The following is a 70294-nucleotide window of genomic DNA, read 5'->3' on the forward strand; positions in this document are numbered from 1 at the left end:
GCATCACAAGGGTTATAAGTGTCTTGATCCAGTCACAAAGATGATGTATATTTCGAGGCATGTATTGTTTGATAAATCCAGTTTTCCATTTAATCAGTCACTTTTCCTATCTTCAAATACTTCTTCCCCACCACCTCAACCACTCATACAATCTTCACTACCTATACCATCTGAACTCACCTTTACCTCTATTACTTCCTCACCCTCTCAACCTTTAATTTCCACTTCATTCTCTCTAAATATTTCTGAAGCTTCTCAACCTTCACTGCCATCTACATCTATTTCTATCTCTGCATCCTCTCACCTCCCACCTAGTGATTCTAACTCCTCTCTTCCTATTCCTTTACCTTATAATATTCATCCAATGCAAACACGGTCAAATTCAGGGATTTTTAAACCAAAAGCATATTTTGCCACTAAGCATCCCCTTCCCTCTTATCTTTCTCAAGATTTTACACCTACTACCTATTTGCAAGCTTCAAAATATCCTCATTGGTGCCAAGCAATGCAAGAAGGGTACAATGCCTTGTGTAGCACATGCACATGGTCTTTGGTTCCTTCATCTCCATCTCAGAACTTGGTAGGCTGCAAATGGGTTTTCAGAATCAAGAAGAAACCAGATGGATCTATTGAAAGGTATTGGTAGCAAAAGGTTTTCACGAACAAGAGGGACTGGATTATTCTGAAACGTTTAGTCCAGCAGCTAAACCTGTTACTATCAGATTGCTTCTTACTCTTGCCTCTCAGGTCAACTGGTTTTTTAATCAACTAGATGTGAGCAATGCCTTTTTACATGGCACACTTCAAGAGTTAGTGTTCATGCAGCAACTTCTTGGTTTTGAGGTCTCCACTCATCCACAATATGTTTGCAAGCTTTATAAATCCTTGCATGGATTAAAACAAGCCCTACGGGCTTGGTATGATAAGTTATAAGGTGTTATTCAGTCTCTTGGGTTCATTGGATCTTAGAATGATCACTCTCTTTTTGTCAAACGATCTCCATATCTTGTGTTTATATTGGTGTATATGGATGATATCTTGGTTACTGGACCATCGTCTAGTGAGTGTCACCAAGTTATCTCTCAGCTTAGCAGCATGTTTCCCATTAAAGATCTTGGACCACTTCATTATTTTCTTGGGATTGAAGTAAAGAGGTCATCCTCTGGCATTTTCATTAATCAGATCAAGTACATCTTGGATCTCTTATAAAAAGCAAACATGGATGGAGCAAAACCCTGCAATACACCTTTGAGTACTTATAAACTTGATCATACTTCTCCTTTACTTGAAGATGCCACTGAATATAGGTCCTTGGTTGGTGCTCTTCAGTATCTTACATGGACCAAACCTGATATCATCTTCAAGTTGTCAAGAGACTTCTTCAGTACTTAAAAGGATCTATTGAACTTGGTCTTTGGTTTTCAAAATCTTCATCTCCTCTTTATTTTCAAGCATTTTCAGATGCTGATTGGGCAGGTTGTTCCATTGATAGAAGGTCTACTGGAGGATTTTGTATTTTTTTGGGCAGTGCTATCATTAGTTAGAGTGTTAAAAAGCAACCAAATGTGGCTCGTTCTTCTATAGAAGCAGAGTATCGTTCTCTTGCCAATATAGTTGTTGAGATCACTTGGATATGCAAACTTCTTGTTGATATTGGATACAAATTGCCTTCTTCTCATCAACTTTAGTGTGACAATGTTTCAGCCATTTCACCTGCCAAAAATCCAATTTTTCATGCTCGGACCAAGCATGTTGAAATTGATTATCATTACATTCGGGAGAAAGTTTTGGCTAAATATGTCATTGTTCAATCCGTTTGCACTCAAGATCAAATTGCTGATATTTGTACTAAGGCACTGTTAAAACCAAGATTCTTGTTTCTTCGTTCTAAACTAGCACTTCGGATCCCTCAGTTTAGTTTAAGGGGGGATATTAAGGGTAAAAATGTAATTGTATCCTCTAGAGGTCTAACTTGAGGATAGTATTGTAGTTAGTTTTGACAGCTGTTATGATTAGTTAGCTTACTCACTAAGTTTTGTGCCTTGTATAAATACTCAAGTGTGTAATATTATTCTGATGATGAAATACAAGATATATTTCCTAATAGAAACTTCTTAAATATGAAAATAGGAATTATTCATTATTCAATGATAGAAAATACCCAGAAAGCGCACTGGCAATTGCTTCTTGCATTCACAACTTATTTAGCTTCACTATTAAATGGCTATTCTCTTTTCCAAGCTAAAAAATTGGCTTGATTAGAAAAGAAAATAGTGTAATTAATTAGATAAAACTTGATCATGAAGCCAAAGTGATTGGTTCACAGCCATCATGAACACATGCCAAAACATCTCTGTAATCCCTTGAGATTGTGAAGGAATCATAGACCTTGCCGTCACTGCTCTTCATGTACTCAAACAGAAGTGATGAGTGGTTAAATGCTGTGAGTTTCGTGTATCCAAAGTCGAGATCTTGGTAAACACTCCAAACTGTCTTCAGTGTGCTGAAAGCTGATAAGTGGCTGCCTCCTCCTCCAACAACTACATGGATTGTTCCGTTCACCGTCCCTGAATAGTGGGATGTTTCTGAGTTTACGCATTGATTCTGCAAAACACCGGCATCAGACGATGAAGAATCAAGATTAGTTAAGCAGAACTTGGCAAACTATAAAATCTTTCAATGTGACCATCACATCCACATTGTGTTATTCATTCACATATCCTAATAAACTTTGGCCAATAAATTTTGGGTGATGAGGGTGTTTGGAGGGACGGGGCGTTCTATCAGGGGCTAGGTTCCTTCTAATCCATTTAAGTAAGGGGAAGGTAGGTTGCTTTCTTAGCGTTTTGGTCCTAGTGTGTAGTTCTGATCGTCTAATACTCAATTGTCCGAAATATTGCTGTTAAAAGACATATAGGTTGCAGGAAATTCTCAGTAAAATGCTATTGTCTTTTGTTTACCTGATAAATGGGGCATATTCTTTCATAGTTATGGACATGGCCATAGAAAGCAATGTCCACCTTGTACTTTTGCCAGAGCTTTTGCATGTCATCTCTTCCCATAGGCTCTGCAAATGAACCCTCCATGCCATACCAAGAGTTGGAGGAATAACCGAGAACGCGATGACCGGCGAATATCAGCCAAGGCTGTTTGTTCCTGTCAGCTGCTGCAAGGCACTTTTCAATGAATTTGTACTGCTCAGAACCTTCCCTCCAGTCGTGCTCAGTGTCTGCTATGCAGAAGTGGAACATTCCATAGTCTGTTTGATACCTGTAAAGATTCAGGTACAAACAAAATAACATTTCTTACTTCCCGAAAATTTTTCTTGTGTAACAAGTCACAATATAGTAAGGCACATAATCATTTGATGTTATTTACCAGAACTTAGCTCTGTTCTCAGCAGGAACAAAAAACATGGTCTCAGCCGGCACACCACATTCACCACCTGAATCATTCGTGTCATAGAAGCCTCCGGTGTTTGGTGTATCACGTTCGTGATTGCCGCTGTTGGTGCAAATCATCATGTAAGTTTCAGAAATGTGAACTTATACAAACAAACACATCAGCAAGGATAGGACAAGCAATGCAAACCTTGCAACCATGTAGGGCACAGCTGATGCAATGGGCTCCACCTGAGATGTGAACTGGTCCCACTGTGAGATGTATCCATTGGCATAGGGCATATCTCCAATGTGGAAAACTATGTCAATGTTATCCAGGTCCTTGATCAGTGCATCTGTGGTAAGGAGTGCTCCGGGCTGGTAATCAGCATATTCATTTGAACCGTCACGCTCAGCCTGAAATTCGTGCAAGGAAATATGAAACTTTGTTTCGTATTATCTTTGCAGCTACATTTGCAGAACTTAACGTGACATGCAAAGTTTAGTCAAAAAAAATTTCATTGTCCATTCAACATCTCCACCAAGCTTGCTAGTTTTTGTTTTCTTTAATGTACCTTTCCCATGTCACCGAATATGACAACCTTCTGTATCGAGTCCTGTCCTGGATACGGGGATGACGTAAAATTGTACGTCCTGCTCCAGATATAGGAACCATTGTATAATCTATGACCAAGCTTGTAGGTGTACCTGTATAAAACAACCAATCAATATTAAAGCCTTCAGGACAGAACAAACATTTCTCATGAAATGTAATGATTTTCAAGCTGCATACTTTGAATTAGGCCACAAATCCTTCAGAAAACTTGTGTGGAAGAAACCAGGATCGCGCCAACCAACTGTTCTTGCCGGTTCATCTGCAAATTATTATTTCAAGAAGAACTTCATTGATCGCAACAATTGTTTTTCTTTTTCAATGTCTCACTCTTTCCACATATCCTTATATATAAATTTAGCCTTGTTGAAATTAGATTGATCATATGATTCGTACCACACATGCTTCCTCGAGGGAAAGTCAATGTCCCTGCTGGGGATCGACTTTGTGCTTCTCCCGCGAAACCCCACTCAACAAACGGTACAGCTTCGCTGATATCGTAACCGCTTGTCCAGGTAACTGTCATCTGCAAAAGAGTAAAACAATATTTTTAGGAACTCAGTTTCACTGGTACATCATACATAGCTTAAAAAAAAAAAAAAGGAGCAGTTTATCAGTATGACCCGGGACATAAACGTACTTCATCCCAGTGCTTCCCTAGAGCAAGACGAGGGTAAAGAGGCGCCTTCGGATTTGTGAAAACTATAGCATTAGAAATTGCCACTAATTTCGGCTGCATTACACAAAAAATCATATACTCAAAATTAATTAACAACACTTGAGCGCAAATATTAGTAGTTCAAACATCCGAAATGTTGTAACGATATAAAACATTTTTTGGTGCAACTAGAGTAGCTAAAAGAGAGGAGACAAGGATGGACTCACGCTTGACAACCCACCGGAGAACAATGCAAATGCGAAATCCGCCCGTTGATTGATCAATCGGAAATACAAAGTGTTTTTGCCTGTCTTGTTGTAGTTAGCATTGGAGTGGTTGGCATACTTGTACTGCAAGAAATGATAAAGCAACACGATTTGAGTTCAGTAGGAGAATAGCTCTCGAGCATTTGAAGTGCAAGAAGGCCAAGTAAAGTAACAACATCTTTACCTTGATAGGAGCTGTGCATAGATATGGCTCATAGTAATCTTCTGTGAATGGACAAGTTGATGCACTGCCATAAACATGATTTGACTTGTTTTATTAATTAATTAATATACAAGCTTTATCTAAAAATATGCAGTGGAAGAAAAAAAGATTATGTAGTAAAATAACAAAGAACAATTAAGAAATATGTGCACGACTACATGATTCGGAATTGGACAAGGATTGTCTGCCCTCCCACTTCCGATGTCCTCCTGTGCTTTCTGTTTTGTGTAATCACGGTTAAACCACGTCAACATTTTATATAATTTTTTTTATAGAGATAATAAGACAAAAATGAATAGTAATATAAAATGCTGATGTGGCTTAATCATGACCACACAAACAGGACGGCACTGGAAGTGGGAGGGCAGACAATCCTTGTCCCTCAGAATTTGCATGAGTATACGACGCTATGGAAAGTCATATAATATTATAATAATAAATTAAAAACTAATATTAATTTTCTAGATAAATAGTATGAGTTATTGGATTATACTATTTGTATTGATGTCATTTTGCAAGTTAACCAACCCATGAGTTGACACGACACGACATCAATATAAATGGATAAGCCAGACACAACCCGTTACTGCCCTTAATTGGATTTTCAAATGCTTATGTTGTAATGAAAGTTTGAAACACACCAGCAAACACAGTAAATGTAGAGCATATTATTAATTGTCAATAACAGTTTGATATGCGCGGGTAACTCTTTTTTTGTTTTTGTTTTTTTTTAACTTTAGATCCTATTACAATGCTACGTTTCATTCAAATGTACGAATTTGATGCAAAATTTTACCGTTGCAAAAAGATTCCTACATACAAGATCAAACCCTTGATCTCCTAGACTACTAAGTGATACGTACCATAAAAGAAGAATTGAATAATTTGCTACATATATGTATCAAATAAGTAAGAGAGGGAAGCTCTCATTTGTGCCTTGAATTAAACGTCCAAAAGATAAGATTCTTTGAAAGTGGAAGATCATTAAGAGGAGCACAAGCCGAAAGTGTAAGCGAACCCTAAACTGTAGACACAAATTTCACACACACAACAATGCCCAAGAATATATGTTGAATTGAATATTTTAATCTCAACCCTATAAAAATCTAAGGGCTTAAATTAAACCTCTGAAAGTTGACCTATCACACTAATATATACAGAAAAGAAAAAGAAAAAAAAATGAACCTGATTAATAATTATGAGAGTGGCAAAATTGCACATTACTTGAATTTTGCGGGAGAAAAGACTCCCAACCAGTCATCAGCAGAAGGATTAGGACTAACAACATTCACAGTTACCCATTCATAATCCTTCCCCTGCAAACAGAAAATGAACCAAAAACATCATTATATTCCAAACAAAACTATTCGTACCGCATTCATCAATGTCAAGAACAAATTGTTGGTATTTGACAGTTTACTAACTCAATACCAAAATATGTGGGTGATAAGTTTACAAACTCTATCACACCTCTTTCACTTTGCACTCTCAAATAAAATTGGACAAAGAAAGAAATAGAGAAAGGAGGGAAGCAACAAGCTTTGGCAAAACACTTGGACTTTGATATATGAAAAAGGTTTACAAACTATTGGAATAAGAAAGCTTACAAGCTTCTTCACAATTGGAAGTGGGATTTTGATGGGATGATATACAATGCTTGAGAACTTGGGTATTTATAGCAAACCAAATGATTAAACTAAGATTATTTATTACCACACAAAACACATTAAATGCACCTAATAATTTTTATTCAACCATACCTAACATTGCCTAACTTTCCATGCCTAACTTTGACATTGATTTTCAACAATAGCTAGTAGCACCCTTTTTTTTATTTGAATTTCCAACACACCTCCTCAAATCAAAACGCCTTCATTCCTAGCATTTCACGCAGTAGCCGGAATGTTTCAATTGGCAATGGCTTTGTGAAGATGTCTGCCACTTGTTCCTTGGTGTGACAGTAGACAAGTTCAATTGTCTTTTGCTTCACATGGTCCCTTAGAAAATGGAACCTGGTATCAATGTGCTTGCTCCTTCCATGTTGAACAGGATTCTTTGCAAGTTTGGTTGCAGACACGTTATCTACGTGAATCACAGTCGATTCCACTTGTGGATGACACACTGACTTCAACAGATTTCTTAACCAAATTGCCTCACACACGGTTGAGGCTACAGCAACATACTCGGCTTCACATGATGACAAAGCAACAATTGATTGCTTCTTTGAAGTCCATGAGAAAGCTGTTGATCCTAGAAAAAACACATAGCCAGTTGTGCTTTTCCTTTCATCTTGGTCACCTCCCCAATCACTATCTGAATAACCAAATAATTTTGCATCTTCACCAAAATTATAAAATAGACCATAGTTTAGAGTACCTCTTATGTACCTCAAAATTCTCTTGGCGACCAGCCAATGAGATTCCCTTGGTGTTTCCATGTATCGACTCACGAGTCCAACACCATAAACTATATCAGGTCTTGTGATTGTAAGGTACCTTAGGCTTCCAACGAGGCTTTTGTACACTGTTGAGTTTACAAACTCACCCTCTCCTCCTTTGGACAGCTTCAATCCAGTTGCGACTGGGGTATTGACAGTGTTGCACTTGTCCATATTGAACTTCTTCAATATGTCTCTCATGTACCTTTGTTGAGAGATGTAGATACCATCACTTTCTTGCTTCACTTCTATGCCAAGAAAGTATGACATTAATCCATTGTCAGTCATCTCGAATTCACTGAACATAGATTGCTTGAACTCATGGAACATTGCCTCATTGTTTCCTGTAAACAATAAATCATCTACATAGAGACAAATAATTAAGAACTCCCCTTTTTCACCATTCTTCATGTAAACTGAATGCTCGTATGGACATTTCTGAAATCCATTTTGGTGAAGGTAGTTGTCGATCCTTGAGTTCCAAGCTCGTGGTGTTTGCTTGAGGCCGTACAAAGCCTTCTTCAAACGATACACCTTATCTTCTTCTCCTTGTACTTGGAAGCCTTCCGGTTGTTCCACGTACACTTCTTCCTCAAGTACTCCATTAAGGAAGGCTGACTTGACATCTAGTTGATAAATTTTCCATTTATGATGTGCGGCAAGAGAGATTAGCAATCTTACCGTGTCAAGTCTCGCAACTGGAGCATAGACTTCATCATAGTCCACTCCATACTTCTGTTTGTAGCCCTTTGCTACAAGCCTTGATTTGTATCGATCCACACTCCCATCTGCAGTGCGTTTGATCTTGTAAACCCACTTGACACCAATAGCCTTCTGATTTGGTGGGAGCTTTGTCAGCTCCCAAGTGTCATTCTTCTCGATGGCATGGATCTCTTCTTCCATGGCTTTCTTCCAACAATCTTCTTCCACAGCTTCATTGAATGAGAAAGGCTCGTGGTCTGCATACAAGCAGAAAAGGTTGGTTTCTTCTTCTTCTTCTTGTCCATAAATCTCTGTGAGACTCCTTAACCTCACTAGAGTTGAGGAGCTGCTTTCCTCACTAGATGTAGGACCACTCCTTGCAATTCTGTGCACTGGAGTTGTTGTGATTGTTTGAGCAGGCTGTTGCTCAATCGGTGGTACAACTTCTGGTTCTTCAAAATCAGTGGAGACGATCTTCTCTTTACTGACTTCTTTGTTGTTCCACGTCCATGTCTCTTCCTCACTGAAGATGACATCTCTACTAACCACTAGTTTGCCAGTTAGTGGGTTGTAGAGCTTGTATGCCTTGGACTCTTCACTATAGCCCACAAACACACACTTCTCACCTCTATCATCAAGTTTCCTCCTCTTGGCTTCTGGAACTTGAGCATATGCAACACACCCAAAAATTCTTAGGTGTGTAACATTCGGCTTGTATCCACTCCAAGCCTCTTGTGGTGTCATCCTCTTGACACTCTTTGTTGGACATCGATTCAACAAATAAATCGAACAAGCTACAGCTTCTGCCCATAACTCTTTTGGCAAATTCTTCTCCTTAAGCATGGACCTTGTCATGTCAAGGATGGTTCGATTCTTTCTTTCGGCTATCCCATTTTGTTGTGGGGTATAGGCAGCAGTAAGTTGATGCCTAATTCCTTGCTCCTTGCAGTATGCTTGGAAAGCATTGGAGGTGTACTCTCCACCTCTATCTGATCTCACAGCCACAAGCTTGTGGTTACTTTCTGCCTCTGTGAGTGCCTTGAACTCCTTGAAAATTTTTAGGGCAGCTGACTTCTCCTTGAGAAAATAGACCTAAGTCTTTCTACTGAAATCATCAATGAAGGTAATAAAATACCTATTACCTCCATAAGACATGGGATCCAATGGACCACATATATCTGTGTGCACAACTGCAGTGGTGCCTTTGCTCTCCATGTATCACCAACAGGGAACGATAGTCGTGCTTGCTTGCTAAGCACACAACCTTCACATACTTGGTGTGTGGCTTCAATCTGAGGTAGACCACGAACCATTCCTCCACTTGACAGCAACTTTAGGCCATTGAAATTAAGATGGCCAAATCGAAGATGCCATTTCCATGACTCATCTTCCATTACACCGATGTTGCAGCTTCCAATCTTTGTGTTCAAATTCAACGGAAACATCCGGTTCTTTGACATTCGAACACGTGCAATAAGCTTTCTCCTTGCATTCCTGAGAGTGAGAAGCATGTTCTCCATATGTATAATGTACCCTTTATGGAGCAGTTGACCAATGCTCAGAATGTTGCTCTTCATACCTGGTATGTAGTAGGTATCGGAGATGTATTCTTCTCTTCCATCCTTCTGGATGATCTTGATCTTCCCTTTGCCTTCAACTGGCAACTTTGAGGAGTCACCAAGACTTACAGATCCATAGGCCCCTTCTTTGAGTTCGGCAAAAAACTCCTTCTTTCCACACATGTGATTGCTTGCACCAGAGTCCAAATACCAAACATCTTGTTGGCTACTGGAATCATGGTGTGCTAGTAAGACTGTAAGTTCTTCATCAGTATTTCCACTTGATTCTGCCATGTTGACATGCTCACCATTTTTATGTGAACATTCATTGGCATAATGTCCATATTGCTTACAGTTGTGACACTGGATATGCGCCTTTCCTCGAGTAGATCTTCACTCCTGAGACTGACCTTGATTTTGTGCATAGCCTCGACCTCTTCCTCGGGCTCGTCCTCGGCTACGGTTGGATGAGCTCCCACGACGTGAGTTCCACTGCCCACGACCTTTATTTGGTTTGTCAATATTCAACTTTGACTCCAAAGCTTGCTCTAGCGTTGTGGGGCTTGCATTCTTCTGAATGCGTTGCTCGTGAACTAGGAGGGATCCTAGTAGCTCTTCTGCGCTCATCACCTCCAAATCCTTGGATTCCTCAATGGCAGTCACCACATGCTCAAACTTAGATGTGAGTGACCGGAGTATCTTCTCCACAACTCGTACTTCATCGAGTCTCTCGCCATTTCTCCTCATCTGATTTACTATCACAATGAGCCTTGAGTGATAGTCGGAGATGCTCTCCCCTTCATTCATATGAGCAGTTTCAAAATCTGCTCGAAGTGATTGTAACCTCACTTTCTTGACTCGATCTACTCCTTTGTAGATTGTACTGAGTGTATCCCATACTTGCTTGCTCGTTGTTGCTTCTGCAACCTTCTCGAACGTTGAATCTTCCAAACCCTGGTATAGAAGATACAGCGCCTTTTGGTCCTTCTTTCGTAAGTCCTTGAGAGTGTTCCTTTGATCCGCAGTATATACGGCTTCTTGCTCGGCAGTGGGTACAACATACCCACTACTGACAACTTCCCATAGCTCCTGTGATCCAAACAATGCTTTGAATTAGATGCACCATCTTTCATAATTTTCTTTCTTCAATGTGGGAACTTGGAGTTGCACTAAGTTGGACGCCATAACTGCTGCACCTGCCAGAATGGTATTCTGGCTCTGATACCAATTGTTGGTATTTGACAGTTTACTAACTCAATACCAAAATATGTGGGTGATAAGTTTACAAACTCTATCACACCTCTTTCACTTTGCACTCTCAAATAAAATTGGACAAAGAAAGAAATAGAGAAAGGAGGGAAGCAACAAGCTTTGGCAAAACACTTGGACTTTGATATATGAAAAAGGTTTACAAACTATTGGAATAAGAAAGCTTACAAGCTTCTTCACAATTGGAAGTGGGATTTTGATGGGATGATATACAATGCTTGAGAACTTGGGTATTTATAGCAAACCAAATGATTAAACTAAGATTATTTATTACCACACAAAACACATTAAATGCACCTAATAATTTTTATTCAACCATACCTAACATTGCCTAACTTTCCATGCCTAACTTTGACATTGATTTTCAACAATAGCTAGTAGCACCCTTTTTTTTATTTGAATTTCCAACACAAATATGATACAAAATTGACGATACTCAAGAAGTAGTTGCTGACGTTACCGTGGTGCCAAGAACTACAGGGTACACATGAACAGAAGCCTTTTCGTGAATCGCATGGACGGTTTTGTGGATTAAAATCTTGGAAAGTGGTTGCACTCCATCACCTCCCTCCTTATTCCTGTAATGTTTATGACCTACTGAGAAATTGACTAAGAAAATCAACAAGAATGCAGCTTTCAGAGACAAGAAGCTAAAGAAGCTCTCCATATCTGTGTATGCTTGGGGCTCCATATCTGTGTATGCTTGGGTCTCATATGTCTTAACTCTTAGCTATATTTATACACAATTTCATAGCAGACCTAAAGCACTATTTTTTTTTTTTTTTTTTTTTGTCTTTGCCTTCATTTTCTATTTTCTGCTATTTATTTATTAATTTTTTTAAAATTAATTTTTGTTGGCTTTTCCTTTGGCCGGCTTCATTTAAGAATCGCATCAACGTTTTCTACATGGTTTTTTTTTAGCAAGAAAATGTTACTTTTATAAGATTAATCTGGATGCCTTTGCCCTTCGGCATGAGGGAACAAGGAAGAGACCACAAGGAAAATGAAAACTATTTGCATCAGGTGTCGACATGCTGCGAGAACGTTCTTGCAAATTTATAAATACTATTATACTACCACGTGAGAACGCAGAAAATTAGAACACTCTTGAAACGAGAAAAATCATGAAATGAGAAAGTCTCTTCTAGTGCAGAATGAGAAATTGTCAAATATTCTTACCTAATCAATTTATTTTTAGTTTTTCAGGTATTAGTTTACGAATTACATTTATGAGATTGAGAACCACATTTTAAAAAAAATTGTACGTGTTAGTAAATGCAAGGATAGCAAGGAATCGAAATGGTAACAATATCTTATGTTAGCAAATATTAGGGGTGCAACTTAGGTTGGGTTAATCCGTGTTGAAAATAATGAGTTCCTTGATTTAAGGAATGAGTTCCTTGATTTAAGGAATGTTTCATTCCTTGTTTTATTCCATGTTTTATTCCTTGTTTTAAGGGGAATGTTTTTTTTGTTTTTCTTAGTCTTCTTCCTCATATATACCCGAACCATTGTACATTGCATCAATAATATACACATCACAAATTAAAGCTATAATTTCTATATGGTATCAGAGCAGGTTCATTTGTAACCTGTCTCTGCCATTCTTGCTGCTGCGATTTTTTCTTTCTTTCAAGGTCTAAGTCATGACTGAAGAAAGTCCTGTCAACCATGATAAGGAAACCCGGCACAATCTCTCTCCAAACTCCTCAGACATTGAGGTTAACACCAATCAACGTTTATGTTCAGTTCTCTTGAACGAGTTCAATTATCTTCCTTGGTCTCGAGCTGTTTCACTAGCTCTCGGAGGCAAAGGGAAGTTAGGGTTTGTAAATGGAAGCGTGGAAGCTCCAGATCGTTCTTCCTCTACATACAATGCATGGCTCTGCAAAGATTAACTTGTCATGTCCTTGCTGCTCAACACCATGGAGAAACATGTTGCTGAAATTTTTAGCTACTCCAATTCCGCCCATGATCTTTGGAAAGCTTTGCAGGATATGTATGGAAATCAAAACAACTATGCACGGGTCTTCCAATTAAAGAAGGATATTGCCAGTGCTCAACAAGAAGGGAAAGCATTTGTTCAACACCTTGGGAGTCTCAAAGCCATGTGGAATGAGTTGGATGTATATCTCCCTCATACCATAGATCCTACCATTCTCCTAAAACAAGCTGAGGAAGACAAAATTTATCAGCTGTTAGGGAGTATGAGCTCTGAGTACGAGGACCTAAGGAGTCACATCTTGATGAGTCAAGACCTGCCTACCTTCAACAATGTTTGTGCAACTATCCAACGAGAAGAAGCAAGGAAGAAGGTTATGAATGTTGATCCCAATCCTAGATTAACGGAGACTCGGGCATATGCATCAAATTACAAGAACTCAGAAGCCAAGGTATACAAGGGAAGAAACACACATCTAAAATGCAAATATTGCAATGGTGTTGGTCATGAGGAAGACAAGTGTTGGGAACTTCATCCTGAACTCAAGCCTAAGTTCAACAAAGATGGAAGGATGATACCAAGGTCCTCACAACAATTTCAACCTCATTTCAAGGCAAAACTTGCTAATGCTCACGCTCCTACTATCTCACAAGGATCCATGGAGTTCACTGCCAATCCATTATCATTGATCAATGAATTTGCAGCTTACCTACAAAGTAAGGGGCACGGAGGAGGCACACATGGTCAAGGCAATGAAGAGGGTAGTCACACAGCTATGTTGGGACAATTTGCCGGATTTCTTGCTGGAAATGAGAAAGTTCCAAAGGGAGAAGCACCAGGTATACTCAAAGCCTTTACTACTGCCCTATTAACTAGTACTGAAATTGATTGTTGGATAATTGATTCAGGCGCCACAGATCATATGACAAACAAAGTTACAAATTTACATCATTTTAAAAAAATTTCAAGCCCCTCACATGTGTCTGTTGCAAATGGAAAAAATGTCTTAGTTTTGGGAAAAGGAGAAATAAACTTACTCTCTCAAAAAACACCTTCCACTGCTCTCTATGTACCAACCTTTCCCTTCCAACTTTTGTCAATTGGAAAGATCACCAACACCCTAAACTGCCGTGCTATTTTCTCACCAAATAAAGTGATGTTTCAGGATGTTCTCACCATGAAGATGATTGGTGAAGGGGTCTTCATAAATGGACTTTACTACCTGTGCAAGAATGCATGTTTCACTCAGGCTCTTCAAGCTCAATCAAAGTCCATAGATGAAAACCAACTTTGGCATAGGAGATTAGCTCACCCCTCTGAACTTGTCTTGTCGAAACTGTTTCCAATTTTTTGTAACCCTTATCCTACTTGTGATACTTGTCAATTTTCTAAGTTTACTAGGCTACCTTTTGGTAATTCAATGTCTAGGACAAGTAAACCTTTTGAAATGGTACACACCGATGTATGGGGACCTGCAACTGAATCAATGGAAGGTTTTAAATATTTTGTTCTATTTGTTGATGATTTCTCTCGAACAAGTTTTCTATATCTTATGAAATCAAAAAGTGAAGTCCCTACCATTTTCAAAGACTTTCACATGCATGTTAAAACACAATTTCAATCAAACATTAAGGTTGTAAGGTCAGATAATGGCACTGAATTTCTATCCAACAACATGCTTCAATACATAAGTTCTCAGGGTATCATACATCAAACCAGCTGTGTGGGGACTCCCCAACAAAATGGAGTAGCCGAGAGGAAAAATAGAGATCTCTTGGAAAAAACTCGTGCTCTCATGATTCACATGCACGTTCCAAAGAAATTTTGGTCGTTTGCCATCCTTACTGCCATCTATCTCATCAATCGACTTCCAAGTCGTGTGCTAGGGTTTAAATCTCCATATGAAGTTCTTAAGGGGAGGAAAATAGATTTGACACATCTCAAGGTGTTTGGTTGTGTGTGTTTTGTTCACATCCAAACCTTGAACCGTGACAAACTAGATGCCAGGGCAACCAAGTGTGTGTTTATGGGATACTCGACCACTCAAAAGGGATACAAGTGCTTCAATCCAGTCACTAAGAAGTGCACAATTTCAAGAGATGTGAAGTTCGAAGAAGACTATCCCTATTTTACAAGTCAGGGGGAGGATTTAGTTGACATGTTCCCACTCCCTCAAAACTTTAATTATCCGATGTTGGAAAATAGATCAGTCATTGTAAGTCCAAATTGTGAAGAAGTTCAAACTGACCAAATTACTGCTAGTGAGAGTGAAGACGAGCTCTACTCTGATCATTCTCCACCCTCTACAGAGTCTCAGGTGATTAAAAGAAATCCTCCTCGAATCAGAAAACCTCCAGTTAGGTTGCAGGACTATGTTACATATGCCTCACGACATCCAATCAATGAATGTATCAGCTTTAGTAAGTTCTCAACATCTCATGCTACATTTCTCAGTGAAATTGATAAGCACTATGAACCAAGAAGCTTTCAAGAAGCATTTCTTCTCCCACAATGGAACCAAGCCATGAAAGAAGAGCTTTGTGCACTGGAAGAGAATTGCACCTGGACCCTAGTTCAACTACCACCAGGAAAGAAGGCTGTTGGAAGTCGTTGGATTTACAAGACTAAATTCAAAGCTGATGGATCTATCGAGAGACACAAGGCTAGACTTGTTGCTCGAGGTTTCACCCAAACCTTTGGTGTAGATTATAAGGAAACATTTGCACCGGTGGCCAAGATGAACTCAGTCAGGGTTTTACTGTCAGTTGCAATCAATTGTGGGTGGTCACTCTACCAAATGGACGTGAAGAATGATTTCCTTCACGGCGAGCTGCAGGAAGAAGTGTATATGCAACCTCCTCCAGGCTATGATGGTATTAAAGGCAACATGGTTTGTAAATTGCATAAGGCAATATACGGATTGAAACAATCACCAAGAGCTTGGTATGCCAAGCTCAGTTCTGTTCTGGAAAGGGCTGGATTCATGCGAAGTAATGTTGATTCTTCGCTATTTGTAAGAACTGGCACCAAGGGGAAGTTGGTGGTCCTCATCTATGTTGATGATCTTATCATCACTGGAGATAATACCGTAGAGATTGAGGCACTAAAACTCTCACTACATCAAGTTTTCGCTATCAAAGATTTGAGAAGGTTAAAGTATTTTTTGGGGATCGAAATGGCAACATCTTCAAAATGACTGTTTCTACATCAACGGAAATATGTATTGGACCTCCTTCAAGAAGCAAAAATGCTTGACTGCAAGCCTGCTATCACTCCCGTTGATTGTAAATTGAAGCTCAGCATAGATGGAGAAGCCATGCATGATGTAAGCTACTATCAACGATTAGTAGGCAAGCTCATATACCTCACTATCACTCGTCCAGATATCACATATGCAGTGAGCTTGGCTAGTCAGTTCATGCACTCTCCCACTGTTGATCACCTTAACCTTGTTAAGAGAATCCTTCGTTATCTTAAGGGTTCAATTGGGCAAGGAATTACAATGCATAACAATCAGTCCACTGTCATTAGTGGCTACACAGATGCAGACTGGGCAGGTAATGCAATTGATAGGAAATCAATCACAGGCTATTGTACATTTGTTGGTGGAAACCTTGTCACATGGAAGAGTAAGAAGCAACAGGTAATTGCTCGTTCCAGCGCAGAGGCTGAGTATCGAGCCATGGCAGCCACTGCTTGTGAACTCATTTGGCTTAAAGGGCTTCTTTCAGACTTAGGGTTTCCTAGTTCTACTTCTATGACGCTTATGTGTGATAATCAGGCAGCCATGCACATTGCTGCCAATCCTGTGTTCCATGAAAGAACCAAACATATTGAAGTGGATTGTCATTTCATCAGAGCTCAAGTTCAAACGCAAATCATCCGGACCATGTTCACACGAAGCCATGATCAACTAGCAGATCTTTTTACAAAGGCACTAGCATCATCTCAGTTTCATCGGTTATTGGGCAAGCTTGGCTCAGTGAACCTCCTCGATCCAGCTTGAGGGGGAGTGTTGAAAATAATGAGTTCCTTGATTTAAGGAATGAGTTCCTTGATTTAAGGAATGTTTCATTCCTTGTTTTATTCCATGTTTTATTCCTTGTTTTATTCCTTGTTTTAAGGGGAATGTTTTTTTTGTTTTTCTTAGTCTTCTTCCTCATATATACCCGAACCATTGTACATTGCATCAATAATATACACATCACAAATTAAAGCTATAATTTCTATAATCCGAATCTGTTTATACTCAATTCAGTTTTAAACATGATCGAGCGGGTTAAAATGAAGTACAAACTTGCTCAAACTCAACCCGGCCTCAACCGATCATTTATTAGGTTGGGTTGGGTTGATTCCTTGCCTGCCCATGTCAACGCAAACCGAACCTGATTTCTAGCCCAAATTCTCTCATGCACATATTACTTATTCCGCTTCATATTATATAGGCAAAGTATAATTGGTTTTTATTTGTACAATGAAAGATAATGTTGCTTTTTTGTTTCTTTTGGTTGAAAGTGAAACTTTGGTATTCTCTTGTAATTTTATTCCAACTTTGCATGGTTGAAACATTAAAGTCCACACTATGTAGTTTAGTTTTGTGTGGATGATGATTTGTAAAATTGAATTATAACTAATATATATCTATGTTTAAGTAAAAATTTGAGAAAATCTTGCAGAATAAAGTGTTACAAGATTGAACTCGATAAATTTGAGCAAACCCGAACCCAAACCAAGTAAGCTCGAACCCAAGAACCGGAACTCGAATAAACCCGCATGAACCCGAACTTATCCCAAATCGAGATTGTGAATGTTGGGTTATGGTTGAGTTGACCGTCTAACCCGGCCATCCTGCCCAAGTTGCACCCATATCATACATAAGATAGGTTATGAAGCGAAATAAGTTTAGGAAAATGATTTTCACACACCTATTTTAGTTTTTTACACACATCTCTTTTTATTTAAGACTATCAGATTGAATAAATAAGACGAAATCACAACTAGGATTAAAGAGAAATTTATAAAAGAAAAAAAATATATATGAAAATCCCTCACCCTAGTTTTAGTATCAATTCCAACTCATTTCATGTCAATGAACATGAGAATAGTGCCCTAAATAGTGACAATTTTTTATTTTTTATTTTTTATAAGTGATACGATCGAGTACAACTAATCTAAACTAGATAAAAAGTAAAGAAGACAGTTTGTATCCGGAAAGTAGTGGGTGCAATCGACAATTTACAACAACAACAATAATAATAATAATGATAATATTAGGGAAATTAAAATTTTAAATTAAATTTGCAGATGAAAATTATGGATCACCAAAAAGAAATAAGTATGTTAATCAACATCCATGTCATTTGATTTACAAAATTTAATTTAGAAATTTGATCTTCTTAATATTAACCTAATAATAATAATAATAATAATAATAATAATAATAATAACAACGACGAGAACGACGACGATAATAATAATAATAATATTTTTTATTTGCATTGATTCCCAAAGATTGATCTCCAAATCTCTACAATGATTTTCAATTCTAGGGAAGGGACGATTGATAATTCAAAGACACATTATCCTCCATCTTTTTTATTATTTTTTGTAAAGCATACAAACAAAAGAAGCTACGATTAATACACCATCTGAAACATTTCAAATCTTAAAACATCCACGTACCCCTCGCTCTCGTGGAGAGATTATCTTTACAGCAAGGTATGACCAACAAAACAATTAATTAGTGAACTCCTTTTCCATCTTTGATTAGTGATTAGTGATAACCTTTCTTTGTGTACCATTTGGAAGTAAAAACAACACCAATAAATAAAGAGTATGGGACTACATTACCCAATAAATTTAAAAGTGGGCCCATAGTAATACTAACGCGCTAGAGGTGAGAGCGAATCAGATCGACTAGTCTCTTTGTTGATCAAGATTTTTAAGTATTATCTGTAAATAAACACATGACAAACTTAGGGAGTGAAATGATTTTCTTACATATATTTTAGTAACGCATGAAACTCAATAATTAAAATAAGAGAAATACTAAGGAAACTTTCTCAAAGTGGGACTCTCCATAAATTATACACCACTTCATGATTCTGGCATAAGGTTTTATGATGTTGGCACAAGAATTGCGCCAACGACATGATGTGATGGAGAGTTCATAAAAAATTCTCACACTTAAAAGAGTTTCCTTGGTATTTGCCATCAAAATAATTCAAATTCATATTGTTTACATGTAGAGTAATGTTCTTCATACTATGTTTTTATACCATATTTATATACCACCTTAAGTGGCATTTGATATGGACAACTACATTATTTGAAAAATTTGCAAAACCCAAGAAAATGAAAGAGAAAGACTCCTCGTATACCACAATCATTATTTGATTAACTAGTTTTTTTTTTTTTTTAATTATCAGTTTATTAAATAATGAACTAAATTTAAAAATCTGATTAATTCAAATGATGTGACTATCCACATCAATTACCACCTAAAATGATATAAAAATATGATACAAAAATATGATATGAATAACAGTATTCTTACATGTATCCATACCTAATTTATTTTTGGTCGAATCCCCAAATATCTTGTAGAGATGGGAAATGCAGATAATGTCTAGGTCAGATGGTTCAGTTCGACCATAAAGATATAGGTCACGTGACTCGCATTTTATTTTACTCATTTATATAATTCCAGACAGGATATCTTATCTTTACTGCAAATAGGCACAATAAATTAATTCTTTATGCAAAAAAGGAAAACGTGATCAAATATTAATATGTAAATTGATCACAGCATATTTTGTGAGACGATGCTGTAGACTGGAGTGCAAATATGGTTTAAGAAGCTTAGGCCCACGAAATTAATTTATGTTTTTTTTTGGTGAATATAGGTGGTGAAGACACCCAAACAAACTAATAGATAGCACAATCATATAACACATTATAGGCAGCCTTTACGGTGAAAGTTCTATTTGAAGTGCATTTCCATATAAGTTTTTCCTCTCTAGCACCAATAGTCCCAGCACCCACGAAATTAATTTATGTTTTTTTTTTTTGTTTTTTTGGTGAATATAAGGGGTGAAGACGCCAAACAGACTAACACATAGCACAATCATATAACACATTATAGGCAGCCTTTACGGTGAAAGTTCTATTTGAAGTGCATCTCCATATAAGTTTGTCCTCTTTAGCACCAATAGTCCCAGCAGGCCAGCTAATAATTTTTTGAACCAAGTTTTCTAGAAGAGCAGATCTTTAGCTTACTGACATCCCACCAACTATCCCGAAAGAAATAAGAGATTGGAAAATCCTCCTTAGGAAAGTTATAAGCATCAATATAATTAATAAAAGGATCGTTCAACAAAGTTCCCTTGCAAATCAAACTTTCGAAAATAAAGTTCCCTTGCAAATATTTCGTCTCATAGATTTTCGCCCGAAGACATGTATCCTTAGCATGAATTCTCCATCCAATTTTAGCCAACAAAGCTTAGTTCATCTCGGTCGTTTTCTTTTATCCCACACCTCCAACGCACTTGGCCCTGCAAACAAGGTTCCATTGACGTAAATGAATTTTCTTTTTCTATTGAGAGTCCCCCCAAAAGAAGTTTCTATTCAACTTATCCAAATGCTTGCATACACTAATCAAAAGCTTAGTGGTTTGCATAGCATACACTGGTATAGCAGAGGTGACTGCTTGGATTAAGGTGGCTCTTCTAGCCATTGAAAGGGTATTACTCTTCCAAGAAGAAAGTCTACTCTGAACTTTATCAATCACACCTTTATAAGTTGACTTAGAGACTCTACATTGGATCAATGGCATCCCCAAATAATTTCCAAGATCATCAGATAGAGGAGATCCACAAATAGCACTGATTTCTCTAGCCTCGTATGCACAAGTATTAGGAGAACAATACAACACAGACTTCTCAAGGTTGACTGCTTGGCCAGATGCTAGGAAGAATTTGTAAATACATCTCTTCATCACCCTAGATTGTTTTGGTGTTGCATCTGCAAATAGCATAAGATCAACTACGAAGAAAAAATGAGAGGCGCTGGGACCAAACTAAGAAGCTTCGACAAGTTTCCACTTACCAGAATTGACTTCATTAGTAACAATGTGTGACAACTTCTCAACACAAAGTACAAAAATATAAGGGGACAAATGATCCTATTGTCAGATACTATTACTAGGCGTAAAGCTCTCGGTTAATTCACCATTAACACAGACCTGGTAATTAATAGAGGATACGCAGTCCATGATAAGATGAATCAAACTTTCAGGCAGGCCAATCTCATTGAGGTCACCACTGATAAAGCTCCAATTTAAACGGTCATAAGCCTTGGACAAATCAAATTTCCAAGCTGAAAAACCTTTCTTACCCTTGGACTTTCTAAACTTATAAAGAATCTCCTGTGCAATGAGAATATTATCCATTATATGCCTGTCAAGCACAAAGCTAGCTTGATTTAGGCTTATCAATCCAGGGAGAAGAGGCATGAGCCTCATCCTTTGAGGGTTCTCAATTTTAGGCACAAGAGAAATTAATGTACCATTCAAACCATGAGGCAATTTATGAATTTGAAATGTTGTTTTAACCATATCAACAATCTTGCACATCTGCCCCATTGAGCTTGATAAAAGCAAGCAAGAAACCCATCGATACCCGGTGCTTTAGTACCTCCAATACTGAAAAAGGCTAAACTTAACTTCCGCAAGGGTCAATCTCTCTATTAAGTGATCCAATATCATCCAAATGAATAGAAGGAAAAAGTTTAGGTGGAGAATTAACATGTCAAGACCATTGCCATGAAAGAATAGTGTCTGAAAGAACTCCACAGCAAGACTTTTCAGTTCATCATGGTTTACAATTCAATCACCATGATCATTGTTCAGTCCCTCAATTCAATTTCTCCTTCTTCTCACAATCGTGATAAGATGGAAAAATTTAGCATTAAGGTCATCGTCTGGTGACCATTTCAATCTAGACTTTTGATGCCAGAAGACAACTTCCTGATTTATAATTTCGTTTAACTCTGAAATTAATTCTTGTTCCAAGTTGAGAAGAAAATTGTTTGGGCCTCTACGTAGTACTTTATGGATACCAACAATGCGTCCAAGGAGCTTCTTCTTCTTCTGCTTTAAGACATGAACATTCCATCTTTTCATGGGCTCAACTAGAGCATCCATGACATTTGGTGGCAGTCAGCTACACCACTAAGGTAATCCCACAATTTTCTTATCTTCGCAATACAAGGGCTAGCATAAATAAACGTAAACAACCTTGGGTTATAACCAGCTTCCCTCACACAAACTGAGATGGATTGATCAGTGGTGCCAATAATATCAACATGAACTTTATTGTTATCCCAAAGAAGCCATAACCCTCCAGAGAACCCATTAGCATCCACTATTTCAAATGAAGGAAAGCCCAGCGATTTGGCCACAAAAAGGGCTCTAATACCACTAATTCTAGGCTCACAAATTGCAAGAATCTCCAATTTGTGGTTCTGCTTTAAATTAGTAACATTATTCTGAAATTTGGTGCAGCCAAATCCTCTAGAATTCCACACAACTATATTCATGTTTAAAAATAATACGGATTGAGAGGGCAGAGAACCAACATCATCCAATAACAAGCATTACACCTCTAGAAATGTTGACACAACGCATACCCAACATATACAAATTTGACACAATCTCCCGACATATCAAATGCTACGATACCTAGAAAATCAAGAACATAGACAACCCTAGAGATTTGCAGGTACAAATTAACAAAATTGTGGAAAATTACATACATTTGGGAAGAATTACCAAATTATCTCATATGGGTTACAAGGCCGCAACCATCTGCATCAACAATCGAGGCAGCAGAAGAAAAACAGAGATCGAAAAAATGATTTTTCCACCAATTATCGGGAGGTCTAGGTTGCTTTCACTGATGAGAGAGAAATAATTGCGGGGGTGGAGATGGTTAGGAAGACTAGGGGAATAGAGGGTTAAAGGGCATGGCGTGATACTGGATAGAGGGAAGGGATAGATCTAGAGGAGGAGAGAGAAGGGAAGGTAAATCGGAAAAATGGCAAGCATGAGAGGCTCATAGATGAGGGCATTTCACAAACATGGATAAGTGTCTACGTTTTTAGAGTTGTTAATCTATTAAATACAATCGTTTTCTGAATTCAAATTCATTTCACAAACGTGGATAAGTGCCTACGTTTTTAGAGTTGTTAATATGTTAAACACAATCGTGTTTTGAATTCAAATTATTCTGATTAGTGTACCTCTCATACTTAATCGGTTTGACTCCATACAATTCTTCGAAAATGAATAATATTTTACTCTTAACGAGAAATTTGACATTGGATTGAGTAATAGAAGTGAGAGGTTTTAAATTCAATTCTCGCCAAAAGTGAATCGATCTAAATTACTATTACTATTTATTGTGAAGCTTAACCCACTTCCTCACCCCTTAGTGTAGTTATAATTATATATCATTTAGCTAAACTTCTCTTGTCAAATTGATGCTGCACTTTGCCAGCTCGTTAATTCTACAAGAACTTGGAATGTCAATGTAACGGTGTTTCAAATCAATTATGTAATATTATGTGAGGACTTAAAATTAAAAATGTGACGTCGTGTTATTAGTCAAGTCAAGAATTTCACAATAGCTTCCAAATAAGGCAAATAAGTCCTCCAAATCAAGGAAGCTTTCACATAAACGTAGCTATGGGTTTTCTTTTCGCCTTATTGTTCATTTCACTGTAAAAGCTCTGCACGTTTATGGATCCGACAAAACGTTAACACATACAAATTTACAGATCACAAATTCAAATAAGAAACACATACAAATTTACAAATCACAAATTCAAATAAGAAACAAGTTCGACTCATGGTGATGTCGAGTTAAATACTAATTTATTATGATTGGGTGAACTCATTGTTTGACTTACCTAAAATTCTCAATCAATCTTTAGTTTAATAAATCGTTGTATTAATAATAAAAATTAAAAAACATGCAAAAGCAGTCTCACTCCTATTTCTTATGTTTTTTAGGTAATAAACAATCAATTTTTTAAATATTAAACATAGCCACATTCCTAATTAACTATTATTAGAATCTTGCAGTACAAGGGTAGCCGATTGACCTGACACATAGTGTTTTCTTATATCCAAACCTGTAGGACACGAACGAGTGTGTAAGGTATGAACCCTCATCACACATCTCGTACCTAAACAACCAGGTATCATTCTGATTCATGACTTCCGATTCCAAGTCGGTAAGCACGCAGTCAGTGTGAACACATACCAAACACATGGCTGTCCCTAAGCAATAACCTAGTCTACACATTTGAATAAGTAGAACTTAAAAATATATACATATAGATTGATCAGAGCATATTCTCTGTATCATGCTCTTGCAACATAGCATATTCAGCTGATGAAATTAAAATCCAGTGCAAGTCAAGGTTCATGATTCATTAATCTACGAGAAGTAGTATCGGTACAACTATAAGGGAAATATATAATCTAGGAGAAGTTGTATCTCGGTTTTCCTAAGGAGAACTATCATTCGGATCAGTTAAAAGCGCAAAACTAGTAACGAGTTAGCAAAGCTCTTTCTACATTACAGAACTACAAATGCGCGGGCAGGACATAGGAGCGACTCTGGTATTTCATAATCCCTTCATTTGTTTGCAACTTCACGCCTTAAAAAGGTGGGGGCAAGCAGCTTCTCCAGCTCCACTAATCTGAAATTACATGTACATAATAAGTAAAACAAGCAGAAATGTGTTCTGGAGCATAAAATGTAGCAGAAAACATCAACTGTTGACTTACATCTCATATTTCTGGATTGCTTCCTTTCGTTTCATCACATATGCATCACCATCTTTCGGTGCATTGATCAATGCATTGCATACAGAGAGTGGAGCTGGGAAGCCGGTCGAACCAACAGAATTGAGTCAAATGACAAAATTAAGAAGGAAAAATGCAACATCTTATATAGCACTTTAAATCCATATGGCTATTTATAGCCTTTAAACTGAGTTTATTCGGTTCATTAAACAGTTTTCGGTCTCGTGACTTCAAGGACTTCAACTTATTTGTTTGTCAATTTTAGGTGATGGCTCCATTCTCTGTAATGCAACCAAACTAGAGAATGTTGTTGAAAAGACAAAAGCACACCGGTCATTCCATTCAGAATGGCTTTCAAATATTCCACAGATTATAAAGAAAATGTTACATACATGGCAGCGAAGCTTGTTGCTTCATCACCACATCTTTGTGAACCTTTAGAGAGGCTGGTTTGTCAGGCTGCTTGATACCCTGTTCAACACGCGCAATATAACCATGTAAATTGTAATCCATCCAAACAGCACTCAGAAATAAATAGCAGTCAACGGAAACTTTTGATAGATTATGATCACCAAGTGGATGCATCCTCCGTTACAAAAAATAAAAACTACTGAGACCCAAAAAAAAAAAAAAAAAATCTTACTGATGTGGTCCATATCGAAGAAGCAACTGCATCTTCAGACAGACGCTTGGAATTTTCTAGGCTAATTGAGCTAAAACAAGAAGTATCCACTACCTTCTTCTTTTCCCGCCTCTTCAGTATCTTCATATGGCACTTCTTGATATAGTGCATCAAATGATACTTAGAATGCCTAGAGCACAACTCTGCTTGGATGTCCGGGTTCTCAGTTAGCCAGTCGGCTATATCTTTGGACTTAACCACGTCATCTTTCTCCAACGATTCTAACCAAATATAAGCTGGTCTCCATTGATCAGTGCGCTTAAATCGAGCATGTGGAATATCACCCTGGTTTTCTTCCTTTCCTTCCTGCCATTTAACATTACAGAAACCATGTCAAAACATCTGCATAATATTACCAATTCAAACATCAATGGTGTATTTCCCAAACTCCATTAGTAAATTAGCAAAAACACCAATGACAACAATAAGTTTTACAGAAACATAAGAGCTTAATTGGAGAAAAGAACTCCCCAACTATCTACTTGTCAGGCTCTAATTGATTCTTAGTTGCGAAATTCCGCTGTTACCTTTCTCCATTGGAAAGCAAGAAAAGTATTTTTCTAAAGTATTGGGTTCGAAGTGTTTTTCCCTAAACTGTAATTTTATCAAGGGTTTATAGTCGAAAATAGTAATCTGCCAGAAGGCACCTAAAACTTTCACTAATTTGCCTAAAAATCTCATCTAATCCCAATTAGCTTAATCACACAAAGATTGGACCTTTAACAAAAACCCAATTTTCTTTTAGGAAAATTTAACAAAATTAAACCTGAATTGGAGAATGTGGGTCCTGGTTGGGGAGTCGCATGCAATTCTGGATAGCAATGAGGCGGTGGCAGAGGTCGCCGCGGGGCATGGACTTGATGCCTTGGGGTATGAAATCGAAGTTGGAGTCGATCCAGGCTTCGACCTCGTCCATGGAGACAGCTTTGGCCTCGGGGAACGAGCAGAGCCAAGCTCGGGCCATGGTCTCCCATTCCTGGGAGGACTGCTCGCTGGCGTTGTCGTTGTCGGAGACTCTCTGTTCTGCCACCGCTTCTTCTTCTTCGGTTGCCGCTGGCGGTGGTGCTGGTGGTGTCGCGGCTAGGGTTTGGTCTCCGGAGTTCGACATTTTGCTCCCCGCGAAGGAGGAGGAGGAGAGAGCGGAAAGCTGACAGTGCTGCGAATTTTGCAGCTTTCTGTGAACTGCTGATACAATTAAAACAAGGGGGCAGCAACGACGTCGTTTTCGAGATGGTGGTTTAGCAACACAATTGTGTGACATTTATTTTGGATTAATTACATTTTAACCCCAATAATCGAGCTGAGTTGTTAAAATGGACCGCGAGGATTTTTGTTTTAGCTTTTTAAACCCAGTTTAAAATTTGTATTAATTTTAAACCACCCATTACGTTGACTAGAAGACCAACCGTTAGATGCTGATATGATTGTGTGTGAGAGAAGAGAAACTATATCATCCGTGACGTCCTATGTTGATAATACAATTTTATAGTACGATGACATGCAAACTCAAAAATAAGATTATATATCTCATATATCAAAAGTACATGTAGTTCTTGGGAAAAAGAAAAAGAGTACAAGTTAAGCAATTTTCTTAATTTAATTCCTACCAAAAAAATTTCTAGCATCCATTGCTCTATAGTTATCCCAAGCAGAACTACCTGGTCTTGTGTGCTTTGGCTATCTTTTTCTTTCGTTTCTTCAGCGCCTTCGGCACTTTAGTTTTCCGAGCCTCCCTCTTCTCTTCCTTCACTTTCTTCTTGTTCTCTTTCCTAGCAGCTTTCTTTTCGAGAGGATCCTGTGCCTTGGTTTCGGAAGAGGAGCTCCGCCCTTCCGAGTCACTTGAGTTGTCGTCATCTGTGTCAGAGTCAGATTCAGTTTCGGGATTTGCAGAGGGATCTGCTACAGAAGTAGCATCATCCTGTTTATGCTCTTTCTCAGATGAATCTGGTTGACCTTGAGGAAGAGCCTCCTTCAGTCCTGTAATAGTTTTATAGTACATGTCTCCAGTGTCCTCTCCGCTAGTTAACCGTATTACATCCCGCTCAGCATTCTTCACGTCATCTAATGTCTTTGGAATGTACGACTGGAAAGAAGCGAAGAAACACAAATCAATGTCCCAAAAGTTCGGGTGCCCACAACCACGCAAATATGCAAAGTCAAAGGCATTCAATAAAACACTGTTACATTTTCATCACCTGTACAAATACAGAGTCTGCAATTTCCTCCTCCGCAGATATATCTCCTCTTGCCGTAACCTTTTGTTGTACCTGAAGTTAGCCAGTCAAACAGAGATCTCACTTAAGTTGTTCATCTATTTATTTGTAGTGTATAGGAACCTAAATTCTTTAATATTTAAGACCAAAATGGACGGAATCAAACCATATCGAGATAACTCTCCACTGCATCATCAGCAATAGTTGGATCAACTATAAAATCAAAGAGCTCTCGAATTGTCATTACAGCCACACCATGTTTTTTAAAGAAATCCTGTAGCCACCAAACGCTTGATAAGCTCACATCAGCGAGTGCATTACTTGTATTTTTCATAAGCAATGAAAGCAGAACTTAAGAAAGTGACTTCCGCATGAAGAACTTACAGATACATGGACGCAATCTTCACGTAGGAAATCAAGGGCATGAGGGTGGTCCAGATCAACTGCTTGAGAAACATCAATAATGTACAAGTGACCCTGCCAAAGAGGAAGGGAAGACATAAGAACATAGCACACTATCATGTGCAATAAGCTCAAACTTCAAAGTCGTTTGTAGCAACTCACCTCAAAGTAAAGTATGTTGTATTCACTAAGGTCTCCATGCACCAGTTTGCTCTTCTGATACATTGTTCGCATAGCAATAATCATCTGGCAGAAAATACTACGGCGTCACTCCAGTACCCAAAGAAATTATCAAATACAAAAATAACATTTTTGCTAGCATAAAATTCGTTCATTTAAAAGTTTCCCAATAGTGACATTCGTTTACAATCCAAAAACAAATCTAAGTGCATGTGCACATGTCCCAGTAGAACTATCTTGACCAACAGGTTCTTGTATTTAAATTATTATCACAAAAAAATATTTTCATATGAAAGATTTTGGCACACCTCCATATAACCTTCTCGTAGCTTGTCTAGTGATAATGCAGCATCCTTTAGACGAGGTGCTGCCCAACCTGACTTCCCTGTAATAGATTACATTAATCAAAGCTACTCTAAGCAGAAAGTATTTTTTTATATAATCAATAAAACCAAATCAAATTGATATTTCAATTCCGTCAGAATATATGTCCATTAAAATTAGAGATACCTATGAATTCCATGACCAGAACATGAAGTCTTAAAATAACTGTAGATGGGCACCTAATTCCATTGTCCTTTAGCCTGCATTTTCGCAGACCATCTCACATTCATTAGCACGACAAAACCAGCTTGATAAATTAATAGGACTGAAGCGGAATTTTTACATAAACTTAAGCTAGAACCATTGTGCAAAATGGATAGACACTTCCTTTGTATTTCCACATATGTACTTATTAGAGACAAAGTGAAGATAGTACTCATATGCAGATTTAAACAAGGTTAAATTAGTGCTGCTACTTACCAAAGACTTAATTGTACTCATATTTAAAGTTGTGTTTGTCTTACCTCTTTAAATTCCTCATTTCTTTCTCAGCCCAAGTCTGCACCATTTTCCTAGGATTGCGCTTGCAATATCCATGTCTGAATCGGTAATCCCCTTGTACGTATCTATCCCTGTCCCTGAAGTTTTTTGGCCGGCAGACAAGTAAGATACATTATAAATCTATTGCTATAAACACAAGTACGGAAAATTCAGCACACTAACTGGTTGTCCTCGGAACTGAAAAATATTCTTCTGCATGGTCTATGATTACATGGCTAACTTGTTATACTTATCAAAGACAACAAGATAACAACTTCAGAAAAAATAAGGATTTAAAAATAAACTCGAAAGAAACATCACACATCTACATGATAAAGCAAAGAAAGATAAAGTTTAGAAGATTTGGTAGCAATGAGCAGTATATATTTCTATGCCCCAAAGAAATTTCTCATATTTGTTGAGCTTATATTGTTCAACCTAATAACAATCTGACTTTGTTAAACTGTCAATTAGCCATTGGAACAAGCTCAAAGTGTCACAGAAAGCTTACTTGAAAACCAGAATAGATGTTTTGAACACTTTGATCGCCATTTCCTGGCCATCAGATTTTGTTGCGTGATACACGTTTGCCTGTTCAAGAAGAAAAAACAATTCCACGATCAAAACTAAATTAAGCAGTTATCATCACCGATTCACTGCAGCAAGATCAATACCAAGTCAATAAATTAGAGGTTACAATATGAGTAACTCAATACGTACTTCTTTCCCGGTAGAAATGCAGCCATTGATATCATGAAACACGCCACTATTCAACATTTTGAACAAAACCATCCGAGTTCTAGGATCAATGGCCTAGTGAAAACACACAATCACTAAAACTAATGAGCTAAAACACATAATTGGAATGATTAAAGAAAACCCATGAATGGAAAATGCTGTCTTTCACCTGCTCAACAGTGGCACGGTCCGCTTTCTCAGTAGTTTTCGTTCTGCCAATGGCCATGTCCCGAACACTACCCCGAATGGCAGTGGTCACGGAGTTGGACATTCCAACGTTGAACCTCCCTTCCCACTCCTACACCCGCAAAACCCAAAACAAAAGACGTCAACTTTGCAAGAAAATCAGCACCAAACAATAAACAGACTTGCAACCAAACAATTTTACAATAGAAATCCGCTTTAAATTCTAAGTCTTACATACAATTACAACAGCAGGAAGAACAAACCCAATTAAAATTTCAGTGTTAAATTTGCAAAATTTGTACCTCCAGAGGCGAAGCTCGGATGTGGGTGGTGAACTTCTGGTTGCGATTAGCGAGAGGCTGAAGGGTCGAGGAAGCAGGGCGGGAGTGAAGACCGCCGTGGGCATTGGGCCGCCGTGAATTGATGGTGAAGCCGCCTTCTACTCCTCTGTCGTCGTCCTTGGAGTCCAAATAGTCCAACGCATCTCCGACGTCGGAGTCCGACGTCCAAAGCTCCTCATCCTCTTCGTCTTCTTCCACTTCTTCTTCCTCCTCCGCTTCTGGTTTTGCCTCGGGAGCTGCTTTCTCCTTGTCTGCTATTTCTTCAACGGGCGCCATTTGCGATTGGTTTACTAATTTTTGTGGGTTTTTGCAGAGGAAGCAATCGAGGGCTGGAGGCCGCTGAGCTGACACCGATGGAGTTTTCGGTGGTTTTGATTTCTGAAACGGCTGAGAGCCGCTTGCAAATATAGGGTTTTGCGTGCGATGGAAGACGCCACGTGGACTGTGTAATTTCTTCGTAATTAGAAAAAGCACCACAATAATTTTTGTATTCGTGTAAAGGACTTCAAAAGAGAGAAACTTTTGCGTCAGTAACAATTGGAGCTGAGGTTTGGTAGAAAACTAAAGCCTCCAATTTCCCTAAAATAAACCTTTTCTACATGAAAAATAACTTTTTTTATGTGAAAATTAAAAATACTCCTCATCGAGATTTTCTTAAAAAAAAACCAAATTTTAAAATTAAAAATACATTGAAGTTAGATCTACAAAATGTGAGTTTAAAATGTGTGAAATGACTAAAATGGCATATACGACGTCAATTGAGTTGTGATATACATTATAATAAATATTGTGGTTGTGTAAATCCTAAGTAAAGGTATATTAGGAATCTTTCAAATCTAGAAGATCTTTCCTATTAGACTTTATATTACTTGAAGAGCAAGTTTCTCTAACACAAGATTTGAGAAATAACACATTCCTCAAACATATTCTCGATCCCTCTTTCTTCTCTGCTGTACATTTCTCTTTTTCTCAGTTAAATATAGGTCACAACAGTTTTCACTTTTACCCACTTTCTCTCCCACTCCTATTTTTTATCTCTCTTTCTTTATTTTTTTTTTTTATAACTTTTATTCGGTAACTTCCATAATATGCATGCATACAAATTGCTAATACCACACACATATATAGCTAGGGTTTAGTCAAAAACCCTAGTCGATTTTCTTCGACGATGAAGCGATCACAAATAGCTCCTCCTGCTTCCGCTTCCGCTTCTGCTTCCGATGAGGTTGAGGATCCGGATGCTAAAATAAACAAAGACGACAGATTCAGTGGTCTTCCCGATGAAGTTGTTCATCGCATTCTGTCCCCTCTTCCCTACTCAGATGTAATCCGAGTCGGAAGCTTGTCGAAAAGATGTAGACAAGTTTGTACCTCCATTCCCACCTTGAATTTTTCTCAATTTCCCTCAGATTCTACAGACACCTTCGACAAGCGACTGGAGCTGCTGGCTTCCTTGGACAACTTCTTCTCCCGCCGCCAGCTCGCGAATGGCAAAGACAAGATACGGTTACAAACCTTTTGATCTTGAGTGGGAGTTTCCGCACCATCGATTTGAGCGGGATACCAGCATCCCAAATTGGAGGGACAATGAGGCACGTCGAGTTTGCGCTTCTATTCATAATGCTGTCGACTGTCGTCTTGAAAATCTTTCTGTTTTCTATGGGATATGGTCGTCCGCCAACGCCAAACGTGAACGAGTTGAGTTTCCTTGTTGCGCTTTCAACTGTGGGTCTCTGAAGTCTATAGATCTTGAAATGTTTGATACAATTATTAAAGCTCGCAGCATTGCTACTTGCACTGTTTCTAATCTGGTTTGCTTGAGGTTGGACGGATTTTGCAAATGGGTTTCGTCGGTCTGCAGATTTCTTAAGGAATTGGTACTTAAAGATGTGGCTAGGTTACAAAATATCACCATTGGAAAGCCCGTCTTTGAAGTCGTTTCGGCTGCACTTGATTTCGGGCGGAGCCCCCTCCACCATCTTCATATCTCTGCTGAGAAACTTGAGCGAGTAAATATAGCTTGCAATGGCAGGCCGTTGGAAATTTCTGCTCCAAATCTTACGTACTTGAGGATGCATTGGAGAGGAACCAAGATGATGAACATTCGGAATCCGGGCGAATTTAATCGTTTGGAAAAAGCAGAGCTTGAAGCTGTCCACAATCAGCCCGGAGTTGAGATGGAAACCGCATCTCATGATCAGTTCCTCCTCTCTAGTGTTGTTCAAAGTGTTAAGGTTCTTGCTTTACGCGACCGATGGACTATAACAACTCTGTCCAAGGAAGGTTGCACTGCACCACCATTACATAACGTTTGGTGCTTGCGAATGAGTACCTGGAGTTTTGAGAGTTTGACAACAACCTAGTTCCAACAGTGGCCTCTCTTTTCAAAAGACTCCCTAATTTGAATACCTTGGAGATTTACGTGTCCCATTTGTTCGGAATACCAGAACATGGATTTGATAGCTGGTATTGGCAACTCCAAAAGCTGGATTTTATATCCCAGCTTAAGCATGTAACCCAAGAATTAGAGGTTTCTGAAGGGTTTAACAACTCTAATCTAATCGAGTTTGCAAGGTATGTGCTCGAACATGCTCAGAATTTGAAGAAAATGGCTGTGATTTGTGAACCCCGTCAGTCAAGGTTGATAAGTTTGATAAGGTCGATCACGAGTACTTCCAATGCCTCAGTTGTCTTTCTGGAAAAACGCTCTACCTGCAGTTCCAAGATTTGGCACGCCTATTCCGCGGGATCTGTACAAGAACTGAATAAAATCTTGATCGATCCTCTTCGTGATGTGGCGTAGCGAGGTCTGTGATTCTTTATATGCACTAATGATCGATCGATCCTACGTTACTTCATTTTATCGAAATTGGAAGAACTGTCATGCTATGCGTGTTGCTTTTGTTGATAGTATTCACTTATATGGAGCTAAACGTATTTAAGTAAAGTCCAGTGGAATTGCAATGGACTTGTAGCTCGACTGGTTAACGACATTTCACTTACAAATTCATTACTTAGCAACCTCCATAATGTATGAGAAGTTAGTATGATCCATCTCATGTACACCCCACTTCAGGGTGTGACTCTAACCTTAAAAAAACACGAAAGCTAAGGATCGATTTCGATTGCTAAAGCAATAATGGACTACCTCAAAAACGAACATCTGTGATTTATTCAAGAATTTAGGGCCTCAAGTTGCTTTCGAAGATCTTCTAGGTCGTCAATTGTACCCTTTGTAGCTTCAGTAGGTGGTTTTTGGAACTCATCTGCACTGGGAAGCTCGCGAACAAGACCTTCTGGAAGAGCATCTGAGGCCAGATGACGGATAATGAAGAGAAAACAAGCCATTCATAAATTTGTAAAACCATAAATGTATCAAATATAAGGAATTGTAAATCACCACAGAATTCCAATTCCAAATGGTGGAGATGTTCGAGCAAAATCCATAGAACTTGAAACAGTAAAGGATAAATTACCTGGAGTTTGGGCCTCCGTACTTTCCGGCTCGTTATCATCAACAACACTGCAAACACAAATTGAATGTATGCTTTCATTTCCATGAAACTAGTCCTCCGAAATGCATGTCATTCTTTTTATATGCAACTTAGTAAACATCCCTGATGTTTGTAACTATTTAACACAAAGAAACATTAACTACTTAATATGAAGAAACATTCCATTGTTGGTAGAAGTACCTTATTTCCCATTCATTATCAAGATGTAGTGGAGATTCCGGAACTGATGATGCTTCAGCTTCCATCTTTGCTTTAATTGCAGCATCCCTAGCTGGCTTTACAAGCAAGTACTCTTTCTGCACGGTAGATATTACCTCAGCATCAATGACAAACCAATTAACCAGATGTTTAAATAATCATTTAGATCCAGTTCAGGTGCCCAAGGCCGGCTCTTAGTTTCTTTACCTGCCGTTCCAGACAAGCAAAATTAGAACACTGAGGGTTTGGCTTCATTTCCATAGTTGGGAAGAAGTCTTTAAGAGAATTATATCCCTGCAACCAAGCAAATCAAAAATCAGGCAGATCAGCACGGAGCAGCGATGCAGCATTTGATGCTAAATCTTAAACATATAGATCTAAGATTTTACAACATCCTTCGAGATGTTTTGCCAAATAAAGCAGAATGGGAGAGAATATAACATACGACTCACCAAGTATGGGGAGACGTTTCCGAAGTTCAGCAAGTATTTTAGTGTATTTTGGACTAGAAGCCCAGCAACAACTCCCTAAAAGATGAAAACAAATCAGTTGCGATAGGACATGATATGCCGACATATTAATCAACGAATTATAGATAGTCTCCACTACTACAGATTGACAAAGCGAAGCATCATATTCAGTTGAAAGATTTTCTTTTTTTATTTCTCTTTGTAAAATTATATGCCAACATATTCATGTGGTCACCCTACTACATGAATTTGAAGCAAACAACCAGTGAAACACTAACACCAACAAGTTTGAATGATAAAAGTCCGAAGAAGGGAGAGCCGCCAATAGACTGGAAATGAAATTCCATACCATAGTGGTAGGTAAAGATGCAGCACACACCCCTTCACGCTTAAGTGTACGTTCATCCACTCCAGATGCCACAACCTAAAGAAGAGATATATAAGACAGAAAGAATATCAATTTTCAATTCTTCATGTTTTATATTCCTCAGAGAGAATCCTTCAGCATCATCAAACTTCAAGCACGAGAAGCATACCAAAGGTGGTGCACATGCAAAACAGGCAGTTTCACCAGGAATCAGCAACTGAATATGGCCTGAAACAGCATCCTCAGACACACCTGTCAAAGTTTATGTTCTTCATGTGAATTTCGTCCTTGACCATATGACTCATACATACAAAACTAGGTCATACACCATGAGTCATTCAGTTAACACTTAAGGTTTCACAAATGTAGGAACTATTTGCTTACCAGACTCCATCCATGTCTGATTCAGTTCATTGCAAGCCTGTTTCACAATAAAAAAAAAAAAACGTTACGATGGTTTACTTGGAGGCAGAAAGAATGAAGAGAACATAATTATAAATTTATAAGTGATAACTTCATACCTGATTAACAGCCATTCTTGCTTCATAATTATCAACACAGCTTAGTACAAGGTCCACGCCACTGCCTTCTTTATTTCGGTGAAATGATTTATTTTTTAAACTGGCCATAAAGGTATCAAAACCTTGCACAGTTGTGATGTTCAGTGTATAGCTCTAAACACAAAGAAATTGATTAGCATGGTTACAAACTATGGGCACTATGATTGGGAGATCAAATATACAAGGATCAATACTAGTGGCATTATCATACAATCCAGCTATCTATGCCTAGAAAGTGTACACAGAAAATTTAAGATCGAATAAACTTTTATGGTTGTCATTAAGTTTGAAAGGAGAACAAATCCTGATAAATGCTTACCTCAAGCACAACATCGGGATTTATGTCTGAAAGGGTCTGTACAGCAGCATCTGTTTTCGTCATACCACTCTGAGAAGGAAAACACATTAAAATGAAAACTTCAAAAATGTATGATCATGAATTACTTGGAAAATAAAATTTTGTGGGGTATGTAAAAAAAAAAAGGGAATAAAGGCGAGAAAAAGGGACTTTGGTAAATCTTTGAAGCATAAAACACCTAGTCTTTGAAGCATTAAACACCTAGTCTTTGAAGCATAAACCTGATTGAGGACCAGTAAAGAAATTTTTCACATATTAAGAATAGCGAATGAGTATAACGAGTATGAATACCTGCTCTGGTCGAAAGAATAACCTATTCATGTTAGCTAACTCTACTTTGTCATAATCATACAACAAAAGGCGACCAATACCACATCTTGTTAGCATCTCAGCTGCTACACTTCCTACACCGCCTACTCCCTGCAGATAACCAAATAGGACATCACTACAAGGCATTGGCAATAACTAGATTAATTTCGTTTATAATTACAAAATGAAACAATGAAAGAGGAGATAAATACACACAACAATGGCAACTGAGAAGTCCCGTATTCTTTCATAGTTTTCCACAATGCCCATCCTTTGAAGTGCCATAAGCCTACTGTAAGGATTGCTATCTACAACCTCGGCACTCATATCCTGCCAACGTAACATGTAATGCTTGAACAAACAATGAAATCATCACCTAATATCATACATTTTGACAATGACAGTAGATAAACCGTAGAATTACCTTCACTTTTGAACGCCGAACAGGTCCAGAATTTGCAAGGCTCGTAAGGCGTTCTACACGCAATTGTAGCTACAAATTACATTTTTAATGAAGCAAAAAGAAAAGTCAGCTCTACAAGAAAAGGTACAAAACTTTAGTAAACTTATCAGCATTCAGCTAATTGAAAACGTTTCACTTGTGTTTCATAAATCAAACTTCAAGCTAAACATATATAATTAAATATCCTAGTTTCTTTCTCTCAATTTTCTCAGGAAACAAACAACCACCAAAAAATTAAACGAATAAACATGCAATCAATTAACAAGCAATACTAATCAAAAGTCAACGCATAGATTACTGAAATTTCATATGAACAATGAACATTAAAACATAAAAACCGAAAATCGATCCGTTGCAGCCAAATCAAGCAGCTAATTCGATCGCAACCGGTAAAATCCAAACCAAAAGCTCTCTCAAATTCTCAGCTGAATCTCAAACGGATCGGAATTGCGAGATTTTACCTTATCGATGGGAGCATGATGAGAAGGATCGGCGAGCGATTTCTTCAGCGATTCGAGGTCGCTCAACAACTCCTTCAGTTCCACCTCCATTGTGCCTCTCTCTTTCTCTCTCTCAAAAACGCTCTTAAATTCGGCTCTATACAGAACCGGTACCTGCCTTGCGGCAGCGAAGGAAATGGTATCACTGTTGTTTGCCACTTTGCCGGAGCTGGTCTGTGAGCCTATGAGACCGAGAGTGGACCAACAATTTGGGCCCCCAAAAATTGGGCCATCGAATAGCTCGTAATATCTGCGTTGCTAAAAACGCCCGAGTCTTGTAGAATTGGTAAACTACATGGCCCAAATTGCGACAACTTAAATTATAAGGACCAAAATATTTGTCTGGTTAATTCCGTTAACGAACGAGACAAAAGAGAAAAATAAACTACAAGAACCAAAGTAGAACTTCTTTGTTAGTAATGCTGTGTTCTAATGATATTTATCTCTGATTGAAGTATGATGTTTAAGATTAACATTTAGAGTAGGATATCGTTGTATAAAAAAGTAGAACTTTGTCCAAACTATATGCACCAGTGTCAGTGTATAGCCTTCACAAATGTAAATGCTATTAGGTCTCGTTTGTTACAGAAGGCTAGCTTGTGTATGACTGTTCACTATATTAAAGGCATTTTGAAGTAAGAAATGGATACAACTTCCTTATTCTGTCCAAATTGAAAGTTACTCATAAAGAAAAGTTGTTCATTTTGATCCTACAATTTTTGTGGAGATTAATAAGGATATTTTTCTTTTGGCCAAAAAAATAAAAATAAAATAAGGATATCTTTTCTTCACAAACAACCTTCAACTTGAACAAATATGAAAGTTGTAATTCATTTATTCTTTTAAAATGCATTTAATATAGTGAATATGCATATCTAAGTAAATCTTCTCTAATGGTCTAGTAATATTCTTCTTCACTTGTAAATGAGAGGTCTTAGGTTTGATTTTCGCCAAAGGCAAATTTGAACCACATTATTGCTAGCTTATTGTGAGGCTTGGCCCACTCCTCCATCCCCTTAATATAGATAGTATCGTTTGTTAAAAAAAATGTAAATCTTCTCTAACAAACTAGAATTATTATTTGAAACACCATTACTTATTAACTTCTCTCATACAAATGAGTGAGTCTCACCTAAATAAGTTAGAACCGAAATAACATTTTTCTATGATTAATGATGTTAAATAAATGAATGTAAGGTGGGGATCAAAGTGAAGAAACCGTTTCAGCTTCCTTGTGATATTGTGTGCAATTGTTCATCCCAACTTTTGTTCCTGCGTGCGAAATTTCAGATGGAATTATATAGTTTGGTACGCCACCCAAATTTTGTCAACCATATATTTCAATGTTTTAGTGGGTCTAAATTGTCTTCTGCATCTTCCCACATTTTTCAGTTTTATTAGTGTTATTAATTTTAAGCACACTGATTAGGAAGAAAGTGACAATTTCGAATATTACAATAGCAAACTGTGGGTTTGAACTATACCGACATCAAATACGTTCGCTTGTTTAAATTTTAATGATTCAAGTTAAGTTACAGTCTAACAATATAATATCATATCAAGCGTCTATTAAGAAATCATTTTTTTTTTCTTATAATGTTATTATTTATGTTGTTTCCCATTTAAAATATTTTATTCAAGTATATGATTACGAACAGAAATCAGGTAGGTCTAAATTACCAGAAAAAATGGTTGTTTTTTATTTTTATCAACTGAAAAATGGTTGTTTGATTTGTTTGTTTGTGTTTGTGTGAGCTAGCTAGAAGAGTTATTGGAGTGCTTATGCATATAGAAAGAAAATAAAAAAGGCTTTGCTTTGCCCATTTAGTTAGGTTTCTTTTGGGGCTAAAACCCGATGGCTTTGAAGAACAATCCACGAATATTGCTGTATCCCATCATGTTATGGAAAAGCTTTGTCCTCTTTCCAGAATGGACCACTTTTATCCCAAATGAAAATTGATGGGAAGTAGGAACATATTCTTTGATGAACTAAATCAAGTAAAAGTTTAGATAAAATTTGCCTAATCCAATCCCTGTCACTGTCGAAAAAGCAGCCTAAGAAGGACCTAGGCACTAAGGCCGTCCCGATTAGGGTCTAGGTATTTAGAAATTCGGTGAAGTCTTTAGACAGCGAGTAGGCGGTCTAGGAAGCCCTAGGCATTTAATTTTTTGTTTGTTGGCTACCCCACTTGTAAAGGTGAGATGCCCTTATTAACTCGAGAGGCTTAAGACGTGCTTAAAGTGACTTTACAAGAATGGTGAACATATGTCAAATACCATGCCTCACTTGACTAAGGCTTCATTACCCATCAATCGCTTTAATATCCTGCTTAGTTACAAGCTTATGCTACCAAGCTCGGTTGTTTCACTTTTTGTTGCTTTAGGCCCTGTTTGGCAGATCAGATAGGATTAGTTATACGGACTCGGGTGTTTGGCGTTCACTCGTACTAAATAAGCGCCGGATTAATTTAACCGGTCGGCTTATTTAACACGGTATACGCCCGCTTAATAAAACCAACCAAAACGCCCGGATTATTTAGTCGGTTTCACTCTCCTCTCTCGCGAACTTGGTCCTCTCTCTCACTTCTCTCGACATCGTCATCCTCCCCCTCACCTTCTCTCGCCATCGTCGTCCTCCCTGTCGCCTTCTCTCACCATCGCCGTCCTCCCTGTCGCCTTCTGTTGCGCTGCTTTCTTTCGCCATCTCTGCTCTCCTAGTGCTCGTGGCCTTCCTCATCTTCCTCTCCTTGTGGCCTTCCTCATCTTCCTCTCCTTGTGGCCTTCCTCATCACCTACTCGCCGTCCTCCCCTGCAACTGGGTCTTGCAAAGAAACATGGTGCGGCGAAGAGATGATTTCAATTTGGGATTTTTCTGCAGCTGGCTATTTGAATTTATTTGGGATTTTTCTGCAATCGGGGAAGAAGAATATGGGAGAGAAAGGGAGGGAGTTTGGGGGGTATGGCGGAGAGAGCTGGGGAACAATTATTTGGGATTCTTCTGCAGTCGGGGAAGAAGAAGGGAAAGAGAGGGAGGGTGTTTGGGGGTGCGGAGAGATCTAGGAACAAAAAAAATGATTTCACTTTTTTTTTTTTTAATTTTATTTTAAGTTTGATTCCTCCTATCTAGTATAATACCAAATACAGTATAAATAATACGGTCATTAGTCTGATACTGCATCAAACGCCAGACTAATTTAGTCAGTACTATCCGGTGGCTATTTATCCTATCCGACAAAAATAGTCAGTACAGTCTGAGCTGCCAAACGAGGCCTTACATTATTCTTTTTAGATTAAAGGGTTCAAAGATAATTTTCTTGTAAAATAATTCTTGACTTTCTTTCTTGTAAAATAACTCTAAATATATAGTTTAGTTTATGTATTCATTCAATTGTAGTACTTTATAATTTATATGTCCTTCTATTTTGCATTTATGTTTCCAATACAAGTGTGTGTGTGTGTGTGTGTAATTAATTTAAATATAGTTGTGTGAGTAGTCACTTATGTATATGTTTTTATTATTATATAATCAATCTAATTAAAATAAAATAAAAATCCGTCTAGGCTCCTAAGCTCGTCAACTAGAGCATGTCACATTTAGAACCTTGATCCCGGTATCATAGTATTGATTCGTGATTGAGATACGATTAGAATTGAACCCTAAATCTATTATTATCATCTTAACTTGTTTTTCGACGCTCTTTTTCTTTGTTTGGTCTAACATGGTAACACCAAACACGACTCAGACACAATTTTTACTACAATGAATCGCATGATCAAAAGCTCCTTTATCAGTCTAGACGTAGAAGGATCAAGCCCCACCGAACTTGTAAATTCAATCTTACGTATATATTGTATATATGGTATGTAGTGTGTGCTACTTACAAAGGTTATCATTCTGTAGCTCTAGGCTTTAACCAAAAATAGAGAAGCAAGCTGTTGTCACTTCTCAGGTATGCAACCTTATAGCTGCAATAGCAACAGTAAAACCTCATTATATAGCCGATAGCGTAGCACATCATGGGATGACTGATATTTGTGACCTTAGCGTGCACAAAAAGGAAGGTGTTCTTCTAGGGTTCTACCTTCACAATTGATCCTAAGCCACATTTTTATGACCTAAAAACCTTAGCCAACACTATATGGATCGATCGATCGCGCATCTTCTGTCATGTCGGATGGCAGCACCCAAGCTTTTGGCCTCGGCATGGCCCGGCAAGAGAAGCAACAACGCACCATGCATGCATCATTACTAGAATGAATGCAATCGAGTACTGAAGTTTCAATGCCTCTTGTATGGGGTCACATATATTCTTCCTTTAGTATAGAAATTATTGTTGCTCAAAAGTGGCACGTAAATGGGTTTCTAAAACAATGTAGACGTGCTTCAATGTGTTAATGTGTGGTCATCACATTGCACCTAACTCTAAAAGTTGTTTGGATATATTGGGGAATCCTTCAACAATGAGCATTGTTTTACAACTAATTTAGGGTTTAAATTGCTCATCGAGTCTCTTTCACTTAATAAGCATGCATGTGAAGAAGCACTTGGTGTGTTGTGATTATGCCCCTCAACACGATAGCTTCTAAACGGAGTAAGTTGACATTAAACGAGTTCACTGTTACATGTTATTTTGATTCTATTATATACTATTACGTGTTACATGTCATTTTGGTTCGATTATATACTATTACGCAGATAAAAACTTATACATGACATTATATTATTAGAAGATTACATATATATCCCTCTTGCTTTTGAAGGGTGGCGTATCTTTCTCTCTCTCAAATTCTCAATAAGTCATAAGCACACAACAAAAGTTAATTTAAGATGTGGAGAGGTTCACATCAACAAGTCATTGTCATTCTCTCTTAAGTTGCGAGGTCAATAAGCGAAATCTATGACTTCTCAGAAATTTGCATCACTTGCTGATAAACATATCCATATCCATTGAGTTCAGAAAACAATCATGTGAATATAAAACAAGAACTAACGACCGACCATGCCCTAGAAGTTATCTTAAAATGAAAATAACCCCTGATGAAGCAACTTTGCCTCTGATTGTGGCTAATTAATCCTTCTTAATTAACAAAAAAAAATTGAGTTAGAGGTATGTCTGTCCTGCGAAACGTGGTTGTCATGATGTTTTTCGCGGCTGAAGACGACGAAATATGCATTAAAATAAATTATTTAATCGTATTATAGTTTCTCCTGTAGACCGTTGTTAGTTAATTAATTGTTATTAACTCTTAATTAGTGTGTGCTCTTGTGTAATGATTTTATATTAGTACTGTCGTTGAAGACTCAAGTGAGGTCTTATATATTAATTAATTTAGTCATCTGATTGGGGGATAACTAGCATCAGAAGACGAAAATTATTCAGATGTTTATGCAGCACGCAACGCAACCACGTATGCAATTGCATCCCAGGGATCATCAACAAGTCAATGTCGCCATTTTATATTAATTTTATTGTTAAAAAGAAAAACTTCTTCATGAACGTGGGAGCATCAACTTCTCCATTAATGTCACATTGCTAATCATATATTTTCTTACAAAGTTAAGACCCAGAATTTTGCGCAAATCTCCTCTCGCAACCTATGGATGTGGGAGCATCAACTCCGTTCCTGTGGTCTTTTGAGGAATGGGAGAAATTGTTGGAATTCTATGAGAGAGTCTTCGAAGTCAGGATGCATGCAAGTTTTATACAACCAGGTGAAGTGGCATGAGAATTATCTCTTAGTTTATGTCGAGATATTGATTCCTCCAATATTTTAGTAAAATATGAATCATATAATAATATTGTAGATACATAAAATCGTCTATGCACTTGGATTTTTCCACGATGCTAATTCACATTGCAAGTGATGTTGGAGTACAAACGACGTATTTATCCTTCTCTAATTAGTGTTAAATCAATGTCTAAGTCATTAGATCCGTGTTCACAATCTATACCATCGAGTTCAACTGCACATGAAATATGTCACCAAGATCAGCCATCACACACCTAATTATTTAAAAGATTTGGACAACATTGGTCGGTAATATGGCACTAATCAATATGATTAAGATCAACGAATTTGTCACTTAGCGTTAGCGTAACAAAACTACGGCTGGGCCCAAAACTGAAAAGATCCAAGTCTACTTTTTCACGAGGCTTCAGTAACGAGGCATGTGTTGATAGCCAACTCACTGATTCTAATTATTATTATTTTAAAAAGGAATTAGTTGATGGGTTCTTTACAATGGTTTATGTTTTTGAGGTTCAATAAGGTTTACAAAGGTATTTCAACTTTCAGTCGGCTATCATCGTGCGATTTATCAATACAGGAAATCGAATTTATGACGTACTGTGTGGAATTCGAATCTGAAATTCGTTCTTAATTACTAGGCCACACCGTGGTGTTCACTAGTTCTAATTATTCCAAGTCCACAGCATTAGCCACATGTAAACCATTAAAACCACATATGTACGATGTAGCACCAACCTTAAAAAGCTTACGCAAAATTGGTGGATGCCATTGCCACCTTAGCCTAAGAGGCAAAAGATTAAGCCGAGTGTGTGAACATGCAATTAGCTTAATAGCCTCCTTTCCAGATTAGCTCAGCGATATAATTTGTTCTTGGACCAAAGCACCCACGTTGCGAGTGCTTTACATCATGGGGATTTAAATTAATTGTTAATTAATGGAAACTTTAACGAAAAGTTCTCGGTATTATTCATTTTAACAAAAAACTATATTTTTACACTAAAAAAATCAATCATGGTACTATTTACTTTACTCTTTATTTTGTCTTTATCGTTAAAACTCAAAGTTTTCAAGTCATTTCATTGATTTTTCTTTAATTAATTAACCCTTGATTTTGATGTTTTAGCTTCTTGTGTCTAGATTAAGATTGAGTTAAGCAATAATTATAAATTTGAATTACCAAAAAAAGAAAAAAATAATATAATTATACGATGGTGGTCAGAAAAATGCTGAAATACCTCTGTGAGTCTTCCTAGCCTCCAAATATGTGAGTTGCCATGACAAAGCACCAACTGATTCCTTTTTGCTAAAAATTAAAAAAAAATAAATGGATACAATTGTTAAATTGTTAATCTGAAAGGTGCATGCATGCTTGTGGCAAATGGCCGCAATGCAGCACTCATTTTCTACCAAACTATTTTTAAAATGGACAAGATTTGTGTTCCACCAACTCCACATCTTCAAGCCTTATCCAAATCCTCATTCCCATATCCAAGTTGTAGGAGTTTGGAAGTTTTCTTTATTCAATTTTTGTTCATGTCCCCACTCACAAATGTGAAACATATGTATATCCACGTTAGTAACTTGGTTTGCAAAACTTTCACAGCTCACAACTTGCACCATCATGCCCTAGGGTACGAAATGAGTAATCAATGTACAGATGGAGGCCGGTAGAGACATCATATAAGGTTTTGATTCCGATGTAAAGTTTTGGGTGCATGTCACGGTAATAGTATGGTGATTTTCAGACGGACGAGATCAAAAACAACGTTTTCATTTTTTTATTACAAAGTTTTAAAATTTGATTGGATCGGTTCACATTTTCAAATTCAGAATTTTTTTTGGAATAGGAGTAATCTTGAAAGTTTTGGAACACGATTTGGAAATTCATATATTTTGCAAGTTTTTTAATATTCCCAAACTTCTCATACATGCATTTTATTGTTTTTTCATTGGTTATATGCTTGTGTATGAATTGATTTAATTTTGTGGTATAACATAGGATGCTTGTACTTTTTTGTTTTATATATGTGTATGATTAATATAAGGACAATGACCAAAATGTATCCACGACTAACAATAAAATACAAAAGATGATTACAAAAATACATAATTTTAATAAAAAAAATTTAGGAAAACTTCATGTCGAAAATTCGGAGTTCTTGAAATCTCTAAAATGCATACCAATTTTCATTCTAATTTGTCAAAATAAAAAACACTATTTTAACTTGCACCCCTAGATAATATTATCTGCATGAGTGACATATTTAGTTTATTTCTTATAATAGAATGTTAAAAAAGTACGTGTGTAACATGTACAACTAAATTGGTAACACTACATAATAGTATAACAATTTTTTTTTTTTTTTGAAAAAAAATGCCTCCTACATCATAATCCCCAACAATAATACTTGCATGAAAATTTGAAACTTATACAGTGGTTTATGTACGTGACAACTTCCACGTTTAATCCAACAAGAGAAAAGATTACACACGTATATATTTCTGATAAAAGGTTGTGAAACTTTCACAACTCTCAAGTTGCACCACCATGCCTAAGAGTATGAAATGTGTAATGAATTGATGGGGGCAGATAGAGACATCATATATATTAGGGTTTTAACTGTGATGAATCTTTTTTGTGCATGTAATCATAAAACCATCACGTCTTATAGTATGAGCGTACGTGTGAATAATTTTTCGTAGAGTAGAATGTTAATAGATTAAATACGTATTATAACATAAATAAGTTGACAACATCACAAGGTACTATTACGACTCAACTGGTTTACAAACTTTGTCGTATATCACACTTACCATCAATTAACTTAAAAAGATACTAAGCGAAGCGTTAGTCAGGCGGTAGAATGGGAACTAGCATGTAGGCGGCTAGATGGGGTCTAGGAAGACTAGGAGATTTAAAGTCAATTTATTATATTTCGTATAAATAAGTACATATTCATATTATAAAAAAAAATAGATAACTATATTGGGATACATAAATTGCAAAATAAAATGATATATAGATCATAGAGTATTAAAACAATATTGAAAACATGTGATTCAAGCATATAATGAGTGTTCGTCTAAGTATTCAACAAATCTCTTACATTTTATTAAAAATAAAATGAAAAATTAAAGTTATCGATCTTCTGTTTTAATGAAAATTACGACCTAGACGGATGCCTAGGCAGAGACGGAGCCACCAAGGGACTAGGGTCCTAGGCTCATCTTGACTTATGTGAAAGGTGTATGAAATCAACCAACGGCGCCAAGTTTTTATTTGCAGAGGTGTGAACCTCAAGGAAGAAGACGAAGCAAACGACGTCATTAGGCTGTTTTGGTTTTAAATTTGGTTGACTGTTTAATGAAACGATGAGTTAGGCAGGGGAGTTTTAAAAGAGACATGCAATTTTAAATGGAAAAAGCAACCCCACTACTGGTTCAATTCTCTCAGCTAGGACTACTAGTTCAATTCTCTCAGCTAAGAGTAATATACACCCTATAATTTTCTAAAGCAACCCACCTTCTTTATTTGCAGACCTCTTCCCCCTATCCTTCTTTTTCTACTTCTTTGTATTTTCTTTAGCCTTCCAGTCTACCTCTTACTTGGTTGTTTGGGTTTGTACATATGTCGCATATATATATATATATATATATGTGTGTGTATATATATATTTATTTATACATACATGTGTGTGAAAGGCCCCTCCTCACTTAAAATTCTGGCTCAGTCACTGTGCTTAGGCAGGTTTAAGCAGATGCCTAAGCAAGTCTAGACGTCATTTCTTAATTTTCAAACGTTTACTGATTAATCAGGACGTTAGGCAGCCGCCTAACGCCTAAGCAGTGTTAGACGAGAATTTTTAGAATAGTGCATGACGTTACACTTGCATGAAAATTTGAAACTTACAAAATGGTTTATGTGCCGAACTTCCACGTTTAATTCACGAGAAAAAAAAAGATAGGCATGTACACATTGTATGGTAAGGAGTTGTTTGGATTGAATAAAGTAAGGTCCTACTCGTACCCAATTTTTTTATGGAGATTTAGTCCGAGAACACGATGAAAAATAAGATCCTTCGTAAGACTTGGAAAGTTTGGCTTTTTCGTCACTCATGCAGGCGGCCTACGTAAACTAAAAGCCAATAAACATGTTTTTCATGCTGCTTCCATGAGAACTAAGCATATATCATGGGGATTTAAACCAAATTAATTTGAAACTTCGTTTATAAATTAAAAATAATCATGTTTTAACATTTTGTGTATGTGTTTTCTTTAAGTGAAATTTTGATGAATTATCCAATTGGTGGCAATTTGGCGATTATGCAATCAATAAAGTTATCTGGACATATGCACTTGGTGACATACTTTTCAACATACGTGAGCGTTACTGTTCTATGTAAAACCCCACATGCATTAAACAATATGCTAATAAGTGTGTTAATTTTATGCATTTTTTTTTTTTTTTTTTTTTTTTTGGTTAAGTGTTAATTTTGTGCGTTCAAATAACATCATCCTTAAATAATTGTCTTATACGCATATTTCGTTAGAAATAACGGAATCTGCAGAAAACCCAAAAACTGGTCATCTTAGAATTAAATCCAGAAGCTCACCTAAACTCGTTTTGGGACAAATGGGGACGGATTCCACCAATTTTTTCTTTCTTTCTAAGGTTGTATGCATATTCCCCCACCTATTTATTCAAAATACTACTGCAGATAAAACCTAACCCTTTGATTCTTTTTAATGTATAAAAAAATACTAAGGCGTGTTTGCTTATAAGGAATAGATTTGCGAGTATTATTTTTAGAGTGCTATTAAACTTACCTCAGTGTCTTATTTCTCCACCCATATTATAAGATTCTCACCCGCCACAAAAAGTTAAAAACTTGAAATGTTATCTTCCCACCAACTATTATTCCTAAAATAACCTTTATATTGAAATTATTTTTCTTTTTATTTTTATTGAGTAAAACAAAATCTACAAAGACACAATTCAATTGATCAAGATGCACAATAAGGATCGCATCTTTACAATACATTTTACACAATTCCCCGCGTCTTCTCCATCCTCCAGCACCCCACCCACCCCGAGAACACCATGTTCCACTTCATCTGCGCCTCCCACAACAATTAGTATGTGTATTGTGGATTGTGGACAGACAAGCCTTTATCCTAGTTTTCAAGGTTGTTTGCTGGTATTGACAACAAAAACAAACAGCTCAAATTAAAATGGCCAAAGGTATAGGGGACTTGGATTTTTTGAAGATTTAAAAAGGTGGGTTGTTCTAGAAGATGGGGAAGAACGAACCTGACAACCTAGAGGGTAGGGGTTTTTCTTTTCTTTGGTCTTAGATATCGTTTTACAAGAGAGTAAATTTCGTATTAAATTTTTTATTAAAAGATGGATGGGAAAATAAGACAATGGGATGAGTTTATCACCACTCTATTTTTATTCATATGTTTATTAAAAAATAAAGAGTAAAAAGTAGGTATATCTCTATATCTGAAAAACTAAGGTACGAGAGAATCAGAGAAAATGGTTTATCTTATACCCGTTCATTCTTATCCCCATACCGAGTAAACATATGCTAAATTATTATTATCTTGTCTATTCATATTGCAATTAAAATGGATTTGTTTTCTTAACTATAAAAATAAATGGATGTAAAAATCCAGTGTGCCCAACTTGATCTAATTAATTATTGTGTGTTGTGACCATCCTAGTAATGAATATAAATTACAGAATTTGGTTACAATACTTACAAGTTCCTTTACTACTACTAAAAAATGTGATGGAAGAACTCGATTATTCTGGAGTTTATCAGTCTATTTTTTTCATCTATTTCTAGGGTACAATATTTGATAATAGAGAATGCAATACATCATTATGAACACGCCAATTATAAAAATTTGAAGGAACAACAAAAGGTTCAACATTGTCTTGCACGTTTTAAGTTTTGATTATAAAACGTTACTGTAACAATAATGCTATCATATTACATTTACTTACAACCTCACGCAAATATATAGTGCTCACTTGTATTAAAAAAACAATCCAAATACCATCGAACCTTTCAATTCCAACTGTCATGACAATTTAAGGCCAATGGTTGTGATGTTAGTTAGTGGTGAAATGCCTTGGTTGATCGAGCTCTACTATTTAACCCACTCTGTCAGTTTCAGCTGTTCCATCTCTATAATTTAGATGAATTTTATGGAACAGGATCTCATCCGGATCCTTATAAACTGAACTTTCTGATTAAGGGATTCGGACCATTGAAATTTGATTCAACGGCTACAATTATTATAACTTTTAAAAAGATCCCTATTTGTAGTCGTTGGATTAAATTTCAACGATCTGGATCCTTTTGTCAGGAGGCTCAATTTCAAAGAATCTAGAGGGGATCCGGTTCCGAATTTTATCATTGCTTATTCAATAATTTGTAATAATCTTTTTTAGAAATTATTAAAAACTCCTAGGAGAATTATAAATAAAAAGAATTTGGGAAAAAAAATCCAAGGTGAATTCGGCAGAACAATAGGGTGTACCGTACTGGGCCTGCACCGGCTGGCCTAAAGCTCAGTCTGGGTCCACAACGAGTCTTTTGACCAGTCCTTTCGTCTCACCCAAATCGCTAAAACCGGAGAGAGTATCCTATTTATTTCTCCAACATCCTCTCCGGATCCTGGTAAGAATTTTAGGGATTTATAAATCATATCCGTTTATCATATATCATATTATTAGTTTTTATCAAATATTATTTGTGTTTAATTTTAAATAAAAATATTTAAAATAATTTCTGATCTCATGATATACAATAAACAGACGATTCATGAATTTCTAGAATTTACACAAAAATAATCCAACAAGAATCCGGCTTCTTTATTTCCCACTAAAAATTAATTAAAGCAAATATAAAGCTTAATCAAGGATTAATATTTAATTCTCTTCAAATCAATCTCGCGGGTCCCACATAGTGGCTTGTCGTTTGGTCTCCCTCCTTCCCCTTGTATATAAGTCCGTCCAGACGTCATCGTTCTCGACTTTTATCTCCACCCTCATAAAACCCACAAACATCCAAACAACCACCGTTTCCATACGCACAGAGAAAGATCGAGCTTGGATTATGTGAAGATTCTGCAGAAGAAGAAGAAGAAAAGCTAAACATGGAGGCGGCGACGCTGCAAAGAAAAAAGCTCAGAAGCTCCCGCCGATCACCCGCCGCCGCGAAGTCGGATTTCTTTGACGGCTTGCCCGACGATCTCGTTGTCTTCGTCCTCTGCAAGCTCAGCTCCTCTGCTTCCTCGCCGTCCGATCTCATCAACGTCCTCATCACGTAAGCGCCGTGACCTCGGATTTCTTATTTTTCTAGCTTGCTCTTGATGAATTTCTCGTTTTAATTTTTGGAAAATAAAATAAAATATAGTTGTAAGAGATTGAACCGGTTAGGACTCCACTCTCTGGTGTTATCAAAGGCCGGTCCAAAAGCATTTGCAATCCGGGCCAAGAACTGGTCCGATTCGGCTCACCGGTTTCTCAAACAGTGCGTCACCGCCGGTAACATTGAAGCTTCCTACACTCTCGGAATGGTCAGTCGCTTAATTTTATCTTATTTATTTTCTGTTTTTTTAATTAATGTAATTTTCTTTTATTTTTGGAAAATAATTTCGCTTTTTTCGCTACAGATCCGATTTTACTGTTTACAAAACCGAGGGAGCGGGGCGTCGCTCATGGCGAAAGCCGCCATGAGAGCCCACGCGCCTGCGCTGTACTCGCTCGCCGTGATTCAGTTTAACGGCAGCGGCTACTCCAAGAAAGATAAGGACCTGCGAGCTGGCGTGGCTCTCTGCGCGCGAGCCGCTTCCCTCGGCCACGTCGACGCGCTTCGCGAGCTCGGCCATTGCCTCCAGGACGGTTATGGAGTCAAGCAGAACGTCACCGAGGGACGCCGCTTGCTTGTCCAGGCCAACGCGCGGGAGCTCGCATCCGTTCTACGCTCCTCCGCGGCGTGGCGGTCCCACCACCACCAGCACTTCTACGCCTGCCTGACGGGGCTGGTCAGCTGCCCACTGCTGAGCGACTTCGGGTGCAACGTTCCACCTCCGGAGCTCCACCCTGCGAACCGGTTCATGAGGGAGTGGTTCGGGTCGGGGCGGTGGATGGCGGGGCAGGGAATGAAGATGTGCTCGCACGTGGGCTGCGGGAGGCCCGAGACGATGCCGCACGAGTTTAGGAGGTGCTCGGTTTGCGGAACGGTGAATTATTGCTCGCGTGGGTGCCAAGCGCTGGATTGGAAGCTGCGACACAAAGTCAAGTGTAAGCCGATCGAACGGTGGCTGGCGGTTGACGGTGAGGCAGTGGAGGAGTTGGGGGGACCGGTGGAGGGTGAAGAAGGTGACAATATGGCCGTTGGATAATGAACTGATATTTAATGGAAAAGAAAAATATGCGTTTTTATTTTATATGTTTTTTTTTTGTTGGTTAAAAATTAAAATTACAGATGTATATTGCGTCATATATAGAAAGCGTAAATAGTATTCTATATTGGACTACTTTTTTTTTTTTTTTTTTTCACAACGCTATATTTTACACTCGAGAGAGGGCGAAATTTGGCTAAGATATACAATAGGCAACCTAATTTGATATCGAATTCATTATCTACGAAATTCGAACTTAAGATCTCTTGTACTTTTTACCTACAAGTGAAAAAGAATATTATCATACTATAATACTGAGTGGCTATATTGGACTTGATAATAATAGGTTAATGGCGCGTTTTCGTAATCGTAATGAAAGTAGGAGGAATTGAATTGAGGAGAAGTTGGAATGGGAAGTTAGAATCAGATTCCTGTTGAAGCTAATTACTTAAATGTTCTGGAATCGGAATAGAATTTCATAAAACTGTTTACTAATTCAGCAGAATCGGAATATAAACCAATATGATTACTAAAATGCCCTTGTCCCAAATCAAATATTTTATATACCTTTTTTTTAACAAAATTTGATATAATATATAATAGTAAGAAAAAAGCAAGTGAGCTCCTAAAAGGACTTGCGTTAGGTAAAGATGAGAATATACATATAAGGCTTACATGATCCTCACCCCTGGGCGATGTGGGATCTTACAAGGATAGTCTTGGAAATAAAAAAAGCAAGTGAAGGCATAAAGGGAACAAAAATGTCATTCCGATTGTCCAAGCAATCAAGAATTGGATTACCATCTATATGTAGAGAATCCAATTCCACCGATACAAGGAATTGAATTCCAAAATTTGTGTGGGCCCCACTGCCTTTTTTATTCCTTTATATTTAGTAAACACTGGAATACTCCATAATCGGAATTCAATTCCACAAATTTCATTCCGATTATGGATACGTAAACACGTCCTAAGTTAGTAGGGTGTGGGGGGCAAATTCGTACTTACATATTACAAACCCCACAAAAACATGCATGCAAAACGCAAGGAATATGGAGTTGGAGTTGTTCTATTCTATGTTATATTATTGTCATGGTGTATAATTAGACGTAATAGGATTTGATTAAGTTGCGGTGACTTTTGTTAAATTATGCTAGAAAGTAGAATTTTTGACACATATGGAATCATGTGATGTTACATCTTACAAACCACCGTTCATATGGAATCACGAAATGGTCATTGGTTACTGATTTTTAGTCATGTTTTACTGCCCAACCCTGGTAATTACTACAATAGATCAAATGTCAAAGTGTTTTCTCATCTGAAACTATTTTCCCTTTTTTTATAAGTAAAAACAAAAAGTGAAAAATGAAAACGAAATGGTCATAGGTTGCTGATTTTTAGTCATGTTTTACCGGCCAACCCTGGTAATACTACAATAGATCAAATGTCAAGGTGGTGAAGTTTCATTAGTTGGAAATGGTTGAACAAAATTAACCATACTCTTCCCAGGAATCATACTTTGAACTTCTGTTTAGTTGACAAAATTAAGCTTTCGTTTTTTCAATGTCGTTTTCATCGTAGGCCAGCCAACCGAAGAGAGGCATCCAGTGACTCTTCAACTCCAATTGCACTGGTCAAACTTAACTGGGTGCTCACAAAACAAACAGATTTAGACCGACAGATGTTTTGGTTTGATTTTTGGAGGTGGGTTGTTTGTCCTCACATTTCCATGCTCTTCTTATGTCTTTTTGTTTGTGTGGTCACGGTTAAGCCACGTTAACATTTTATATTCCTATTACTTTTTATTTTATTACTTTTATAAAAAATTAACATAAAATATTAACATGACTTAACCGTGATCACACATCACATGAAGAAATGAAAAAAATATGAAAATGAAAAGGGAGACCATCCACCTCCTTGATTTTTTGGTCTTGAAAACTAAATTTGCACGGATAAAATGATCTGACGGATTGACGTGCACCAAAAAATTTAGACTTAGATTCTCTCTTCTCCATTCTTCTTCTTTGAATCGAGACCCTTTAAATAAAATCTAATAGTTGGGAGTTACGTTACATATTTAATGAGCCTTATTTTATTAATTTTATTGCTTTTTTTTTTTTGTCAGAAATTTGATTACTTTTACTCAATAAAATAAATAAGAATAAGGCTCACTGAATACGTGGCATAATTCCAAACCGTGAGAAACAAACTTTCCATGCACATTACAGTCAACAAATTTGGGAAAGAGTTCTAACCGTCAACTTCTTTTTTTTCTTATTATATTTTACACATTTGCTCATGATCAACAATATTATGTCATGATCAACAAAAAATAAAAAAAGAAGGGAAAAATGGACTGATCATAAACTACATGATCAAGAGTAGTACATCAAAGATAACAACAAGAGTAACGATGCCAGTCAAAAACACCAATAAATAGACTTATCAAACTCATTTCGTGTTACATGCAACAGGATTCAATCATAAATACCGACAAATAGAGACTTATCAAACTCATTTAATGTTACATGTAGTGGGGTTCGGCCATAGACATCGACAAATAGAGACTTATCAAACTCATTTCATATTACATGTAGTGGGGTCTTCTAGTGTTGTAGATAATAATCTTCTTGTTGATTCCCTTCTAATCCGTCCTAAAACGACACGAATGGTACTCTGATACATGGTTTTCCATATCTTCCAAACTTTTTCGGGCAGAAATATTGAAATCGGAAGATGAAAAATCACTTCCATACAATCACAATAGGTTGTTAACGTCTCGTGAGTTCATATGATTCGGTATCTTCTATTTCATAGTTCAACAACAGACCAGAGTGCAGAATTGAAAATAAAACATTGTACCTACAAGTGATTCATGATTCAAGAGACAACAACCAAATACTAGATGCTTACACACGAGAGGGATTCATGATTCACATTTTCACCGAGCATGAAGGTCCGTTTACCGGTTTATGGTAACGAACGATACGAAATCTAGGGCTCCTCAAACTTGACTAAAAGTTGGTTCAGGTATGGGTGATGTTTCCTGACCTGCAATTGAGACGTAAAAACACAGATATCAGTTAAGTTTTCGGCTCCTGTGTTATGGATAAAGGATTTGCAGGTTGACTCAATTGGATAACACTTTGGAGGTTCACACAAGCAACCTCGTACACACATTAGCGTTTTAAAGGGAAAAATTAGCGAGACTATTAGGGACCGCTCATCAAAACAAGGAAACGTCAAGCTGAAGAGATTGAAAGCCTAATGTTCTAATTTCAAAAGCATATGCAAAATCAAAATGAATTTAATAGAACAGTTCAAGAAGTGAATGAGACATACTTTCACACCGGCCAATGATAGTAGTTTATGGGAAGCAATGTAGGCAACATCTGGATTGTTTAACCTCTTTTCCACAAAATATATAACTTCCGTGACTCCTGACTGCAAATAAGAAGCAATTGGCAGGAAAAACAAACTGGTTAGACACTGGCAACGTACCACATAGAACGTGCAAATACTCAGGTTCTTGAAATTTCAAGGCAATAAGAATAGATTACCATCTCTTTACATGCTCATTACTAGAGTTTTAGCGGGTTGGAGAGGGACTAGGAAGGGAGGGGAAGGCGGGAGATGGGAATGACATAAGCATGGTTATTTCAGATATACCCTAAAATACAAGCACAAAGAAGCAAAGGAAGAACCTGAATAATTATCTTGGCACACTCATTGCAGGGGAACATGGTCACATAAAGCCTCTGCAAAGAAATAGAGAATAAGCATTCAAACAGTACTTTCAGTCACAGAGGGCAACGAAACAGAATAACCACAAAATGGAATGAAGGAAATATAGTAAACCATCATTTAAACTTAAGTACATTTTAGAACTTGAGTTTCTACCAAACATATCCACGTAAAAGTCCCTCAGGGTCATCATTTCGTCAAGTTGGTTGAGGACAACATTTTAGTTCGAATCCACATTATAATACTAGGTCAGCAGATGGAGATGATATATTCGTAGTTAATGGGAATGGGTAAGTGTAACCAGAAGTAACCTGTCCTGCAGCAGAAGCATGATTCGTGTTTAGGATAGCATTGACTTCAGCATGACAAACATAACTGCAAAACGAAATCAGAAATACTAAGAGAAATAACCAGAGATTTGAAACCAGTATACAATGAAAGCACAAGCATTGGATATGATGTGATAGCGGTGGGATGATAAATTTGACTGGTGCAATGGAAAGAAAACAGATATTAGATTCCAACTTCAGAATAAGTTCAGAGTAAACAGCAGACCACGAGTTAGAAAATTAATTTAAGAAAGCAGAAACACTTACGGATACTTTGTCTCCAAAGGATCCCCAGTTTTGGATTTCTGAACAAGAAAGGACAGCTTTACCAATTACTACTGAGTACTGACCATAGCATCATATAATCATTCTTTTTTCTTTGTACAATTTCATCAAATAGTGTAGACAAACCTTTGCCCAAGGAAGCTTGTCATCCGAACAACCTCTCGGGAACCCATTATATCCAATTCCTGAAAAGAGAGAAATTGGCTGGAAGTCAAAGGAAACTACATTCGCAAAAGTTCAATGATCATAAAAATAATAATCAATGGACAATAAGAGCCATACAATCACTGAACAATATACTACGATATAGTTTATAATTCGGCTTTATTTGGATGTAGAGTTCACGTCAACAAATCCCATACCTAGAATTACACCATTTTCACTCACCAAGCATGCTCCAACCTGTACACCACAAATACAAAACATAGCACCAACGACCAATCAATATATTGTCTAACTCACCAAGTTCTTATCAGACCACAAATCGAAGAAATTTGCAACACTCTCATTGCTAATTCTCAAAAAATTAATTCCTCCTCATTTAATCACAAATTCATCAGCATGCATACATAAAAAAAGCAGAGAAATATGACCTGCCTGTTAGGATCTTTGGATCTTTCAGCTGATAAAAATGCAATTGCCATGAAATAATCATCCCATGATAAATATCTGCAATCAAAACAAAAAACACAATTAAAAATTAAAAACCCAATAATAATATGAGTGAAATTATCCATTTTTGTAAAATTTGTAACTAATTACTCATATATTTATTACTGCAATAGAAAAGTATGACCAAAATCAAAGGGCTTTATGAAAAGATGGAATTTTGGACACTAACCCTTCGCGCTTTGAGGGGTCGAAAGGGCTCTGAGAAGAGCATTTCCTGGAAACGACGCCGTTTTTCGACAAATCGAGTTTGGGGGACTGCCTCTTAGGGTTTGAAAAGAAGAAACGGCAAGTGAGCGCAGAGGCCAGGGCACCGAAAACGGCCGCGGTGGAGACCAGGGCGAGCTCGCGGGAGTTCATTGAATTGGAAAGGGAGAAACTTCCGCCTCACTGTCACTTCCGAGAATATTTCCAGCTTCGAGTTATGGTGGTAGAAGAAGTAGCGGGAAAATTAGGTGAAGAATTGGGGAAGATACGGAAACGCGCGGCAAAAAGCGGTTGGTGAATATAGTAATAAAAAAATGATGTTTTTATATAAACGCCTTGTTTTTAAATGTTATAAACTAAATATCTATTTTTTTGGTAAATTTGATTAAATATTTTCCCTACCATTTTGGTACTTTAATTTTTTCTCATTTTATTTCATTAGAAGTCTATTCACGTTAGCATTTCTTTTTTTTTTCTTCCTATTTTTATGTATCTCTTATTATGATGATTTAAGATTTTTTATTTTTTATTAAATATTATTTTTAGTAAATTAAATAGAATGCAACAAAACTCGTTGTTAGGTACGTTTAATTATAATGGTATATTTAGTTACTTGGTACATTTGAATTTTTGCTACGTTTGTTTTCAAAACATAAGTTTTATTACTTTTTGTCCTAATAATAAGGAATTACTTTAATTAATTAAATTTTTTTTTTTTTATAGAAAGAGTCGTTAACAATGTAAAAGTTTAAATTACGTTAATTAAATTTTTTTTTTATATGAAGAGTCATTAATCAACGGACAATAGCCTTTTTGTTAATTCAAAATTATATGATTTATTCTTTTTATTTAGCATTATCTACAATAATAAAGATTTATCTCCGATCAATTAAAAGTTGCTCCAGAGACTTATCTACCAAAAAAACAAGACTATCTAGAGCATTGTGTATGAATCAAACATATTTTTAAACATTTCCAAAAAGATGAATATTCACTTTAATATAGTTTATAATTGGGTACATTTTACTTCAGGGTTAGTACGTTTTCGTTTGACGTTGCACTACAACAGTTTTGGTGTTTTACGACTTGAAATTTATGGCGTATAGTACTAGCATGTCTTAAATGATATTATTCACAACATTCGTAAAGTTCATGTCGTAATACTTGCACATAATCTAGCATTCACAGCATCACTTTTGTGCAAGTCGTTAAATAAAAATATTTACGGCGTAAACATTGTGTGTCGTATTTAACAATTTACACGACGTACTTTCCTTCTCTTTTAAGGCATCGCGTTATGTCGTAAAGTGAATTTTATATATCTTTAGGTCCCTACCTTTTATGGCACGAATCATACATTGTAAATAATGATTTCAAACTTCGCGCCCAAACTTTCCCACTCCACACCTAACAAAAAATGGACAGTGGGAAATTATAGCGCTAGAATGAAATATCAAACAAGTGAAATTCTAGACCATCCCACTTCACTTTCCCCTTTCTTTCTCTCTGCCTTTCAGATTGCTCGTTTCTTTCACACCATCGTGACCCAACAGGCATGTCATACCCACATTTATTTACCCAGAAAACAAACCCCTCTCTCCATCGCTTTGTCGCGGTCCATGGGCTCATCTCCATGTCGCTTGCTGTCCACCACCGAAAATTCAAGAACCCAGGAGATCCATTCCGCCAAAACTCATATCGACACCTAAATCTTCCACTCCCAGACATATGAGACCGCCGTTTTTCTCCTAATGTTCTAAGGTTGATTTTTTTTTCTTTCAAAATTTTATTTTATTTTTATATAAATTTGGTTTTGAATTTACAGGTACTTTCCTCCAGCAGCCCCTCTACCTGCACATTCGCACTCCACAACCTCCAATTTGGGTAAATTTGGGTTTGATTTTTTTCTAAATCTATATGTATTTGTGCCTGGCTTTATTATTTTGTGATTGGGGATTTTTTAACTTGATTTATTAGTACATATGGAGGATTTTTTTAATCAGTTTTCTATTTGCTTTTTATTTTTCAGTATTTTTCTTTTTGTTGTGAATTTGTAGGATGAAATTATTTTTCTGGAATGCTTCTGTATTTCTGGTTGTTTAAAGGTAAATCTTTCTGGCTTGTTGCCTATACAAATTAATAAGAAAAGAAGTTTTAGTATTTTTGGGCTTTGTAGATGCTATGAAATTGAACCATACATAATTGTTTAAGCTACCACCTTATACTCTACAATCAATTCCAAGAGCTATCATTTATGTGTTATGGAGAAGCGATTTTATTATGTGAGATTCTCTTTGAATCCAGAGCAATGAGTGCTCTGTACTCGAGTAGTTTTAAAAATTAAAAACATAAGCTACTGTTTATTGGATATTACATATTAATGCTCTCAATTGTAATGTTTATCTTTTAGTTGCTCTACTTTCTAATCCTACACGTCCTGGAGGCTTATCTCCTCATGTTACTGTGGACATCAAAATTTCGGTGAAATGAATGTTGACCAATAATTAAAATTTCAACGCTCACGTATCACATAAATTTTACATGTAGCGTGTGACTCAACAAAAAATCGAAATAAATTGGAAAAGTCATCAAATAGGACACATGTCAATACCTGGCAGAAATGATTTATTTCATCTGATTATTTAAATCCAAAAATCAAGTTTTGGAATTCTATAAATAGGAAGCCAAGGCATTCATTTTGGAGGAAGGAAGGAGGAAAAGGAAAGAAAGGAGAAGAAGGAGAAAGAAAGGAATTTACATCACACCAAAACCTTGAAGCTTTGACACTCTAAAGCTCTCAAGCAAATCCCGAAGGATCAAGAAAGCACTCTTCGTTCTTCGTCAAATCCTCCTTCAAGGTCAAGCCCCAACGGCCCTTTGAAGAACTTCCACCGACTCAAGGTCAAGCCCCAACGGCCCTTGAAGAACTTCCACCGACTCAAGACCAAGCCCCGACAGCCCCTTGAAGAAAGTGTTCATCGTTCATCATCCGTTCATCCTAAGATCAAGCCCCAACGGCCCTTTGGATCAACAACCTCAACAAATTCACACATTCAATCGTTCTTCAAGATTAAGCCCAAAAGCCTTGAAGATCCGTTCATCCATCAACCTTCAAGATCAAGCCCAAAAGCCCTTGAAGAAATCCACACAACCATTATTCAAGATCAAGCCCCGACGGCCCTTGAAGAAAGTGTTCATCGTTCATCATCCGTTCATTCAAGATCAAGCCCAAAAGCCCTTGAAGAAATCCACACAACCATTATTCAAGATCAAGCCCCGACGGCCTTTGAAGAAAGTGTTCATCGTTCATCATCCGTTCATTCAAGATCAAGCCCAAAAGCCCTTGAAGAAATCCACACACTTGAAGAAATCCACACAACCATTATTCAAGATCAAGCCCCGACGGCCCTTGAAGAAAGTGTTCATCGTTCATCATCCGTTCATTCTAAGATCAAGCCCCAACGACCCTTTGGATCAACAACCTCAACAAACTCATACACCCGTTCTTCAAGATCAAGCCCAACGCCCCTTGAAGATCCGTTCATCAACTGTTCATCCCTAGATCAAGCCCCGACGGCCCTTTGGATCAACAGCTCATCCACAAACCTACACCCTACGAAGATAGAATCAGAGGATCAAATTACAAAGAGATTGTAACCCCAAAATCATTAAACACAAAAAATATATTTTGTACACGTATTCTTGTTTCTTGTTTCAGGAATTTTTCGTGTTTACAGTTACTTGTGTATACCAATACTTGTATCACTCATACGAAAATCAATGAATCGATCAGTTTTTACTAATGATGGAACTTGTGCTTATTGGTTATATTTGGTTTTTGGGTTCACTATCTAATTCATAGTTTGTAATACACTTCAATATTTTTTTTCTTTTTTATGTGTTTTGGGCTTCTACATTTGGATCTTTCTGAATGTTTGGTTAATTCATTTTTTTAATTTTAATTTTCAATTACAGGTTGGTACTTGGTTGCTTGACTTCTAACCCTTTTATTAGCTCATATGAGGAATTAGGTGCGTGCTGTATTCTCTTTGTTGTGACGAACTTTTGTTTGAAATTTTCGTTGAAGTTCTTGTTTCGCTAAAGTCTATGTGCTTTGCTTTTTAAATGGGATTGAGTATTTTAGTTTTCATTATTTTTTAAGGAATGGTCTCTTCGTGTACGGTTAGGTACACTAATATGGTAAAAATGGTCCAAAGATCCAAATAACCTGGGCAGCAAATAACTTTTATGAATCCATTTATGTCCTTTGCAAGTCGATCATGCTATTCGTTAGATTACCACCTATATTTCTAAGTGCAGTGACAAATATATACAGGTTAAGTGATTTAATAACTTAAATAAGTGTTATATGCCCACCTTTAAGTGTCTTGTAGGAAATGTATCAGCACTTTTTCTTATTGTTATAATGTTTTATTTTGTAAGTTATAAACTTATATATGCATTTGAACAACATTTGGGTTACCTAATCTTTTTTATTGAGTGAAACAATTTTTGGTAGGTATGCTGGAATGGATTCCTTCCCAAATCTAGAGCGGTAAGTAATGGCGCCCAATAAATTACAAATCTGAGGCACCAAGTATTTAAAAAAATTTAGACAAATATTAATCCAGACTATTCCAATTAAGTTTCCTTTGAAAGAGTTTTAATTATAGTGTTGGGGATTTGTTAATTTTGCTCTCTCTCTCTTTCTCTTTCTCTCTCTCTGTGATTTGGTTGAGATTGCAAAGTGACTTGGGTTTCTTTGTATGCATGTCCCGGACCTCCAGGTCACATAGGGTACTCATCAAGGTTCTACTTTTATAAAGGAGATGGAGATGTTCGCATCCGACGATCTTCGCCTTTTTCTTGATCGAGTGGTAGGGTGAGTCTTCTTTGGTGAAACCAAGGAAAGATCATCAAAACTCCCGATGGATCGTGGTGGCAAGGTGTGAAACCAATTTTGCCCCTCGCCTCGTAAAGTAATGGTGAAGATTTTGCGCATAAGGGCATCGTTGCTCCAATAAAGGACCATCGTGCTTCGATAGTGCTTCAAGTGCCTCTCTGGATCTCCATCTCCTTTGAAAGATGTAAAGTGTGGCATGCTAAACTTACGTGAAGGCTTTGCTTGCTCAATCCCGTCTATGAAGGGTGACTTGCTTATATTGGTCATATCCCGCCGTAATGCTTCATCGGCCACTTTGTTGCGTTGGAAATCACACAATTGTTCGTTAAGGAGTATCTCTACCTCTTATTGGATTTGCCTTTGTTGGGGTAGCGAAGCTCTCAGCTGCCTCTGGTCTTGACTGGCTGGTCTATGCTGCTCTTCTATGTTTTTGACTCGTCTACGTCGCGGTAGCAGGGCATGTGGTCCTCTCCTAGCAGGCGAGGGAATTCTTTGCAGACTACCAGTTGAACTTGAGCCAAATTGAGTGACCGCTCTCTCCATCTGTCATGTTGCCTGCTCTGATGTGATGTGGATGATACTCCTTGCGGGCCTAGCCAAAAATGAATGCTTTGCCTAGAAGGCTACTTATGTTGATCATCGGAACGTGGCCCCAACCGTAAATGTATACTTGCCCTTGGGCCTAGTCGAGAGTGCACGCTCATCCGCGCGCTAAGACGAAAGTATACGCTATCTTGGGGGCCTAACCGAGAATGTACACTACCCGAACGCTCGGCTCGTGGTTGGTCGAGTGGCTGTTTGTTGGGACGCTACTAGAAAGGCTCGTCTACCCTTGTCCTACTTCGGGACAACTAATCAAGGGTACGTTGGATCTCGGTACATTGCAAAAGTTGATTCACCAAGGTCGTCTGTTGTGCAAGGGCACTCGTCAACTCTATGACTTGTCAAGACAAGTGTTGTTCGCCATTTGGATTGGAAGAGTTTGGAAAAAAACGCTTCCTTAAGTAGTGGAAAGGTAGTAGACTCCGAGCGCAAGATTTGAGTTGGGAAATGTCAAATCCGCGGAGAAATATGGTGAAAATGCCCTTGGCTCGATGGTTGGTCCGGATGGTTGAGATATTCTCGGGCCAACTTGGGCTGCTTAGGAAACCATGAGAGCAGGCAGAGCTTCGGGAGTAGGCAGGGCTGCGGAAGCAGGTTGCTTAGCGCGTGATGCACACAGGTGCGAGGCTTGGGCCGTGGCTTTGGTGCCGTGGGCTTTGGATGGCACGGCTTGGGCTTGGGCCCGTGCAAGCTTGGATGGCACGGCTCGGGCTGTGGTAATGGTGTCATGGACCCCACCGCGAGTAGTGGTGGCCGTGGTGGCCACCGCGGTGGTTGCCATGGTGGAGCCCCATAACGGTGGTGCCGCTCCTATGATCACATTTAGCCTCATGGATCGCCACGGTCCCATTTCTTGAGTATTGGAATTTTCACTTGTGGAATTTTCTAAATTTCTAGCCATTGTATTTCTCTTTTACGTTTTATCAAAAAATCTTTGCAAATAAAAAAACTCTAATAATAAGAACGTACGAAAAATCTACAAATGGACAAGAAAATAAAAAAACCTTTTGATGCGAGAGTTTTCTACGAGTGTGTGACTCTTCTCTCAACGAAAGCACCAATTTGTGCATGCAAATTTCTTCCTTCTTGATCTTGGACAAAATTGCACCTACAAAACAAATAACACCTTAGGTCAAGGCCAAAAGCCTCACACACCCACGATGAATGGGGGGGCTTTGGCAAAAGAACCACCAATGCCAAAGTTAGAATTTTGAGAGAAATGTGTTTGAGAATTTTAGCAAGAGTGAAGACCTAGGTTTTTAGAGGAAATGAGGTTGAATATATAGTGCATGGCCCGTCCCCTTGGGAGAGAAGGTGACCGGCCTTTGTGTACTTTTTCGGTATAATTGATGATTTAATTGACCATTAATAGATTAATTAGGTAATAAATCCATTACTTAGCCAATTAACATAATTTAAAATGAGTGTTTTGGGGGTTACCTTGTGGAGAGGATTTGATGAGGATGGATGAAATAAGTTTTGAATTGTTTACCTATGTTGGACACTTTTGACTTGGTATGCCTCAAGGGTATTTTTGTCATCTTTTATTCAAAAATCCACGTATCGTCTTGTGATTATTTTTGGCTCTACAACTATCTCCCTAGGAGTACTTTAGGGTTGAAATACATGATAGAGGTGTAGGAATTGGGGTGGGGTGGGCACCCCAATGAACAAAACTTGATGAAGGTCTTAGTTGGAGGCCATGATAAATTAATCGTTGTCCTAAAGTTTGAGTGACCTCCATCACTACCCCAAATGAGGTGGGATAATTTGGACAGATCCAAAAGGATGATAAGTATAGATTAGGGGCACATACCCTTAGAAAAGCCTTCCCCAACTCCCAAACTTTCACATGCACCTTGTCCACCCCAAAACCAACAACTTTCGCCTTTAAAGCAAGCTTTCCACTCGATTTTGATGGCAGCATCTCAGAGACAAATGGATACCAACAACCTAAGCTATCGGTGGGACTTGTAATGTCCATGACCAAAATCGAAAAACCTTTTGATCTTCCATTTCTATACCTTGACATGCATGTTCTCCAAGGTCGTGCAAGTGGTACATCTGTTTCTTGGCATGTACATATTGATATCTTTCGCTAATCAGAGCATCGAAGTTGATATGGCCGAGTTGGTCTAAGGCGCCAGATTAAGGTTCTGGTCCGAAAGGGCGTGGGTTCAAATCCCACTGTCAACATTCCTTTTTGCTTTTTTTTTCACCCTTGTTTTGCAGCAGCCTTTTCTGATAACATGCATTTCTTCTTCCCCTTTTTGATTCATAACTTCTCTCGTTTCAACTTTCTAGTAAGTAAACATGTCATAATATTGCAAAAATTTTCACCCTTGTTTTGTAGCAGCCTTTTCTGATAACATGCATTTCTTCTTCCCCTTTTTGATTCACAACTTCTCTTGTTTCAACTTTCTAGTAAGTAAACGTCTCATAATATTACAAAAAATAACTCAAAAATCATAGCAGGCAATAAGTTAAAGAAATTTTATTTGCAAGATGTTCGTCTTTTACTAAATGACAAATTTTATTCAATGATCATGTATCTAACGTTTTGTTCTTGACATATTATCGACATTATTATCAGCATCTTATCTAAATCATCAAGAAATAAAGAACACACCTCAAATCCACAGAAATAGAGAAAAGTAATGGGTTCAACTGAATTCCAACGTTTCTATGGTCAACCTCCCAATCACATGATGTTTGATGAAGAGAGGTCTCTTTGGAGGGACCCGTCTAATCCAATAAGAAATTTTTTAATGTGATCAGAATACGGAATGATATATTACGTATTACTATACAAATAGTGATATATATGTATTAAAATGTTAATAACTTAAAAAATATAATATTTCATCATTTATATAAAAACATGTGATTTACCTCTTGTGTTTCAATCACAATGAAATTTTTCCAACCGCCCAATTGGCAGGATCAGAGACCCAATCATGATCCTCAGCCTTAGCCAGTTAGCCTCATGTGCCAATCTGCCCGAAGCGTGGAGTGGTTGAGATATAAAAGTGGGTCGCTTTTTCTAGGAAAGTGATTCTGTCAACATTTCTTCTATTAAATCCTCTTAATCAATTAATTTGGGCTCTTAAAATTTGATCAAATGATTAAAAACAGAGAATCTCTTTAAAAATTATAATAATTTTAATTATTTGATCAAATTTTAAAGATCCAAATTAATTGATTTGAAGGATGTAGTAGAAAAGATATGAAGATAATCATTTCCCCTCTTTATGTACAAGTGGGCCGACAACCATAGGCCTACCAATAAAGCCTATGAATCTACGTCCAATAAACCAAACCGCACGTGCGACCGTAATTATTACGCGCCCTTTCATTCCTCCTCGGTCATCTCCTATAAAAAATAAAAATAAAAAGGTCAAAGAGATTAAATAATGAGAAGATAGAAGATAGAAGGGAAAAAAGGCAAATCATAACCCAATTACGTGATCCGTTATTTTTCCTTAGGGTTTGGCTCTTCTGTAACGGACACTGGGATTCTCATTGCTCTTAAATGGGAACGTAAATATTACTTAATAATACAATGTAGTGGTATTTCTCCTTATTTATAAGTATGAGATTTTATTTTTAATTCTCATCAAAAACGAATTTAAACCACACTATTATTAATTTATTATGAAACTTATCATACTCACTCGTTTGTTCAAATAAAAAAAAAAATACAAAAGGACGTAAATGATCGTTATTGCATAAATTTATGCAGAGTAACGTTCTCTGATCAAATATTGATTGGTCAAACAAAAGGATCAAACGTGTGAGATTTGTTGACCATAAGGCATTTAATGGATATGTAAGATTGTTTGAACAAAAAAACATTTATCAACTATATGTCAATGTTATATATGTTGCAGACAATTTGAAAATATTGCATGTGAGACAGTTTGATTAGAAAATATTTTTCAAATAATTGTATGTCAAATATCCTCAATCTTCACTAGCACTAATTATGTCTTGTTTGTAAGTGACTTTTTACCACAATGGTGGAGAGGAGTGCTGTATTTGCATCACGATGTGGGTTCAAATTTCGTCGGCTCCCTAATCTAACAAATTTATCATTTGACAAAAGAAAATTATGCATTCTTTGATTGATTAATCTCCCTTGAATGCTTAATATTGAAATAATATAATGTGAGACTGTTTTGTACAATAGATTGATTAATTTCTTGGACTACCATCTCTTGATTAGGTTTTTTTTAACTTTCTAGCCTTACCTTTCTGAGTTCCATTATCCCTATTAATCCAGAAATTAACGTTAAACATGGGCATGATGGTAATTTGGGCTTGCTTTAGTTTTGTGTGTGTATGTGTGTATATATAGGGCACGCAACTTTTGGCATCCCACACAAACTGTTTTTGCATCAGTCGTATCTGTACTAAAAAACCCTTCATTTGCTTCCTTTTATTTCCAATGGAAGGAGATGATCAAAAGGAGTTGCAGCTCCTCCCTTCTCCTCACTGGATGACATCTCGGCCGTCGGATTCTTCCATAAGATATCGTCGATCAAAGTCAGCAGTGCAGGAAGGGCCTAATGATTCCCAGCTTGACCTACAATTATCAATCAGTGTAAGGCCAGCCAAACCTTCTTCCTCGGATTGTTATGTCTTCGCAAATCCAAATACTTCCGAGTTAGATGTCTTGAAGCCCAAGGCAGCCAGTTGCATGGAGTCTTTGAAATGGCAGGCGGCGGAGCAAATCAGACTGGCGGCTACGGAGAAGGCGTACGCGGAGCAAGTGAGGGAGCTCGCAAGGAGAGAGATGGAGTTGGCTCAGTCGGAGTTTACGCGTGCCCGGCACATGTGGGAGAGAGCGAGAGAGGAAGTGGAGAAGGCCGAGAGAATGAAGGAGAAGGCAATGCTTCAGATGGACTCGACGTGCATGGAGATCACTTGCCAGTCGTGCCGGCAAAGGTTTAGGCCTTAAAAAAAGGGACCATTTGGTTAGCGGATAAGAGACGGCAGACAGAGAGAAGAAGATCTTTGTGTTTTTCTTTCCTGATCGTACTTTTGAGTATTGGATTTTGTGGAATTTTTCTTTGGAGAAAACACAAAGAAAATAATTACAAATTGATGGATATAATGAAAGTGAGACATGATGAGATTTGAACTATGTTCATTCGTGTGATGAATGTCTTATGTTTAATTTGTAAAATTTAGAGTAGAATCAGCCTATGCATGTGTTATGTATGTTTAATTTGTATTCCAACCGGGAACTGGAAGGACACTTTTCTTTTGATACGAGGACTAATCCTCACCTCCTACTCAGCATTCTCGAGCAACTCCGAAGATGGTATACAGTAGAAATGAAAGAATACAAAATTCTAGTTACACGAACCAAACTGGATCACACTTGAAGTTTGATATGAGGACAATTCTCTCCTCCTACTTTGCACCCTCGAGTAACTCGAAGATGGCGTACGCTAGAGGAAAAAAATGTAGCAAAACTCTGGTCACACAAACCTAATTGGATGAAGCTTAATTAAAGCACAATTTTTTTATTCTGCATAATTCTATCCGATCAATTTATTGGAATTGATTGCGGAACTCGAATGAACTACGTGTTGTATAATTATCTGGAGGCTACAAGATAATTTCAGAAAAATTACATATATAAATATGAATCTGGATCCAATATTTGTGCTTCTATAAATACCAAGAAGCATGACTTTTTAAGCTTCCATATCCGGCTTGTTGACTCGGCCAACTGCAAACAAATTTACTCAGTTCATCAATCATTTTCTTAATTAAAGAGAATAATTTTAATTAAGCTAATTGCATTTGACTGACTGAACCATCATGACATTAGATTGGGCAAGATTGCATGGAATTCAGAGCACAGAATAAGTATCCCCTTTTATCATGACTTCGCAGTTTCTGAACATATACAACAAATTAGCCTGCTGGACTTGAGTAGATAATGGAATAGTATGACACAAATTATAAAAATAATTTTTTAACTTAATTACCACAAAGCGATATTTTAAACCATAATTAAGAAAGAAAACTCAAATTTAGGTGCAAAGAGATGGGCACATAACTTGACGATATTTTTAAAGTCACAAGCAAAATCACAAACTAACAATCTTAGTTTAATTTAATGGTACATCTCTTCATAATGTTCGAAGGGTTTCAAGATCGAATCCCTCTCCCGTTGATCTAAAAATGAAGTTGCAACAAAACCCTAACTCCTAGATTGTTTTATTTTATGTACAGATCAAAATTTGGTTAACCACTACTGAAATTTGAAACCCAAGTGAAGTGAAGAGAGGGAAAGATCGATCGGGCTGACGTAAAGAGGGTCAAGTTTCAGAACCCTGATGTCGATATGGAAAGGCAAATGAATCAGAACAAAAAGGGGCAAGTAATTTAGCAGCAACAAGACATCGTTGCTGTACATCCACTTGGATTCAACTTCTTAACTTTTGTTCATCAAATCATACACGCACTACCCATGTCTCCGATCCAACACAAAAAGAAAATCATTTCTATTGGTCTAAGTCATGACTCTGCTCCAAAAGCTTCAATCACAGTACTGAAACATCACCAGAGACCGAACACGGATCGACTCCTTACACGTAATGATTCATTTCAACGTAACTGTAGATCACAATCTGACTGATGATTTACAACAATATCTCATGACAATGACAAAAAATAAATTTTTTTACCGACATATCGATTTCTGAATGACTTGTTACATGTAAGGAGCCAAGTATTTTCCCGAGCTAGCTAGCTTCGTTTGTCAGCAGCTTCTACACAAATACAATCAATCAGCTAAGGATACACACACACACATATATATATATATATGGTTGCCTGCTATAATGCAGTGACTTTGATTCTGGATGAGGTAATAAGAGAAAGAGCTAGACATAATTTAGTGGGCACATTGAACTGAAAAGTGCAAGGGGGCGTGGGAAGAAAGAAAATAAAGGGTAATCAAAGATTTGACTATTTATTTCAAGGCAGATCCTTTATTTGATTTTCAGAATCTTCCCATCCCCAATCTAATCTATGATTTAATAACACGCCTTTTTTTTTTTTTTTTTTTTTTAAATAATGTAGTATTCTAAACTATTTTAATTTAGATATAAAAAAAAAAAACAAAAACAAAAATAAAAAACGAGCACACTGCCGTTAGCCAACTGCATAACGCAACCCTTTTTTTTCACTTCTTGATAACTTGGGTTTACTGCTTAGGTCCCTAAAACAGTCTTTTGGTCTGCAGATGTAAGCACCAGCCTAGTGGTTTCATTATCATTGCTGCTGTTATTTTAAGTGATTTTCCTTTTCTTTCTATATTTACTTATGTTAAAAGGATCAAAATCTTAACTAATATTCAAAAGAAAAATACTATTTAAACAATTGAATGTACTTGTACTATAGTAACCCAACAGTTGTTATCATGAGATGTTCACTGCTCAAAAGTTGGAAACCAAATAATGAAGTTCATGGATCTTGAAAGTTCACAAAAACAAAATAAAGTTACTGTAGCTCAGTCGGTTAAGAATATTCAAATATTGGACCCGATGATTTTATGTTCAGCAAAAGAAGTTGAAGTTCTTCAAAAATTAAGTGGCAATAAGGAAAGTAGACCAATTATAAGCCTCCTCTACAAGTTTTCTTAACTTTCTGATATTGGGACAATTTTTTTCATATTTTCACACAACGGCTTTACACGTAAACAAACTTGCTATGACATAACGAAGAAAATTGAGCTTCTGCTGCAAAATTGATTGGCATTTTGGGGGGTAGATCAACTCCCTATACGCCATTGTCAACTTTTCCGATGTGAACAAATCTTCAAATCCTCACATTCGACTCCTCACCTTCTCAGTATCGCTTATCTATAATTATAAAAAGTGCCTATTACTGGTGGAGCCTAATTGATTTAAACTTTAATGCTATATATAACAGGCAGTACTGACATCTGACCACCCACATTATGGGTATGCCTTTGTCTTTGGATTTCTTGTCTGCAGAAATACCAAATACTAGCAAATACCAGGGCCATCGACTCTTTCAGAAAGTTTTAAGAGCAAAGGGATAAAAGATGTAGGGCATCATGCTTGT

At 37.3% G+C, this 70294-nt stretch overlaps 7 protein-coding genes and 1 non-coding gene across 9 annotated transcripts; 3 read left to right on the forward strand and 5 right to left on the reverse strand.

Moving 5' to 3' along the window:
* Positions 1-2032: 2032 nt before the first annotated feature.
* Positions 2033-11774, reverse strand: LOC103950013 (nucleotide pyrophosphatase/phosphodiesterase-like). Its single transcript, XM_048587587.1, has 12 exons — positions 11568-11774; positions 6365-6456; positions 5102-5165; positions 4879-5001; positions 4634-4726; positions 4390-4519; positions 4174-4255; positions 3956-4088; positions 3592-3797; positions 3379-3504; positions 2961-3270; positions 2033-2604 (listed from the first exon to the last, which is right to left on the reverse strand). The coding sequence occupies exons 1-12, from the start codon at positions 11772-11774 to the stop codon at positions 2299-2301; spliced, it is 1872 nt and encodes a 623-aa protein (XP_048443544.1). The 3' UTR covers positions 2033-2298.
* A 12748-nt stretch (positions 11775-24522) lies between these two features.
* LOC103950096 lies at positions 24523-26879 on the reverse strand. Of its 2 annotated transcripts, none has more exons than XM_048587536.1 (5): positions 26370-26879; positions 25658-25909; positions 25314-25392; positions 24904-24997; positions 24523-24815 (listed from the first exon to the last, which is right to left on the reverse strand). In XM_048587536.1, the coding sequence occupies exons 1-5, from the start codon at positions 26862-26864 to the stop codon at positions 24752-24754; spliced, it is 984 nt and encodes a 327-aa protein (XP_048443493.1). In that variant the 5' UTR covers positions 26865-26879; the 3' UTR covers positions 24523-24751. The 2 variants fall into 2 exon arrangements, with proteins under 2 accessions (XP_048443493.1, XP_009359524.2); XM_009361249.2 differs by having other exon boundaries at positions 25565-25909.
* Positions 26880-27102: 223 nt separating this feature from the next.
* Positions 27103-30916, reverse strand: LOC103950010 (serine/threonine-protein kinase RIO1). Its single transcript, XM_009361160.3, has 12 exons — positions 30489-30916; positions 30170-30298; positions 29983-30075; positions 29774-29853; positions 29247-29360; positions 28909-28982; positions 28707-28783; positions 28381-28464; positions 28201-28293; positions 27983-28090; positions 27799-27870; positions 27103-27686 (listed from the first exon to the last, which is right to left on the reverse strand). Exons 1-12 carry the CDS (start codon positions 30801-30803, stop codon positions 27258-27260), a joined length of 1668 nt encoding a protein of 555 aa, XP_009359435.2. The 5' UTR covers positions 30804-30916; the 3' UTR covers positions 27103-27257.
* Positions 30917-33503: 2587 nt separating this feature from the next.
* LOC103950009 (ubiquitin-like modifier-activating enzyme 5) lies at positions 33504-37381 on the reverse strand. Its single transcript, XM_009361159.3, has 14 exons — positions 37229-37381; positions 36729-36797; positions 36521-36634; positions 36287-36415; positions 35957-36025; positions 35599-35751; positions 35462-35498; positions 35247-35329; positions 35060-35134; positions 34693-34767; positions 34448-34534; positions 34223-34338; positions 34004-34050; positions 33504-33835 (listed from the first exon to the last, which is right to left on the reverse strand). Exons 1-14 carry the CDS (start codon positions 37316-37318, stop codon positions 33702-33704), a joined length of 1278 nt encoding a protein of 425 aa, XP_009359434.2. The 5' UTR covers positions 37319-37381; the 3' UTR covers positions 33504-33701.
* A 12681-nt stretch (positions 37382-50062) lies between these two features.
* Positions 50063-51574, forward strand: LOC103950008 (F-box protein At5g50450). The gene is made up of 3 exons (XM_009361158.2): positions 50063-50358; positions 50449-50611; positions 50708-51574. Exons 1-3 carry the CDS (start codon positions 50189-50191, stop codon positions 51437-51439), a joined length of 1065 nt encoding a protein of 354 aa, XP_009359433.2. The 5' UTR covers positions 50063-50188; the 3' UTR covers positions 51440-51574.
* Positions 51575-54213: 2639 nt separating this feature from the next.
* Positions 54214-56981, reverse strand: LOC103950007 (deoxycytidylate deaminase). The gene is made up of 9 exons (XM_009361157.2): positions 56645-56981; positions 56397-56472; positions 56166-56205; positions 55930-55988; positions 55786-55823; positions 55501-55564; positions 55150-55203; positions 54788-54889; positions 54214-54496 (listed from the first exon to the last, which is right to left on the reverse strand). The coding sequence occupies exons 1-9, from the start codon at positions 56830-56832 to the stop codon at positions 54440-54442; spliced, it is 678 nt and encodes a 225-aa protein (XP_009359432.2). The 5' UTR covers positions 56833-56981; the 3' UTR covers positions 54214-54439.
* A 7319-nt stretch (positions 56982-64300) lies between these two features.
* TRNAL-AAG lies at positions 64301-64381 on the forward strand. Its single transcript has one exon. It is a non-coding gene; the product is annotated as a tRNA-Leu (tRNA).
* Positions 64382-66571: 2190 nt separating this feature from the next.
* On the forward strand, positions 66572-67331 carry LOC103950004 (zinc finger protein SHOOT GRAVITROPISM 5-like). The gene has a single exon (XM_009361153.3). It carries the CDS (start codon positions 66633-66635, stop codon positions 67143-67145), a length of 513 nt encoding a protein of 170 aa, XP_009359428.2. The 5' UTR covers positions 66572-66632; the 3' UTR covers positions 67146-67331.
* Positions 67332-70294: the final 2963 nt, after the last annotated feature.

Source organism: the organism of the source record quoted next, unplaced genomic scaffold (genome assembly GCF_019419815.1).
Source record: "Pyrus x bretschneideri cultivar Hongxiangsu unplaced genomic scaffold, Pyrus_bretschneideri_v1 Contig27, whole genome shotgun sequence".
In the NCBI taxonomy this organism is placed as follows: Eukaryota; Viridiplantae; Streptophyta; class Magnoliopsida; order Rosales; family Rosaceae; genus Pyrus; species Pyrus x bretschneideri.

Bases quoted from the DNA above. Each gene is read 5' to 3' on its own strand.
- LOC103950013 (XM_048587587.1), bottom strand. From the start codon at position 11,774: ATGGAGAGCTTCTTTAGCTTCTTGTCTCTGAAAGCTGCATTCTTGTTG. The intron at 5,166-6,364 runs GTAATGTGCAAT...TGTTTATGGCAG, and splicing joins TTTTCTCCCGCAAAATTCAA to TGCATCAACTTGTCCATTCA. The intron at 5,002-5,101 runs GTAAAGATGTTG...CATTTCTTGCAG, and splicing joins TATGCACAGCTCCTATCAAG to TACAAGTATGCCAACCACTC.
- LOC103950096 (XM_009361249.2), bottom strand. From the start codon at position 26,864: ATGTCACACAATTGTGTTGCTAAACCACCATCTCGAAAACGACGTCGT. The intron at 25,393-25,564 runs GTAAGATTTTTT...CGTGTTGAACAG, and splicing joins CTTCGATATGGACCACATCA to GGTATCAAGCAGCCTGACAA. The intron at 24,816-24,903 runs GTAAGTCAACAG...ATGTAATTTCAG, and splicing joins GCAATCCAGAAATATGAGAT to ATTAGTGGAGCTGGAGAAGC.
- LOC103950010 (XM_009361160.3), bottom strand. From the start codon at position 30,803: ATGGCGCCCGTTGAAGAAATAGCAGACAAGGAGAAAGCAGCTCCCGAG. The intron at 30,299-30,488 runs GTACAAATTTTG...TTGCGGGTGTAG, and splicing joins TCCGAGCTTCGCCTCTGGAG to GAGTGGGAAGGGAGGTTCAA. The intron at 27,871-27,982 runs GTTTGATTCCGT...GGCTAACTTCAG, and splicing joins TGGAGAGTTATCTCGATATG to GTACAACAAAAGGTTACGGC.
- LOC103950009 (XM_009361159.3), bottom strand. From the start codon at position 37,318: ATGGAGGTGGAACTGAAGGAGTTGTTGAGCGACCTCGAATCGCTGAAG. The intron at 34,535-34,692 runs GTGAGTCGTATG...GCTTGGTTGCAG, and splicing joins GAAACGTCTCCCCATACTTG to GGATATAATTCTCTTAAAGA. The intron at 34,051-34,222 runs GTACTTCTACCA...TTGTGTTTGCAG, and splicing joins GATAATGAATGGGAAATAAG to TGTTGTTGATGATAACGAGC.
- LOC103950008 (XM_009361158.2), top strand. From the start codon at position 50,189: ATGGAGGCGGCGACGCTGCAAAGAAAAAAGCTCAGAAGCTCCCGCCGA. The intron at 50,359-50,448 runs GTAAGCGCCGTG...AATAAAATATAG, and splicing joins CTCATCAACGTCCTCATCAC to TTGTAAGAGATTGAACCGGT. The intron at 50,612-50,707 runs GTCAGTCGCTTA...TTTTCGCTACAG, and splicing joins CTTCCTACACTCTCGGAATG to ATCCGATTTTACTGTTTACA.
- LOC103950007 (XM_009361157.2), bottom strand. From the start codon at position 56,832: ATGAACTCCCGCGAGCTCGCCCTGGTCTCCACCGCGGCCGTTTTCGGT. The intron at 56,473-56,644 runs GTTAGTGTCCAA...TTTTGATTGCAG, and splicing joins GACCCCTCAAAGCGCGAAGG to ATATTTATCATGGGATGATT. The intron at 54,890-55,149 runs GTTCTTCCTTTG...TCTTATTTGCAG, and splicing joins GTGCCAAGATAATTATTCAG to TCAGGAGTCACGGAAGTTAT.
- LOC103950004 (XM_009361153.3), top strand. From the start codon at position 66,633: ATGGAAGGAGATGATCAAAAGGAGTTGCAGCTCCTCCCTTCTCCTCAC.